This window comes from Macaca nemestrina, chromosome 1 (genome assembly GCF_043159975.1).
Source record: "Macaca nemestrina isolate mMacNem1 chromosome 1, mMacNem.hap1, whole genome shotgun sequence".
Lineage (NCBI taxonomy): Eukaryota > Metazoa > Chordata > Mammalia > Primates > Cercopithecidae > Macaca > Macaca nemestrina.
The window spans coordinates 61977374-62048144 of NC_092125.1; the positions used below are offsets into that span (position 1 = coordinate 61977374).

Genomic DNA, 70771 nt, shown 5'->3' on the forward strand with positions numbered 1-70771 from the left:
GGATGGCTCACAGATGTATTCCCAGCATTTTGGGAGGCCAAGGGAGGAGGATTGCTTGAGGCAGGAGTTCAAGACCAGACTGAACAACATAGCAAGATCCTGTCTTTACAAAAAATTTTTTTAAAAAAATTAGGTGGGCGTAGTGGCATGTGCCTATAGTCCTAGATACTTGGGGGAGGCTGAGGTGGGAGAATCCCTTGAGCCCAGGAGTTCAGTGTTGCAGTGAGCTATGATCACATCATTGCACTCCAACCTGGGCAACAGAGTGAAACACTGTCTCTAAAAAGAGTTAAAAATAAAATGTAGATCTTTAGTTAACAATGCTTATTTACAATGCTGTAATCGTGTAATAAGCATCATAGAGAATATAAAAGAACAGCATGGCCTTTCTAGCCAAAATTTTATGTTGCAGATGGGAATGTACAGTATTCACAATCAGTGTGTTTACAAGGCTCTGTATAAGCAAGTTTGTATTAATAAAATTTGATTCTAGCAATATGATCTCATTAGCCATGGTGATTTGAAGGAGGAAGAATTTACCTGAAATATTTTCATTCATTGTCTCCTCATTTTAGGTTTACAGTTTAAAGACAGTTTCTGTGATTGAGTTGTCATTTGGAAGATTAAACTCATTTCACGAGGACTTGGAGCCTGGTCCTTGCTTTGAGGAAGCAGTGGCTTGTTTCAAGAAGCCACTTCTGATCTAAGAATCTACCCAGCATGCCTAATCAAGGAGAAGACTGCTATTTTTTTTTCTATTCTACATGTACCAAAGTAAGAATTGACATCTTTAAATTAGTTCTTTCTACAATTTGCTTAATAGAATTGGATAAGATTTTCCCAACATTTTAAGTTGTTTTTAGTATATTTATATTTTTTGCCCAGCTGTTTATTATTGGCTGTCAGTTTTTTAAAGGATAGTGTATTTAGAATAATTCATTGTTTTTTTCTCTTCATTTTATATATAACTAATTTTCCCATCTTCTACAAAAGTGAAAAGGCATGTGGCATGTAGTCATCATTCAGTGTTCACAGTTAATCTGTTCAGGGTGGCTTTGGAAATGGGGGCACTTTGACCTATGCCTGACTAACTGATTTTATATACTTTATATTAAATGAGTGAGTGAATTGTGTTGTACTTCCAGAAACTGTCATGGGTTGAATTTGACTTCTTTCTTCTCCCAGATTTCCTGCTGAGTACTGAGAATATAGAGCCATCTATATTTAGCTTTTGCATATTTAGAATGGCTTTATCTTTGTCAAAACTTCTGTTTTTCTGCTTGATTCTTTTGCAGCTCTATTTACGTATACCTATTGCTTTCTGTGATTTTATGACTAATTCTATAAATGTATGTGTTACAAAAGTTTGTTCTTCAGTCATCTTGATTTTTTTTGTTTTTTTTTGGAGACCAAGTCTGGTTCTCCACCCAGGCTGGAGTGCAGTGGCACAATCTTGGCTCACTGCAACCTCTGCCTCCTGGGTTCAAGCCATTCTCCTGCCTCAGCCTCCCAAGTAGCTGGGATTACCGGCGCCTGCCACCACGCCCAGCTACTTTTTGTAGTTTTAGTCAAGATGGGGTTTCACTGTGTTGGCCAGGCTTGTCTCAAACTCCTGACCTCGTGATCTGCCCGCCTCGGTCTCCCACAGTTCTGGAATTACAGGCATGAGCCACCACGCCCGGTGATATTATGTTTTAAACGATGAGTTTTGAGCAAAGCTATGATAATTTTATCTTACCTATAGCAGTTTGCACAACAGTAGCATTTTATTTCAGATATTACATTGCATAAAGTATGCAGTGAAGCACAGTTATATTGTATATATGTTAATTATATTTAAATTCTGTTTACTTTCTGATTTACATCACAAGCTAGAGTTACACAAATCAGTATGTCAGTTTTGAAGATGAACTGTAAAATATATTTTAAAAGAGTATCTAACACTCCTACTTGTCTTTTTCAACCCTTTGTCTCAGCTTGTGTCACTCATGCCAGATCAAATGAAGGGTACTGTCAAGAAATAGGTTATAGGAAATAATAAATTTGTTGCTCTCAGTTTGTTCCTGTCATTCAATCTCCATTGTTTTCTACCTTACCTATCCTTTCTTACTCATTTATGCTTATCTAAATTCCAGGAGCTCTTGTTATGGGTATTTTACCTAGGATGTATTTCAGTGCTACAGTTTTTTTCTGTGTTCTCTATTTGTTTACAGGGCGACAGCTGCCCATTCCGTCACTGTGAAGCTGCACTAGGAAATGAAACTGTTTGCACATTATGGCAAGAAGGGCGCTGTTTTCGACAGGTGTGCAGGTTTCGGCACATGGAGATTGATGTAAGTTTTTGATTTCTGTTAATAAGTAGTCTGGGGACCTGGTGGGCCAATAAAAAACATAGGGACAAAAGTGACTTCTAAAAAATATATTAAGGCTGGGTGCGGTGGCTCATGCCTGTAATTCCAGCACTTTGGGAGGCCGAGGTGGGCAGAACGAGGTCAGGAGATGGAGACTATCCTAGCCAACACGGTGAAACCCCATCTCTACTAAAAATACAAAGATTAGCTGGGTGTGGTGGCGTGTGTCTATAATTCCAGCTACTTAGAGGCTGAGGCAGGAGAATCACTTGAACCAGGGAGTTGGAGGTTCCAGTGAGCTGAGATTGCACCACTGTGCTCCAGCCTGGCGACAGAGCAACATTCCATCTCAAAATATATATATGTGTATATATATACACACACACGTATATACACACATATACATACGTATATATACACATATGTGAATATATGTGTATGTGTATATGAATATATGTGTGTATATGTGCGTATATACATGTGTATATACACGAGTGTGTGTATATATGTATCTGTATATATATGTATATGTACACATACATGTGTGTGTGTATATACATATATACACGTGTGTGTGTATATATATATAAAAAACTTAAGAATTTTATATATTTTGTTATAGATACGGGATTTCACTATGTTGCCCAGTCTGGTCTCAAACTCCCGGGCTCAAGCTATCCTTACGCCTCTGCCTCCCAAAGTCCTGGGATTACAGACATGAGCCATCGTGTCTAGCCAATTTTTATTTTTTTTAATGATCCAGTGAAATTCCCAACATTACTAATGTTCACTTAATGTCTAAATGATATAAGCATAAATTGATATAATTTTTCTGGAGGATAGTTTGGTACTATCTAAGCTTTAAAAATAAATATGCATATTTGGAGAGTATCTGTTAATTTCTTTTTATTTTTAAAAATTTGCATACTTAGAGGAAAGTTGTCAATACAGTATAAAAATGTTTAAAGCCGTGAAGGAGTAAATTACTGACATTCCCTGTTACCTCCAAATACTTGATTAGTGTTTCCTACAAGCAAGTAGGACATTCTCCTACATAATCATAATACAGCTATCAAAATTAGAAAACTAGGCTGAGCATGTTGGCTAGTGCTTGTAGTCCCACCTTTTTGGGAGTCTGAGGTGGGAGGATACTTGAGCCCAAGAGTTCAAGGCTGCAGTGAGGGCTGCACCATTGCACTCCAGCCTGGGCAACAGAGCAAGACTCCCACATTTTTTTTTTTTTTTTTTTTTGAGGCAGAGTTTCACTCTTGCAGCCCAGGTTGGAGTGCAATGGCGTGATCTCCGCTCACTGCAACCTCCGCCTCCCAGGTTCAAGCGATTCTTCTGCCTCGGCCTCCTGAGTAGCTGGGATTACAGGCACCTGCCACCATGGCTGGCTAATTTTTGTATTTTTAGTAGAGACGGGGTTTTACTATGTTGGCCAGGCTGGGCTCGAACTCCTGACTTCAGGTCATGTACCCACTTCAGCCTCCCGAAGTGCTGGGATTGCAAGCATGAGCCACCGTGCCCAGCTGACTCCCCCAATTTTTTTTTTTTTTTTTTTTTTTTTTTTATGAGACGGAGTTTTGCTCTTGTTGCCCAGGCTGGAGTGCAGTAGTATGATCTTGGCTCAGTGCAACCTCAGCCTCCCTAGTTCAAGCAATTCTCCTGCCTCAGCCTCCCTAGTAGCTGGGATTACAGGCATGCACCACCATGCCTGGCTAATTCTGTATTTTTAGTAGAGATGGGGTGTTGCCATGTTGGTCAGGCTGGTCTCGAACTCCTGACCTCTGGTGATCCACTTGACCTCGGCCTCCCAAAGTTCTGGTATTGCAGGCATGAGTCACTGCACCCAGCCAACCCCAATAATTTTTTGAAAAAGATTAACATTGAAATATTACCGCCATTTAATCCTTTGATCTCACTCAAAGTTTGCCAGTTTTCACAATAATATCTTTTATTTTAGAAAGAGCAAGTCCAGGCTGGGCACAGTGGCTGATGCCTGTAATCCCAGCACTTTGGTAGTCTGAGGCGGGCGAATCATGAGATAAGGAGATCGAGACCAGCCTGACCAACATGGTGAAAGCCCATCTCTACTAAAAATACAAAAATTAGCTGTGTGTGGTGGCCGGCACCTGTAATCCCAGCTACTCAGGAGGCTGAGGCAGGAGAATCGCTTGAACTGGGAGGCAGAGGTTGCATTGAGCCGAGATTGCACCACTCCACTCCAGCCTGGGTGACAGGGCGAGACTCTCAAAAAAAAAAAAGAGCCTGGGTGACAGGGCGAGACTCTCAAAAAAAAAAAGAGCAAGTCCACATTCAAGTGTTGCGCATAGTTGTCGTGACTCTTTTTGTCTCCTTCTGTTGACAGCAGTCGCTCAGTCCTGCCTTGCGTTTCATTGGCCTTAACACTTATGGTAGCTATAGAGAAATTGTTTTTAAGAATGTTCTTCAATTTGGGTTTGTTTGTATTCCCCCTCATTATTAAATTAAGATTATGTATCTTTAGCAGGACTATCACAAATTATATATATATATTTATTTTGAGACAGAGTCTCATGCTGTTGCCCAGGCTGGAGTGCAGTGGTGTGATCTCAGCTCACTGCGACCTCTGCCTCCTGAGTTCATGTGATTCTTGTGCCTCAGCCTCTCGAGTAGCTGGGACAGTGGGCCTGCATTACCACACCCATCTAATTTTTTGTATTTTTGGTTTTTTTTGTTTTGTTTTGTTTTGTTTTGAAACGGAGTCTTGCTCTGTCGCCAGGCTGGAGTGCAGTGGCATGGTCTCAGCTCACTGCAACCTCTGCTTCCCAGGTTCAAGCGATTCTCCTGCCTCAGCCTCCGAAGTAGCTGGGACTACCACATCCAGCTAATGTTTGTATTTTTAGTAGAGGCGGGGTTTCACCATGTTGGCCAGGAAGGTCTCAATTTCTTGACCTTGTGATCTGCCCGCCTTGGCCTCCCGAAGTGTTGGGATTACAGGAGTGAGCCACCTCTCCCGGCCTAATTTTTTGTCTTTTTTTAGTAGACACGAGGTTTCGCCGTGTTGGCCAGGCTTGTCTCGAATTGTTGGCCTCAAGTGATCCACCCGCCTCAGCCTCCCATAAATATTTTGTGGAGAGGTACTTTTAGACCCTTTACCCCATTTCTCATCAGACTTCAGCTTTTTCCCCATTATTTATGTGAGTTAATGCAAACTTGTGATGATACGGTTTGGCTCTGTATCCCCACCTGAATCTCACCTCTGTTGTAATCCCCATATGTTAAGGGAGGGACCTGATGGGAGGTGATTGGATCATGGAGGTGGTTTCCCCCATGCTATTCTTGTGATAATGAATGAGTTCTCATGAGATCTGATGGTTTAAAAATGTGGGACTCCCTTTACTTGCACTCTCCTGCTGCTTTGTAAGCCTTGTTTGTGCCTTGTGTCCTCTTCACCTCCTGCCATAGTTGTAAGTTTCGTGAGCCCTCCCCAGCCATGCGGAGCTGTGAGTTAGTTAAACCTTTTTTTTTTTTTTTAATAGATTACCCAGTCTCAGGTAGTTCTTTATAGCAGTGTAAAAATGGACTGATATATGTGGTTTTCTATTTTAACCAGTGTGTCATACTCTTGTTACTATCATTACTGACTTTATGCTCAGATTGACCCAGATTTGGCCAGTAGGAGCCTTTCAAGCTGATTTTTGTGTCCTTTTGATGTTTCCATCATTCTTTGAGCATCTCTGCTTTTTGGCCTAGCCAAGATTTTCCAGGCTCATCCTGTACTTTTCCTACTTCAGCCCTGGATTCAGCCATTTATCCAAGGTGCCCTGGTTTCTTTTAGTGAAGAATGGTATATAGAAGTTAAGATTTGGGCTGCTCCTAGAGTGTCATCACTTTCAGGTTGTCTCAGTGGACAGAGCTAAGGAATATATAAATGTATACACTTAACAGACATTTACATCAGAACTTTTTTTTGTTTTTTGTTTTGTTTTTTTGAGACGGAGTCTCGCTCTGTCGCCGAGGCTGGAGTGCAGTGACGCGATCTCGGCTCACTGCAAGCTCCACCTCCTGGGTTCACACCATTCTCCTGTCTCAGCCTCCCGAGTAGCTGGGATTACAGGTGCCTGCCACCACACCCGGCTAATTTTTTGTACTTTTAGTAGAGATGGGGTTTCACCATGTTAGCCAGGATGGTCTCCATCTAATGACCTCATGATCCACCCGCCTCAGCCTCCCAAAGTGCTGTGTTTACAGGCATGAGCCCCCATGCCCGGGCCTATGTATTCAATAATAGATACTTAGTATTAAAAATTATAGTTCATATAGGTGCTTCCAGTTCATCAGTACCACAGGACTTAGTGTAGGCTTCTCCTTTTCCGTACCTGTGACTCTTCTCCAGAAGTGAGAAACTTGGTTTTCATTGTTCATAATACTTTTATTTATTTGATCAGTCTCCTAGTATGAAAACCAATACTGTGTCACAGCCTTTTCCTTCCTCTCAGGCTCTGGCATGACACACAAAGCTTCTCCACAGGGACACCTTTCTCACCATGTTCAACTCCAGTGCCCTGTGCTAAGCCTCCCTGCTTCCTTCACCGTAGGGACCTCTTTCTCACCCTCCTTGGACCCCGGCATCCTACTTTTGACCCCCAACCCAATCCCTACAATGGATACTGTTTTCACACCCTTGGGCTGTGATACTTTGTGCTGAGCGGCTCTCCCATGTGAGATGCTGTCCTGACCCTGCGCACATATTCCAGCTCTGTACGAGGTTCCCTTGGGAGTACCCTGCCTTCCTCACCCCACTTGGTCTTTGATGCCATTCTAAACTGACCCTACATGAGTATATATTCTTCATCCTACATTGGGATCTCTTCTGCACAGAAACATTGCTAACCCTGCTCAGGCTCAACACTTGTCAGGGTACCTTCTCATGCACATGTCCTCTTTAACTCTCCATGGGTTCCAACACCCTATGCCAGTTCCACATGGTTATGTGGATACCTTCCTATTCTCAGTCAGACTCTAGTACCCTGCTCTGGGCCACCATGTCTTTCCCTCCTCCCATCTGAATGCCTGTCTCCCTCAGCCCCATCTAACAACTTTGGACTGAATTGTTGGGGTGAGACTAAATATGCAGTTCATATGCCTGGGGTCAGCTACTCCAGTCTGGTTTCATATTTCTTGTCTGTTAACTACATTCTAAGCTACCTGTCTTGCAAATAGCAGCAGATATCAAATAAATTGATAAAGGAGTACTCTGCAGCTTTTATATTTTATGTTACAACATGAAAAGTCTTGTTGTAACATTGTTAATGGAGCGTATATTGGCACAACTCCTACGGAGGGTATGTCAGTGTCTCCAGGAGCACCTCTTCATTTTAGAGATTCTCTAGAATGTATTCAGAGTTAAGATTTATTACAGCAATAGAGTGAAGACACACTGTAAGATCATAAGGGAAAAAGACACTGGAGGAATCTGGAAGAATCCATGTGCCTGTTTTTTTATGCCCACTCACTTTAGGGGTGACACAGAGCACACTCTTCTGCGAGTCATGAAAATGCAGCAGTGCGTGTGTGGTGTTCCTGCCCAGGGAAATCCATTAGAGACTCAACATCCAGGATTTTCATTGGTGCTGGCCAAGTAAGCACCCTTTACCAAACATGTACCCAAATTCCAGACTCCCAAAAGGAAGGCAGATGTTCAGCATTAACCATATCGTTTGCACAAACAGTCTAGACATACCGAGCCTTCTCCCTCCCCCACTTACCAATTAGCTTGGAGCATCTAAAAGCCAAGTTCCCAGATGCTAGCCAAGAACAAGCCTTGCAAGCAGGCATTTCTAAGATAGTAGTCTCAGAGTTGCTATGTTAACTCTTTTCTGCACAGAGGCTTATTGGCTATATTGCTTGAAAGAACTAAATGCTTATACTTTTTACACATAGGTATTTACCTGCAAAATAAGATGTGTGCAGAATTACTTATTGTAGTAATTTGTAATAGTAAAATACTAGAAATAACCTAACTGTCCTTCTTTTAAAATAAAGTTTTGCTACATTCATGCAGTGGAGTGCCAGGTAGCTGTTAACAAAAAATTTTAAAGGGGAAACTAACTTATTGATATGGAAATAATTATGATATATTGTCAAGTGGAAAACCTAAGGTGAAGAGCAAGATGGGTTAAAAAAGGAGAGGGAAGCCTGGTGCCGTGGCTCATGCCTGTAATCCCAGCACTTTGGGAGGCTGAGGTGGCTGGATGAGCTGACGTCAGGAGTTTGAGACCACTTGGCCAACACAGTGAAACCCCATCTCTACTAAAATTACAAAAATTAGCCGGGTGTGTTGGCACACCCCGTCGTCCCAGCACTCAGGAGGTTGAGGCAGGAGAATCACTTGAACCCAGGAGGCAGAGATTGCAGTGAGTCGAGATTACACCACTGTACTCCAGCCTGGGCTATACAGTGAGACTCCCATCTCAAAATAAAAAAAAAAGAGGGAAAACAGTTTATATTTGTTTTTCACTTGCATATGAATTTTTAAAATCTCTGGAAGTATAAAGGTGAAACTTAACAACAGTGGCTATGGGAAGGTGACAGGGATGAGAAGGAGTCTTTTTATTGTTTACCGCTTCTGCATGCAGTTCATTTTCATTATTCATTGGTTCCATATTTGCAAATTTGCCTATTTGCTAAAATTTATAACCCCCAAATCAGTACTTGGTCATTTGTAGACATGTTCAGAGCAGCAAAAAATTTGAGTCATCTGACATGTGTCACATTGGTTCACAAATTGAGTCACATTTCCAGGTGAGGTGGAACAGAGCTCTGCCTTCTTCAGATACTGTAAACAAGTGTCCTTTTCATGGTCTATTTGTTTCCATGGCTTTTGGTTGGTGGTGATGCTGCTTAAAATGGCTCCTAGGCCTATTGCTGAAGTGCTTTGTAGTGTTCCTGAGTAGAAGAAAGCTGTGATGTGTCTTACAGAGAAAACAGATTGTTAGGCCGGACACGGCGGCTTACGCCTGTAATCCTAGTATTTTGGGAGGCCGAGGCAGGCAGATCATGAGGTCAGGAGTTCGAGACCAGCCTGGCCAACATAGTGAAACCCTGTCTCTACTAAAAATACAAAAAAATTAGCTGGGCATGGTGGCATGTGCCTATAATCCCAGCTACTCGGGAGGCTGAAGCAGAAGAATTGCTTGAACCTGGGAGGTGGAAGTTTCAGTGAGCCGAGATTGTGCCACTGCATTCCAACCTGGGCGACAGAACGAGACTCCATCTCAAAAAAAAAAAAAGAAAATAGATGTTAGATAAGCTTTGTTCAAGTGTGAGTTATAGTGCTATTGGTCTTGAGTTTCGTATTAATGAATGAACAATATTAAATGCACCCAAAACCAAGTTATGTATTGATTAGTTGATGAAAATGTGACCAGAGGCTCACAGGAACCCAACTCGATTTCCCTTAGGAAAAACGGTTTAGTATTTACTAATTCAGTGTTCCTAGTGACTTTATAGAACATAACTACTGCAAATAATGAGAATCAACTTGTTTTAACTTTGGATCATGTGCTGTATTACTGTTAAAAATGTGAAGACATAATTATGTAGGAGAAATATTATTGTGGAGGATTTTTTTTTTAATTGGTTTTTTTTTTGAGACGGAGTTTCACTCTGTCTCCCAGGCTGGAGTGCAATGGCTCCATCTTGGCTCACTGAAACCTCCACTTCCCGGGTTCAAGTGATTCTCCTGTCTCAGCCTCCTGCCTAGCTGGGGCTTCAGGCGCCCTCCACCATGCCTAGCTAATTTTTGTATTTTTTAGTAGAGACGGGGTTTCACCATATTGGTCCGGCTGGTCTTGAACTCCTGATCTCAGGTGATCCACCCACCTTGGCCTCCCAAAGTGTTGGGATTACAGGCGTGAGCCACCACGCCTGGCATGTGGAGGATATTACTAAGGAAAAATGTACAGAATTACATGGAATACCTTTCTTTTTAGTATGCATATAGTCACTTGTGTTTTTTTTGTTTGTTTGTTTGTTTTTTTTTACAAATAAAAAGAATTCATACCAAAATAAGTGATTCTCTTTGGGTAATAGCATAATTGGCATCTATTTCCATTTTCCAAGTTGTCTTCGTTGCACATATATTACTTTTCAATTAGAAACAAAATCTAGTAAATGTATTAAACAGAGCAGATAAATGTCATGTGACTTCTGTATATAGAAGATACTGTTACAGAAGTCATTCAGTAATTTGAAAATTGCTTCCAGGAAAGATGTAAAATTTAAGCAAAGGCAGGCTTAGGAACAAGGAAGATTGGCTTTAGGTTCTGCCTTGAGAAAGGGAGAATTGAATAATTGTTGTTATTCCTGTCTAAAAAACAGTGGTAGCTATTACATCTATCTTTTGGGTGTGACAGAGGACTAAGAAATTCTGTCTAGTTCTTTGAAAGTAATGATATTTGCTGTACTTTTAGTTTTACTTTATTTATTTTTACTGCTCCTTGCGGAGCAGTGTGCCCACAGTAACCTACACTTTTAAAAAATGTTAATAGGTAATTATGCATATGACATAAACTTAGAACGTATTTTTAAAAAACTGATTTTGCCAAATCACCTTTCAGAAATGTGGAGCTAATTTACATTTCCATTATATGTTTGAGACTGCCTGATTCTTCCACATCCCTAAAAACAGTGTATTATTGAATTTTATCAGTCTCTCAATATAGTAGATTTTGGAATTTGCCCTTTTTGATACATTTAAGCATCTTTTTGTAATGGTTATTGTTTCTCTGTTTCTCTTCTCCATATCTTACATTTCAATGCTAGTGTTTTTTCCTGGAATTTTAAACCTTAGGCTGTTTATGATGATTAGAGATTCAACATAATGCAGTTCATCGGAGGTTAGTTACTTTTTCGGAGTACTTCTCATATCTTTTTATCCCCTTTTTTGAACTATTAAAATGTATATAGAAAAGTGCACAAATCGTAATCTTACAACTTGAAGAATTTTCATAAAGTGAATATACTTACTTGATCAGCACCTAGTTCAAGAAATAGAGTATTAGCAGTAATCTATCTTCCCCTTCATCCCCTTGTTACTAACCACATCCCCAAAGCTGATCACCATCCCTACCCTGCCGTGGAGAAGTTTTGACTGTTTTGATCTTTTCATAAACGGAATCATATAGTATGCACTCTTGTGTCTGGCTTCTTTCATTCCACATGTGTGGCATTGAGTATAGCAATGGTTTATTCCTTCTCATTACTAGATGACATTCTGTTGTATGAATACTTTACGGTTTCTTTATCCATTCTGGTGTTGATGTACACGTGGGTTGGCAAAAGTATAGAGCTATTGAAAATAATATTGCTGTGAACATTGCTTATACACAGCTTTTGGAGAACTAATGTATATATTTTTCTTGGACATATATCCTATGATCCGGCAGTTTATTCTAGATGTACAGGTATTCTTTTTTTCCTCCCAATTTTCGTTTATAAAAGTAAGGTGACTTGGGAAGGATACCTAACATCCTTAGTGTGCTGTTACATGTGCCTTACTTGGAGAATTCATGAATGGAAAGAATTTTCTCAAAGCCTTGAACTCTCAGCTTCAAGTAATAACTGCAGTTTATTGAGTTTGAACTATGTGCTTAGTGCTTTATTTTATGTGCTCTTCATAAGAAACCATTTATTCCCGTTTTATAGCTAAGGAAAGTGAGGCTTAGAGGCATAAATTGTCCAAGGCTATCTGACCAATAAGTAGCATAATAGAGATTCAGATCCTATTATCTTTGATTTCATAAACTTAAACTACTGTATCATCCTGCTTCTTTAAGTATAGACATTTTAGGGGTTCCAGGACGAGGGTAAAAAGGGAGAGAATAACATAAACTACTCTCCTGCTCTTTTCAGCTCTCCATCATGCCTAAGTTATGTTGTTTTCAGCAACCTCTCTTCCTTGTAAAAATCATCTCATCTCACATGCCTCGGATTTTTGAACCCTGTATGAACTTTGCCTAGAAAACAAACTACCACTTTAATACATGTATCACTGTTTTATTTGAAAGCAATGTGTTTTTCCCTCTTACAGAAAAAACGCAGTGAAATTCCTTGTTATTGGGAAAATCAGCCAACGGGATGTCAAAAATTAAACTGCGCTTTCCATCACAATAGAGGACGATATGTTGATGGCCTTTTCCTACCTCCGAGCAAAAGTGAGATCAGTTTTTAATTTTAAAAGAATACTATCAAATGAACAGCTATTATGCACACTGTACAACAGTACTTTTCAGACGTTGGCTCCTTTCAGTCTTGTGAAACAGCAGAATTATTTCCACTTTACAGAGTGAACTGAATCTTACTAAGGTTAAATGATTTATCCATGGCCATAGAACCATTATATCTTGGCATGCCATTTAAGTTATTATACTTACTTCATTTTTCATATTCTTATCAGACCCATAAACATTTTCAAAATAAATTTGATTTTTCTAGGCCAAAGGTCGGCAAAACTGGTCCTCTGCCTGTTTTGTAAAATAAGTTTTATTGGAATGCAGCCTTGCCCATTTACATGTTTTCTATTACTAGTTTTGTGCTAGTGCTGTAGAACTGAGTAGTTGAGACAGAAACCATATGGCCTACAAAGCCTAAAAACTGGCTCTTTGCAAAAAATATTTGTGCCAACCCTACTCTAGACTATAAAGTAAAACTAAAAAGCTAGTAGTTATTCCCAAAATCCATTTTAAAATAATTTATAAGTGGAATTGGCGATTTAAAAGCCACATTTGCTACGTGATTAAAATTTGATGGCTACATCTTTTTACCTCAATTTAAGGGAAAAAAGTAGACCTACTCCGTTCTGGTTTGGTTCAAATAAGTGTCATATGCTTGGTCTTAAAAGCTACTTTGCTGAGCAAAAAGCCTAGAATTACACTATTAAAATTAAAGGTCTAGAATTTGTGAACAGGTACTATGCTTCTTCTAGTTTTCTGTTTATTCTGTTTTGAGTGCCCACTTTGTGTTTATGTACAGTGGAGAGTTAATTAGCTAAAAGCACATTTTTTCCCTCCCTAGGACTTTAGAACTTAAATGAGGAAATTTAGTGAAAAGACGTAACTGCTCATAAGATAAATACACCATACTTTTTATAGGGGGTCAGGAATTTTTGGTAAATTGGGGTTGTATCTTCTGTTTTTAATTTATGACTGATTTTGTGCGTTTAGCTGTGTTGCCCACTGTGCCTGAGTCACCAGAAGAGGAAGTGAAGGCTAGCCAACTTTCAGTTCAGCAGAACAAATTGTCTGTCCAGTCCAATCCTTCCCCTCAGCTGCGGAGCGTTATGAAAGTAGAAAGTTCCGAAAATGTTCCTAGTCCCACGCATCCACCAGTTGTAATTAATGCTGCAGATGATGATGAAGATGATGATGGTAAGTTCTGTGTGGCTCCTTCTTTAAGGCAAATAAATAGGGTCACATAGTAAATTGGGCAGAATCAGGATTAAAGCTATAGGCTTATTTTTAATTGTGAATTTGCCTTAAATGTTGGCATACAGATCAGTTTTCTGAGGAAGGTGATGAAACCAAAACACCTACCCTGCAATCAAGTCCTGAAGTTCACAATGGATTACGAGTGACTTCTGTCCGGAAACCTGCAGTCAATATAAAGCAAGGTAAGAAGAGGCTATATTGGTGCCAAATCTTACAGCACTGTTGAAACTAACTTTGAAATTTAGTTCACAATAATTGGCTTCCCTCTTCCTTTTCCCATGCTACACACATACATACCTATACTTAGTTTCTGTTGATCATTTATTCAAAAAATAAATGCCTGCTATATTCATATAGAATACAAAGATGAAAAGGCTCTAGTTCCTCATAAAATTTCTATTTGGATTTTCAGGTGAATGTTTGAATTTTGGAATAAAAACTCTTGAGGAAATTAAGTCAAAGAAAATGAAGGAAAAATCTAAGAAGCAAGGTGGTAAGTCATCACAAGTTTTGGCATGGATAGTTTTATGTTGCTAGGGAAGAATACTAAGGACGCTTCTAGAAACAACAGCCAAAATGAGAAAATAGATTTTCATTTCTATGGCCTGTTTGAAGTAAAACACAAACTTATTTAAATTGTGGTTGCTTTTAATTCACTGCAGCTGTGTTTCAGTCCCTAATGATTCAGAGCTGGGTACAATAAAGAATCTGAAAGAACCTGTATATCTTGAAAAATACAGCTCTAAAGAACATCATATAAGAACTATATTAATTCTGTAAGTTCTTATAGTGGTTAAAAAGAAGTTATATTAAGAGAGGAAAGGCTGGGCGTGGTGGCTCACGCCTGTAATCCCAGTACTTTGGGAGGCTGAGGAGGGCAAATCATGAGGTCAGGAGACGCAGACCATCCTGACGAACATGGTGAAACCCTGTCTCTACTGAAACACAAAAAATTAACCACGTGTGGTGGCATGCGCCTGTAGCCCCAGCTACTCGGGAGGCTGAGGCAGGAGAATCACTTGAACCCGTGAGGTGGAGGTTGCAGTGAGCTGAGATTGCACTACTGTATTCTAGCCTGGCAACAGAGCAAGACTGTCTCAAAAAAAAAAGAAAAAAGGAAAAACTTCATTTTCTAGTAGAAGAGTTATTCCTGAAGAGCTGCTAGGATTTTCTTCTGGAGCTTACGGTAGCCTGACTGATCTGTATTTCCAACCCCCAATTTTTTTTTTTTTTTTTTTTTTTTGAGACAGAGTTTTACTTTTGTTGCCCAGGCTGGAGTGCAGTGGCGCAGTCTTTGCTCACCGCAACCTCCACCTCCCGGTTCAAGCTCTTCTGCCTCAGCCTCATGAGTAGCTGGGATTACAGGCATGCACCACCACGCCCGGGTAATTTTGTATTTTTGGTAAAGACAGGGTTTCTCCATGTTGGTTAGGCTGATCTCAAACTCCCAACCTCAGGTAATCCACTGCCCCAAGCTTCCAGCCCTAAAATTTATAGTTTGAAGTGTAGTATATATAGAGAGAAATGGTTCTAAGAACGTTGTTTTAAGGCTTGCTTTATAGGAACCTTGGAGTTGTGTTTTCAGATGATTAAATTTGAATAGAATAGGTTGGATTGATACACCTGATGGCTAGTATACCTCTGAGGTTAATTTTAGAATAATATTAGCCTTATTGGTAAATAAAAGTAGTTTGGGTGCCTAAGTCACTCAAAATAATTTTATATTTTGTTTTCACATCTTGCCCAAGGCTCCCCTCACCACTACCCCGTTTGACTGTAGGCAAACAGATACAGAAAGGCTGATTGGCTTATAGTCATAATATCAGTCTGTATTGGACTTAACTAGTTACAAAAACAAATCTTTTGACTTGCAGTAGCATTATTTTCCATAAATTATTTGCTGTTCTTTGACTTGCCTTATTCAGAGGGTTCTTCAGGAGTTTCCAGTCTTTTACTTCACCCTGAGCCCGTTCCAGGTCCTGAAAAAGAAAATGTCAGGACTGTGGTGAGGACAGTAACTCTCTCCACCAAACAAGGTAAGGTATAGGTAGGTCTTAGAGTCGTGAAGCCTCTACTTTTATGTAATTGGGAATGCAAAATCCTTGAGTATCTTTTACCTTTGATGAATTTTCAGGAATTTGTTAGTATGTTGATGAGATATAAAGATGAAAAGTTGGTACATTCAACTCTAATATTTAAAAGGTTGAAATTCTTCAACCTTCAAGCAGCCCTCACATTTATTTTTCCATTTACTGTTGATACCCACTCAATACATTTATTGGCTTCCTGTGTGACTAAAGAACTATAATAAAGTTTTTTATTTATTTATTTTTTTGAGTTTCACTCCTGTTGCCTAGGCTGGAGTGCAATGGCACAATCTAGGCTCACCGCAACCTCCGTCTTCTGGGTTCAAGTGGTTTTCCTGCCTCAGCCTCCGGAGTAGTTGGGATTATTGGCATGCGCCACCACGCCCGGCTGAGTTTTGTGTATTTTTAGTAGAGACGGGGTTTCTCCATGTTGGTCTGGCTGGTCTCAAACTCCCGACCTCAGGTAATCTGCCCACCTTGGCCTCCCAAAGTGCTGGGATTACAGGCGTGAGCCACCGTGCCCAGCCATTAATTTTTCTTTTTTTTTTTTTTTTTTTTTTTTTTTTGAGATGGAGTCTTGCTCTGCCGCCCAGGCTGGAGTGCGGTGGCCGGATCTCAGCTCACTGCAAGCTCCGCCTCCCGGGTTCACGCCATTCTCCTGCCTCAGCCTCCCGAGTAGCTGGGACTACAGGCGCCCGCCACCTCACTCGGCTAGTTTTTTGTATTTTTTAGTAGAGACGGGGTCTCACCGTGTTAGCCAGGATGGTCTCGATCTCCTGACCTCGTGATCCGCCCGTCTCAGCCTCCCAAAGTGCTGGGATTACAGGCTTGAGCCACCGCGCCCGGCCCTTTTTTTTTTTTTTAATGGAGTCTTGCTCTTTCGCCCAGGCTGGAGTGCAATGGTGCGACCTCCACTCATTGCAACCTCCGCCTCCCGGTTTCAAGTGATTCTCCTGCCTCAGCCTCCCCAGCAGCTGGGATTATAGGCACCCGCCACCACACCCGGCTAATTTTTGTATTTTTGGTGGAAATGGGGTTTCACCATGTTGGCCACATTGATCTTGAACTGCTGACCTCAAATGATCTGCCGGCCTCGGCCTCTGAAATTGCTGGGATTATAGGTTTTAGCCACCACACCCAGCCTGTAATAAAGTATTTTCATTTAATAATTTTAAGTCTAATAAGGAATTATAGATACATTCAAGTGTTTGTGCAATTCAAACAACAAAGAATTAGAAGAGAGCTCACTTCTTCCTGAGGTGATCAAAGAGAGTTATATTGGAGAGTTAACATTGGAGTAGAGTACAGTTTCATTTAATGTATCAAAGTGCATAAGCAAAAGTATAGTTTCAGCTTTATAACCAATTGGTTGAGAATACAATCTGTCTTATACTCGACTGCTATTACTAATTAGTACTATGCTAGGCCAGGTGCAGTGGCTTACATGTATAATCCCAGCACTTTGGGAGGCCAAGGTGGGCGGATTGCTTGAGGCCAGGAGTTCAAGACCAGCCTGGCCAACATGGTGAAACCCCGTCTCTACTAAAAATACAAAAATTAGACTGGGTGTGGTGGCTCATGCCTGTAATCCCAACACTTTGGGAGGCCGAGGTGGACGGATCACAAGGTCGGAAATTCGAGACCAGCCTGACCAACATGGTGAATCCCTGTCTCTACTGAAAATACAAAATTTAGCCGGGCGTGGTGGTGCACACCTGTAATCCCAGCTAGTCAGGAGGCTGAGGCAGGAGAATCGCTTGAACCCGGGAAGTAGAGATTGCAGTGAGCTGAGATCGGGCCACTGCACTCTAGCCTAGGCAACAGAGTGAGACTCTGTCTCAAAAAAAAAAAAAAAAAAAAAGCCAGGCGTGGTAGTGTGTGCCCTAGTCCCAGCTACTCGGGAGGCTGAGACAGGAGAATTTCTTGAACCCTGGAGGTGGAGGTTACAGTGAGCCAAGGTGACACCACTGCACTCCAGCCTGAGTGACAGAGCGAGACTCTTATTATTATTATCAAAAATAATAATAATAATAATTAGTACTGTGCTGTTGCTTCTGTTTGGGCTGTATGTTTGGCTGTTTGTTATTAATAGGTTCTGGGTTTGTTTTTTTTTTTTAATGTAGTGGGCTTCCTTGAGACTGAGACCTGATTTTCAAGAGACTTTTCTGGGTGGGTTCATGCTAATATCAGAACATACTTTGTACCTATTAGTAGTTACTGAATACAGAAAAAATGACTAAGGATAGAGAAATTCTGCTTTTGCCATTTCAGGAGAAGAACCCTTGGTGAGATTGAGTCTTACTGAGAGACTGGGGAAACGAAAATTTTCAGCAGGTAAGATAAGTTTTGTGCATATCTTTTCTTTTCTGCTTGTTTGTGCGTTAACATGATAGCTTCTCCAAACTCTCTTTAAACAGATCACATCATTGTTATTGGTGCGCCTGTATTGGCTGAAAGCACTTATAAATTCCTCATGTTTTCATGAGTGCTTTGTACCTTTTATTGAAGTTATAGAGATTTGAAGTGTTGCAGTTGAATTAGATTATGACCATGACCAGCATTTTGAAAGGAACTAGATTTTTAAAATGGTAAAGAACACCTCTATTTCTCTGGACATATTTAAATGTGAGTGTTTTAGAGGTGAAAAAAATCATTGGTTAATATAATGTGTGTCTCTTAGAATATAGGAATCCCTAAGAAGAAAGAAGAAAATATGTATATGTAAAATTTGAGTCCTTGAGTCTATTGGTGCTTGCTTATTTATTTATTTAGAGACAGTCTTGTTGTGTTACCCAGGCTGGAGTGCAGTGGTGCAATCTCAGCTCACTGCAACCACCATCTCCTGGGCTCAAGTGATCCTCCCGCCCCAGCCTCCCAAGTAACTGGGACCATAGGCATACACCACTATACCTGGCTAATTTTTGTAATTTTTGTAGCGATGGGGTTTCACCATGTTGCTCAGGCTGGTATCCAACTCCTGGGCTCAAGTGATCTGCCGGCCTTGGCCTCCCAAAGTACTGCGATTACAGGCATGAGCTACCATGCTTGGCTGCTATTTTATTTTTTGGGGGAGGTACTTTACCATATTAGTAAATTGTTGTATAACTACCCTAATGTGTCTGACTCCAAAAAATTATTATTATTTTTTGAAACGAGAGTCTTGCTCTGTTGCCCACTCTGGCGTGCACTGGCACAATCTCAGCTCACTGCAACCTCCACCTCCTAGGTTCAAGTGATTCTCCTGCCTCAGCCTCCTGAGTAGCTGGGATTATAGGCACTACCCCTGGCTAATTTTTGTAGTTTTAGTAGAGATGGGGTTTCCGCCATGTTGGCCAGGCTGGTCTCGATGAACTCCTGCCCTCAGGTGATCCACCCACCTCCGCCTTCCAAAGTGCTGGAATTATACGTGTGAGCCACTGCGCCTGGCTTTCAAAAAATTATTTTGAGAATTTTTTCTTTTTTTTTTTTCTTTTTTTTTTTGAGACGGAGTCTCACTCTGTCGCCCAGGCTGGAGTGCAGTGGCGCGATCTCGGCTCACTGCAAGCTCCGCCTCCCGGGTTCACGCCATTCTCCTGCCTCAGCCTCCCGAGTAGCTGGGACTACAGGCGCCCACAACCGTGCCCGGCTAATTTTTTGTATTTTTAGTAGAGACGGGGTTTCACCGTGGTCTCGATCTCCTGACCTTGTGATCCGCCCGCCTCGGCCTCCCAAAGTGCTGGGATTACAGGCGTGACCCACTGCGCCCGGCCTTAATTTTTTGCTCTTTTCCTTGTCTCTTTTTTTTCTTTTCTTGAGAATGGGGCCTTGCTGTATCGCCCAGGCTAGAGTGTAGTATTACGATCATAGCTCACTGTAGCCTTTCTACCTCCTGGGCTCAAGTGATCCTCCTGCTTCAGCCTCCTAAGTAGCTGGGACCACAGGTGTGTGCCACCATGCCCGACTATTTTTTATTTTAATTTTTTTAGAGACAAGGTCTTGCTGCGCTGCCCAGGCTGGTGTCGAACTCCTGGCCTTAAGTGGTCCTCCTGCCTTAACCTCCCAAAGTGCTGGGATTACAGGCCTGAGCCACTGCATCTCGCCTTCCTACCTCTTCTTTCTAGGACATTTTTATGTTTCTAACATTGAGCTCTAAGGAAGCCGATGAACAAACATGCCATATGTATGCAGAACACTTAACAGAATTATGCTGTGTTGTCTGTTTTTGTTTGTATTTCTTGACCTTGCTGAAGATTGACTTGAAATCTTAAACTAAGTTCTCCCTCTTTATAGGCAGTGACAGTGATCCTCCATTAAAGCGTAGCCTGGCACAGAGGCTAGGGAAGAAAGTTGAAGTTCCAGAAACTAACATTGACAAAACACCAAAGAAAGGTACCTGTGTTCTTATATACTTTGTGTGTGTATGTAATTGTGACACTTGTTTCTTGTAATGCTAACAGCTGTAGTTTGTCATTCTTTTGTTCAGGTAAATGGGTTGTTTTGTATTTGTTATATTATTCACTCAACAAACATTTAATCCTTACTCTGCTAGATTCTGGGTAGACACCATTGAAAAAAACACCGTCACACTCCTCAGGAGCTTATAGGATAAATGGCAGGTAGGAATACTTAGAAATGCGATAAATTTTGTAACAGAGAAAAGTACACAGTGTTCATGGTAACATGTAGGAGAGGCACCTGTTATTACCATCTGTTAGGGGAAGGTTCACAGAAGAAGTTATATTAAAGTTTGGACCTAAGGCATGAGTTAGCAATTAGCCAGATGAAGTTCGAGAGCCAGGGGCTGTGTCTCAGGCAGAGAGAATAACTCCTGCAAAGGCAGAGCTAAGAGTGGTATGCTCAAGGAACTGCATATGGCTAAAACATAGAAGTGGGCTGAAGAGCGTGGTGACTGGATCATAATGTTGTCTTTAAGCCATGTTAGAAAGTTTGGACTTATTCTAAGATATTAACAACCCATTGAAAGGTCATAAACAGGCTGGGCATGGTAGGTCATGCCTGTAATCCCAGTACTTTGGGAGACCGAGGGGGGTGGATCACTAAGTCAGGAGTTCAAGACCAGCCTGGCCAAGATGGTGAAACCCTGTCTCTACTAAAAACTACAAAAATGAGCTGGGCGCAGTGGCAGGCACCTGTAATCCCAGCTACTCGGAGGCAAGAGAATCGCTTGAACCTGGGTGGCGAGGTTGCAGTGAGCCGAGATCGCACCACTGCACTCCAACCTGGGTGACTGAGTGAGACTCCATCTCAAAAAAAAAAGAAAGGTTATAAACAAGGATCAAAGGTTCAAATGTGCATTTTAAAACCATTACTTTGCCTGCAATATGGAGACAGATTGGAAGGGGGCAAACATACTGGCCTGGAGATGAGTTGGCAGGCTGTTAAAATAATCTGGATAAGACGAGGTCGTGGCATAGGTTTGGTATTTTGCAAGTTTATTTGAGGCATGTGGACTAAATCAAGAGATGGCTGGGAGTTAGATTTTTTTGTTTTGTTTTGTTTGTTTAAAGACAAGATTTCGCTGTGTTGCCTAGGCTGGATTCAAATTTCTGGCCTCAAGCCATCCTCCTTCTTCAGCCTCCCAAGTAGCTGGGAATATAGGAATGTACTATTGCGCCGCTCAGGGAATTAGAATTCTTTCTGGTTGAAGGAGAACAAAAAGCCAAGGTTGGATTTATGTTTTTTCCCCTTTTATGACTTGCAGTGAAACACTGGCATTAAATTATTAAAGAATAGGTGTTTTTTTTCTTCTCATTGTGTTTGGTTTTAACTTTCTTTGAAATAAGAAGCTTCCTTTAATTTTTCCCCTTGCCCGAGGGGCTTTGATGAGTAGATGTTCCTGTTTGGAGGTTTTCTTGTATTCTCAGAGCAAGCTAAAGTTGCTTTCTTTGCCACATTCCTTTCCTCCTTGTGTATCGATCATATTGAAGATTTTCATAACTAAGGAGCATATTTTAAATTTACTTGGAGGAAAAATTCTTTCGCTGACAATAAGGTTTTAGAAGGCTCTACAATAACAAAATTATTTTCTTTAATTCAGTAGTTTTTGCTTTTCAGATATAAAGTAAGTTTTTCTTTGTTTCTTTTGGTATTTTTGATTTTTGAGGCAGAGTCTCACTCTCTCACCCAGGCTGGAATGCAGTAGCGCGATCTCAGCTCACCCCAACCTCTGCCTCCTGGGTTCAAACAATTCTCCTGTCTCAGCCTCCAGAGTAGCTGAGATTACAGGCATGTGCCACCATACCTGGCTAATTTTTGTATTTTTAGTAGAGATGGGGTTTCACCAAGTTGGCCAGGCTGGTCTTGAACTCCTCACCTCAGGTGATCTGCCCGCCTCAGCCTCCCAAAGTGTTTGATTATAGGCGTGAGCCACCATGCCTGGCATGTTTTAAGCTTTCCAGAGTACTCTAGGGAATCTGTGATTGACATAAATCTGTTCTGTGGAGAAGAAAAATTTAATTTTTTTTTTTTTAATACAGAGTCCCTCTCTGTGGCCCAGGCTGGAGTACAGTGGCGCGATCTTGGCTCACTGTAACCTCTGCCTCCCTGGTTCAAGTGATTCTCCGCCTCAGCCTCCCTAGTGGCTAGAATTACAAGCACACGCCACCATGCTCGAGTAATTTTTGTATTTTTAGTAGAGATGTGGTTTTACCATGTTGGCCAGGCTGGTCTCAAACTCCTGACCTCAGGTTATCCACCCGCCTCGGCCTCCCAAAGTGCTGAGATTACAGATGTGTGCCAATATGCCCAACAAACCTGTATTTAACCTATAAAAAGTTTCTGTTTAACTTTTGATTTTTTAAAATCTTTATTTTATTTATTTTTTATTTTTTTGAGACAGAGTCTCACTCTTGTCACCCAGGTTGGAGTGCAGTGGCATGATCTCAGCTCACTGCAACCTCTACCTCTCAGGTTCAAGTGATTCTCCTGTCTCAGCCTCCTGAGTAGCTGGGATTGCAGGCACCCGCCACCATGCCTGGCTTATTTTTATTTTATTTTTTTTTTGATATTTTTTTTTGGTAGAGACAGGGTTTCATCATGTTGGCCAGGCTGGCCTTGAACCCCTGACCTCAAGTGATCAGCCTGCCTCGGCCTCCCAAAGTTCTGGGATTACAGGTGTGTGCCACCATGCCCAGCAAACCTACATTTAAGCTGTAAAAAGTTTCTGTTCAACTTTTGATTTTTTAAAATCTTTCTTTTCACAGCTCAAGTTTCCAAGTCTCTTAAGGAGCGATTAGGCATGTCAGCTGGTCCAAATAATGAAGATGCAACAGGTAAGTAAATCATAAGACCAGATTCTGATAATTTTTTTCTTTGCTGTAAGAGCCTTTGCTTTTTCTCACATTTACCTGTTGCTCGTTAAGGGCTTTGGATTTTTGGGTTTTTTTGTAGTTCTGTTTGTTTTTTAAGTAATTGATCAAGTCAACTCAAACTCAACTGGGATCAATTCCTTTTTTGTGCTTAGAGATAGTAAAATGATTGTTCATCATAGCATTAATAGTAGAAACTTACTTATTTAATTTATTTATTTTTGAGACAGAGTTTTGCTCTTGTTGCCCAGGCTGGAGTGCAATGGCGAGGTCTCAGCTCACTGCAACCTCCACCTCCTGTGTTCAAGCGATTCTCCTACCTCAGCCTCCCCAGTAGCTAGGATTACAGGTGTATGCCACCACGCCTCGTAATATTTGTATTTTTAGTAGAGATGGGATTTCACCATGTTGGTCAGGCTGGTCTCAAACTCCTGACCTCAGGTATCCACCTGCCTCAGCCTCCCAAAGTCCTGGGATTATAGGCATGAGCCACCGCACCTGGCTAAATAGTAGAAAATTAGAAACAACTTAAATATACAACAAAAAGGGTTTAGATAAAATTATGATAGTTATGTGCTAAAATAATTGCTGTCATGAAAAGTCAAATGCTGAACAATGATGATACGGAAAAATCAAATTGCATTAGTGAAGAAAGATAACAAAAGAGCACATACCACTTTTGACCTCCTGATTTAGGGCAACATAAGAATCTTTTTTTTTTTAAGTTTATTTTCTTATAGAAACTTTTTGTCTAGGGAATCATGCATATATATGAGATTATTCTAATTTTGTAAAGATATAAACATACGCCTTTAAAAAAATCTTCAAAAATACACCAGAATATAAATAAAATTTGGTGTTATCTGGGTATTGGGGTTTTCTGTATATTCTTCCTGTGTTATAATTTTTAAATTTTTTAAAGTATGAAATATAACTACATAAGTATATATATGTACAATTTAAGGAATAATAAATTGAATATCCATGTATTCAACCTTCCATCTTTTTTTTTTTTAATACCTTGCTGGATTCAGTTTGAGGCTTTTAAAAATTTTGTATTTTTACATCTCTATTTATGAATGGTGTTAGCCGCCTTAGGTTACTTTTTATCCCCCATCCTTATCTGATTTGGATGTTAAAGTTATATTAGCATCATAACAAGGAAGTCCGATGTTGGACATTCTTTTTTTTTTTTTTTTTTTTTTTTTTTTTTTTTTTTTTTTTTGAGACGGAGTCTCACGCTGTTGCCCAGGCTGAAGTGCAGTGGCACGATCTCGGCTCACTGCAAGCTCCGCCTCCCGGGTTCCCGCCATTCTCCTGCCTCAGCCTCCTGAGTAGCTGGGACTACAGGCGCCCGCCACCGCGCCCGGCTAATTTTTTGTATTTTTAGTAGAGACGGGGTTTCACTGTGGTCTCGATCTCCTGACCTTGTGATCCGCCCGCCTCGGCCTCCCAAAGTGCTGGGATTACAGGCTTGAGCCACCGCGCCCGGCCTGGACATTCTTATTCTATTGTACGCAACCTGAATTATTCAGAGATTTCTAGGGTTTTATCTCTCCCTAGTATGCTACAGGTTCACTGTTATGGATCAAACATGCATCATTTTTGTTCATTCTCCTAAATCAGTATTTATGATAAATACATAAATACTGATTCAGTAAATACATAAATACTGATTCAGTGGGCCCTTTGAATCTAAAGATTTGTCTTCTTTAGCTCTAGAAGACATTAATTTCTTTTGAGTATGACCGCTGCACATTTCTTTTTGTTTTCTTGTGAAATTTGTATTAGATAGATGTTGGAACTTTGGGACATATGCCTGCATGTCTCTTTATACTTTTTGTTTCTTTGTTTTTGGCTAACCTTCTATGAGCTTTGTTCAACTTTGTTTTTTAGATAAGGAATTGACAATTTTTTTCTGTAAAGGGTCAGATATAAATAACTTTGCAGTCCACAGTATTGCAGCTACCCCATAGAGTGAAAGCAGCCATATGCATATGTATGCAATATGTAAATGAATGACTGCTGGTGTGTTCCAGCAAAATTTCATGTACAAAATTAGGTGGTTGCCATATGGGCTATATGTAGTTTGCCTATTCCTTTTTAGATTGCTGATTTGGGGCCAGCCTTATCTTTTTTTATTATCCAGTCCTTCACATGAATTTATTTTGGCACTTGAAAAATTTTATTTTTCAATAACTTTCTTTGTTCTCTTATTTTTTTTTTCTTTTTTCTCAGCTGGGATTTCTAATTCTTTTTTTCTTTTTTTTTTTTTTTTTTTTTTTTGAGATGGAGTTTCGCTCTTGTTGCCCAGGCTAGAGTGCAATGGTGTGATCTCGGCTCACCGCAACTTCTGCCTCCCAGGTTCAAGTGATTCTCCTGCCTCAGCCTTCCGAGTAGCTGGTATTACAGGCATGTGCTACCACGCCCGGCTAATTTTGTATTCTTAGTAAAGACGGGGCCTCTTCATGTTGGTCAGGCTGGTCTCGAACTCCCAACCTTAGGTGATCTGTCCACTTTGGCCTCCCAAAGTGCTGGGATTACAGGCGTGAGCCATTGTGCCCACCAATTTTTTTTTTTTTTTTTTTTTTTTTTGAGACAGAGTCTCAGTCTGTTTTCCAGATTGGAGTACAGCGTGATCTCAGCTCACTGCAACCTCTGCCTCCCAGGTTAAAGTGATTCTCCTGTGTCAGCCTCCCAAGTAACTGGGGTTACAGGCACGCACAATCGTGCCTGGCTAACTTTTGTATTTATAGTAGAAATGGGGTTTCACCATGTTGGCTAGGCTAGTCTCCAACTCCTGACCTCAAGTGATCCGCTCACCTCGGCCTCCCAAAGCGCTGGGATTACAAGTGTGAGTCACTGTGCCTGGCCTGCTCTGGGATTTCTAATTCAAGTCTTTATTTTTATTTTAAAAAGTTTGTGTATTATTTTGGCTTCTTAACCACTTCTTTTTATTTATTTTGGTTTATCTTACATATTGTTTTTCTATAGTTGTAAGTACCTGGCTTGGGTTTCCTTTGATTTTAAAGACCCTTTCCCCAAGTTGTCCTCTTTCCTGATTGGGAGACTTCATTAACGTCTGGCTAAGTGGAGAGGGTGTACTAACAGGCAGCTTGTGTAGACTGAAGATGGGAAGTCTGGGGGCTCATACAATTGCCGCAATAAGACTATTTTCTGATGGAAACAACTTTTTTCCTTTTTCAGATTTGCTATTTTATCCCTCCTCCCTCCCCTTTTTCTGCTTGGTATTGTGAAAGCCTGGGATTTTCATGCTTTGCTTCTCTCCAGCCCCAACATCATAATGTGCTCTTCGTGGGCAAACTTGCCTCTTTTTAGTGAGCAGTTCTCAGGAGGAGGTCTTGACTCGCCCATCTGTTGTATAGGTGGTCCTTAAATTCTACCCTAATGGTTATGTCAGATCCCACTGTTGCTTTTAATACTAGTTAACCCAAGTTTGGCAGTTTCCTTTGGCTCTATTGGGAGGAGCAGAACTCACGCCTATGGTTTTAACTATTCTTTTTCCATTTTTCTGTAAGTTCAGACATCTGCTTTCTGTTTTAGAAATTCTTCAAGATGTATGCTCTGCCAGAGACATCCTTATTTCTCATTGCTGGTGTGGATTTATTTTTAATGTTTTGTCATTTCAGTGACATTTTGGTAGGGGAGGGAAACAGGGCCTCCATGTCACCATTCATATTGTACTTTCTTGGAGTGGTAATTGTGAAATGTTTGCTACCTTGGATTGAAAGAACTTGCAATTTTTTATTAAAGAACTTGAAGATACAGGCAATTACAGTGTACTGAGTGTTCAGTGCTGTGATCAGAAAAACTAAATTGGAGGGTATCAGGTTTTAAGTGGAACTCATTTGAAACTAACCAGGCCCAGCGTGGTGGCTCACGCCTGTAATCCCAGCACTTTGGGAGGCCAGGCAGGCAAATCTCTTGAGGCCAGGAGTTTGAGACCAGCCTGGCCAACATGGCAAAACCCTGTCTCTACAAAAAATACAAAAATTAGCCAGGCATGGTGGCGGGTACCTTTAGGCCCAGCTACTTGGGAGGCTGAGGCAGAGAATCACTTGAACCCAGGAGGTGGAGGTTGTGGTGAGTCAAGACGACACCACTGTGCTCTCCAGCCTGGGCAACAGAGCAAAACTCTGTCTCAAAAAAAAAAAAAAAAAAAAAAACCAGGTAGCAAGAGAAATGAGATCAGCAGGGAATACTCCAAGTAGAGGGAATAGCATACTTAAGAGTTCAGAAAGTGAGACAGAACACAGTATATTTAAGATTTCAGACTGGGTATGGTGGCTCACACCTGTAATCCCAGCACTTTGGTTGGTTGAGGCAGAAGGATTGCTTGAAGCCTGGAGTTTGGAGACCAGCCTGGGGCACATAGGAAGACCTCATCTCTACCAAAAAAAAAAAAAAAAAGATTTTGGAAGGATGTTTTTTTTAGGTGTGGGGGTGGGGGTTCATTAAAAGCTGTTATTCAGTGATTACATATATATGTGTATGATGTCCAAATTATTTATTTCATAGCACTATCTCTTTTTTTTTTTTTTTTTTTTGAGACGGAGTCTCGGTCTGTCGCCCAGGCTGGAGTGCAGTGGCTGGATCTCAGCTCACTGCAAGCTCCGCCTCCCGGGTTCACGCCATTCTCCTGCCTCAGCCTCCCGAGTAGTTGGGACTACAGGCGCCCGCCGCCTCGCCCGGCTAGTTTTTTGTATTTTTTAGTAGAGACGGGGTTTCACTGGGTTAGCCAGGATGGTCTCGATCTCCTGACCTCGTGATCCGCCGGTCTCGGCCTCCCAAAGTGCTGGGATTACAGGCTTGAGCCACCGCGCCCGGCCAACAGTATCTCTTTTCATTATTTATTTTCTTAGCCCTTCGGTAATGAGAATGGTTCTATCTGTGAAGTGTGACATTTGCTCTTCAGTTTAGACAGATATAGAATGATTAATGTATTGTTGAAAATAGCTCTTCAGCCGGGCGCGGTGGCTCATGCCTGTAATCCCAGCACTTTGGGAGGCCGAGGCGGGCGGATCACAAGGTCAGGAGATCGAGACCACGGTGAAACCCCGTCTCTACTAAAAATACAAAAAATTAGCCGGGCGCGGTTGTGGGCGCCTGTAGTCCCAGCTACTTGGGAGGCTGAGGCAGGAGAATGGCGTGAACCCGGGAGGCGGAGCTTGCAGTGAGCCGAGATCGCGCCACTGCACTCCAGCCTGGGCGACAGAGCAAGACTGCGTCTCAAAAAAAAAAAAAAAAAAGAAAATAGCTCTTCAGTGGCATGCCAATTTCTGGGCCTTTTGTATTTTTCTTCTATCTCGTTACTTGTTTTACCTTCTTTTTATCCTTTATCATTTAATATCACTTTCTTGTAGACAAGGGTAGGTGTTCCTGCTGTGTCCTTTTATAGCATTATACTTCCCTTATCAAAGCAGTTATCATTACCATACTCTGCTATAGCTTGTTTATTTATCTATTAGACTGTAAATTACATGTGAACAGAGATTTTATTTTGCTTACCATTGTGTTTCTAGCCCAGTGTTCATTACATGTTTATAGCCATAAGTTAATGAATAATTTATTGCTATTTTTGTTAAGGTTTATAGTGACAAATTTATCCAACTAGTAATGGCTTTCAGTTTCTGAAGAATAAGCTTCTGAATAGAAATGCAAATCGATTTTTGCCTCCAAAGAGTTTTCCTTGAGGACCACTGCCTGAAACTTGTAATAATCTAAAATTGAAATAGAAACAATTAGCCGGGCTTGGTGGCGGGTACCTGTAGTCCCAGCTACTTGGGAGGCTGAGGCAGGAGAATCACTTGAACCCTGGGAGGCAGAGGTTGCAGTGAGCCGAGATTATTACCACTGCACTGCAGCCTGGGTAAAAGAGCAAGACTCTGTCTCAAAAAAAAAAAAAAAGAAAAGAAAAGAAATAAATGTTACCCTTTTGATCCTTTTAATTGACTGCTTAAATGATAGCTCTCTATTGGACTGTCTTGATCCAAGAATAGAGAGATCATAAGTCAATAAGAGGTGAACTTCAAGTATAATGACATGTTTTTCTCCTATGAAAACAGAGAAAGTTAATAAAGTTGGTGAGATCCATGTGAAGACATTAGAAGAAATTCTTCTTGAAAGAGCCAGTCAGAAACGTGGAGAACTGCAAACTAAACTCAAGACAGAAGGACCTTCAAAAACTGATGATTCTACTTCAGGAGCAAGAAGCTCCTCCACTATCCGTATCAAAACCTTCTCTGAGGTCCTGGCTGAAAAAAAACATCGGCAGCAGGAAGCAGAGAGACAAAAAAGCAAAAAGGATGCAACTTGCATCAAGCTAAAGACTGATAGTGAAATTAAAAAAACAGTAGTTTTGCCACCCATTGTTGCCAGCAAAGGACAATCAGAGGAGCCTGCAGGTAAAACAAAGTCTATGCAGGAGGTGCACATCAAGACACTAGAAGAAATTAAACTGGAGAAGGCACTGAGGGTGCAGCAGAGCTCTGAGAGCAGCACCAGCTCTCCGTCTCAACATGAGGCCACTCTAGGGGCAAGGCGGCTGCTGCGAATCACCAAAAGAACAGGTAACAAGAGAACTTGGTCTCTAGTACCACGTCCCCACATAATATTCTAGAGGGGTGTTCCATGGGATCTTCCTAGGAGTTCTTTGACAACCTTTCTTTACTCAGATAACGTTGAAAACACTGAATTAAATGAAGTTTTTCAGTAGTGCTATGTAGACCTTTGCTTTTGTTTTATTTTATTTTTGAGACAGTCTTACTCTGTCACCCAGGCTGGAGTGCAGTGGCGTGATCTTGGCTCACTGTAGCCTCCACCTCCTGGGTTCAAGTGATTCTCTTGCCTCAGCCTCCCGAGTAGCTGGAGCTACAGGCATGTGCCACCACATCCGGCTAATTTTTGTATTTTTAATAGAGATGGGTTTTCACCATGTTGGCCAGGCTGGTCTCAAACTCCTCACCTCAAGTGTGATCTGCTCACTTCAGTCTCCCAAAGTGCTGGGATTACAGATGTGACCTACCATGCCTGGCCAACCTTTGCTATTTTAATGTGTATTTTGAGACTTTAGGAGCACAAATGGACTTTAACTGTAATTTTATTTGTCCTGTCTTACTACTTTCATTAAATAAAGTTTTGTTTAACATATCTATCATGAAGTTGCAGCTTAAATAAAATAATTGATGATGTCTTTAATGTGAATACAGGGATGAAAGAAGAGAAGAACCTTCAGGAAGGAAATGAAGTTGATTCTCAGAGCAGTATTAGAACAGAAGCTAAAGAGGTAAATTTAAGATCATTGTATGGTTTTGTTCATGGCAAACAAAGGCTAGATAATTGGTAGTTTTACCTTACAGTAAATTTCTCAATAATTCACTCATATATTAGGTAAACAATCTTTCTTTTTACTTATAATTTCTTATGAGAATTTCCTATAGTTCTGTGTATATCAGTATTTGCTGCTGTTTTAAAGTTTTTTGTTTAATTGGCCATCAATATTTTTTAAACTGAGTTTTTTCTAATGCTATGCATCATACAAAAGTTGGAAATTTAATTTTTTAAAAAAATGAACAGGCCCTAAAAATATACAGCTCAGATGTAACCATCATTATCTTTTCCGTGGATTTCTTCGAGATTTTTCAGTCTTGCTCTGTTGCCCAGGCTGGAGTGCAGTGGCATTATCTTGGTTCACTGCAACCTTTGCCTCCTGGGTTCAAGCGATTCTTGTGCCTCTGCCTCCCATATAGCTGGGATCAAAGGCATCCACCACCACGCCTGGCTAATTTTTGTATTTTTAGTAGAGACAGGGTTTTGCCTTGTTGTCCAGAGTGGTCTCGAACTTCTGGCTTCAAGTGACCCGCCTGCCTTGGCCTCCCAAAGTGCTGGGATTACATGTATGAGCCACCACACTTGGCCTTCTTCGACCTTTTTGTTTATATATGCATGCATGTGAATTTGTTTAATGTTAAACCCATATTTAGAACATAATCGAGAACTCTACAGTGTATCATTTTACAGCCTACTTTAACTTTATCATGTTAATAATTCTTCAAGAAGTTTGTTTTTACTGACCACATGATTCTCCATTACACAAATAAAGTCTTTTCCTGGACATTCAGATTTTGTTTTACACAATCATAAATAAAATAATATCTTTGTACATAAATCTTTGTGCAAGTATTTGATTATTTAGGAATCATTAGTATTTGACTTAGAGTCATGGTTTTCCAGCCTGTAGAATCTGGGTTTTTTTATTATTCCACACATGTCTAATTCTAATCTTTCATCTCTAACAGGGTATTGTCTATTTGACATCAAATAAAGAGCTTTTCTCTCAGATTCTGGATCATGTGAGACTCTGCTTAACTTAGATGTTAGCCTGGTACTTATATCATAGAGGTTATTAGAGGTATCAGATTTTAATTCTGTCATTTAAATTTATCCACAGGCTTCAGGTGAGACCACAGGAGTTGACATCACTAAAATTCAAGTTAAGAGATGTGAGACCATGAGAGAGAAGCACATGCAGAAACAGCAGGAGAGGGAAAAATCAGTCTTGACACCTCTTCGGGGAGATATGGCCTCTTGCAATACCCAAGTGGCAGAGAAACCAGTGCTCACTGCTGTGCCAGGAATCACACGGCACCTGACCAAGCGGCTTCCCACAAAGTCATCCCAGAAGGTGGAGGTAGAAACCTCAGGGATTGGAGACTCAGTATTGAATGTGAAATGTGCAGCACAGACCTTGGAAAAAAGGGGTAAAGGCAAGTATTTCTATACTATGTATTGCTTCAGGTTATCAAAATTACCAAATTCAACCCAGTTGTTGCCAGTAACTTCCTGGCAATAACTGGGTTGAATTTCATTTGCCTTATATCCACAGGTAGACAGTAATATTTCTGATATTTTTATACAAAGGCAAAACAAGATGAGTTCTTTTCTCAGAATTTAAAATTGCTATTTAAAAAGCTTTGTGTAAAACTTTCTATGGTGCGTCTTCCCTCTGGCATTGAATAAAAAGGAATAGAGGAATGGTAACAAATTTAAGTGGTATTATATCTACATGGTGACCACCTATAGTGACCACCATGGTGACCACAAATTGCCTTTGGATCATTTTCAGTCTCTTTTTAAATAAATTATTTGTGATATTTCTAATACTGAAGGAGTTTTGATATTTTATTCTGAGTTATTCTCCATTTGAAAGAGTTTATTCTCGCTGTTTATCAGATATTTTCTGCCCCTTGTAGCTAAACCCAAAGTGAACGTGAAGCCATCTGTGGTTAAAGTTGTGTCATCCCCCAAATTGGCCCCAAAACGTAAGGCAGTGGAGATGCACCCTGCTGTCATTGCCGCTGTGAAGCCACTCAGCTCCAGCAGTGTCCTACAGGAACCCCCAGCCAAAAAAGCAGCTGTGGTAAGACGTATATTCACTTCATGGTGCTTTATTCTGTGTGGTGGGAAAGCAGGAAAGACTGTCTACTAGCACTCTTATCTATATCTTGTGTATATCGCTTCCTGGCATTTCCGTAATTTGGGTTATTACTGTATTTTATATTCACAGTTTGATATTTGTGAAGTAGCAGGACAGGATTTTTTAAAAGCTAATTTTTAGGTGGCAAGATATTTTGCTTATTTATATACTCAACCTTTAGATTATCGATTCTTAGATTCACAGGCTTCAAGAATCAGCCACAATTCTAAGAAGGCAGCAAAAGAAAATGAATATGCTCAAATTAAAAAGCCAACTCTCACTGAATTACCTGACTCTTCCTTTTGCAGGCTGTTGTCCCGCTTGTCTCTGAGGACAAATCAGTCACTGTGCCTGAAGCAGAAAATCCTAGAGACAGGTAATGCTTTGTAATTCTTTCTAAACAAACTCCAGGCCCCTGTTACTGTTTAGGCTCTCTAGAGAATAACACTGATAAACAACTTCAGCAACATCCAAATAAATCTGCTGCACTTCAAATTAAATGCAAGAAAGTATGAAAATTTAGGGTTGCTGTTCTCCTTTGGTGCCATTATTTACATTTTGCTATATTACCTAAAAGATGTTTTTTGTTTTTTTGTTTGAGACAGGGTCTCACTGTGTCACCCAGACTGGAGTACAGTGGCACAATCTCTGCTCACTGCAACCTCCACTTCCTGGGTTCAAACAATTCTCCTGCCTCAGCCTCCCAAGTAGCTGGGATTACAGGTGCCTGCCACAAGGCCCAGCTAATTTTTGTATTTTTAGTAGTGACAGGGTTTTGCCACATTATCTTCGGTGGTCTCAAAGTCCTGACCTCAAGTGAGCCACCTTCCTTGGCCTCCCAAAGTGCTGGGATTACAGGCGTGAGCTACCATGCCCAGCCTCTGAAAGATGTCTTTAACACCTTCTTTGAGTTATAGAAATGCTTGGTGCTGGCCAGGCAGGGCGGCTCATGCCTGTAATCCCAACACTTTGGGAGACTGAGGGTGGAGGACCACTTGAGCTCAGGAGTTTAAGACCAGCCTGGACAACGTAGTGAGGTCTTGTCTCTAATAAAAAAGAAATTATCCAGGCATGGTGACACACACCTGTAGACCCGGCTACTTGGGAGGTGGAGGCAGAATGATCGCTTGAGCCAAGAAGGTCGAGGCTGGAGTGAGCCACGATTGTACCACTACACTCCAGCCTGGGTGACAAAGGGAGACTCTGCGCCCCCCTGCAAAAAAAAATGCTTGATCCCAAATCAGTAAAAGAATTGTTTCTTTATGTATGTTCTTAGAAACAAATTTTTGCTCACTCTTTGTGTCCATGAGACTAGGTGATTCAGCCAACTATTGAAAAAAGGGCAGTTTTCTAATAATCTTTTTTTTCTTACAGTCTCGTGCTGCCTCCAACCCAGTCCTCTTCAGATTCCTCACCCCCAGAGGTGTCTGGCCCTTCCTCATCCCAAATGAGCATGAAAACTCGCCGACTCAGCTCTGCCTCAACAGGAAAGCCCCCACTCTCTGTGGAGGATGATTTTGAGAAACTAATATGGGAGATTTCAGGAGGCAAATTGGAAGCTGAGATTGACCTGGATCCTGGGAAAGATGAAGATGACCTTCTGCTTGAGCTATCAGAAATGATTGATAGCTGAAGGTGGTAGTGAGGACACTTAAAAAAAAATCGCCAAAAAGCTGGACTTAGTTTCATCTATTGTAACATTTACCTGAGATGATCATTTCTTTAGTCTAGAATTTGCCCCAAATCAGAAGTATACCTCTGAATTATCTGTATGTGTCCTGGATTCCTTGGGGTCAGATTTTTAAAGTTACTTTATAACCATTTTGTCCATTTGATGCCATTGTTTATCATCTTCTGAGAAAAAAGTTCTGTCATACCCTTCTCTCCACAAAAAAGAGACTGAGAGGGAGGTCAAGTGAAAGGGTGCAAGCGAACTTAGTGACTCCTTGAGGTGTTTGTCAGTTTTGGCTTTTTTCTCCTTTGTTGTGTTCTTTATGTATTGTCTTGATGTACTTAATATTACCTGACTTTGAAATGGATGAAGACAGCTGCTACCATTAAGGACCAAATTTTGTGCTACCACTAAACAAAAATACCCAGTCTGTGTTAAATTGTATGTCTTTTTAAAGGTATTTAGAGATTCAGCTGAGCTTTAAAGAGGGCTGAGCAGCTCAGGAAGCCTGTAATGTGGGCATAACTCTTTGGACCCGATTTTGATGCTTCTGCTGCTCCATTAGCCTCTGAAGAGCAATATCTAATTTATTATTACTGTAATTTTTTAAAAGGCTTTAAAGTGCCTCAGGGGGTCCCCTGAAACTAATTTTCTATTTCTGGGATTCCCTGGATTCATTATATGAAATGGTGACATGATTAGAGGAAATTCTTTTGTAGTATGAAAATTGTCCCTTTTCTTCTTCAGTACTTGCCTCCTTACTGGCATTGAATTATCACAGGGACAAAATCTGGTAAATTTTTTATTTCTAACTCTCCCATCAAACCCCTGTTGCCCAGTATTTATTTGGTGGCCTTCACCCACCGGAGGGAAAAAATGAGCTTATTCAAGCTGCCAATGTTTATCTATGGGCTGTAGCAGTACATGGAACTGTACTGTGCCAGGGATATTGAGATGCTCTGGGGGTGTATTGTATACCTGCCAGTTTTCTTCATTTCTGAATTGAGTTTTCTTTTCTTGATGTTGGTTTCCTTCATATCACCTCAAGGTTTAGATTTGTGAAGGAATAAGCATGATGGGAATAATAGTCTTGAAAGGAGATACGTTGTATATAATCAGGAGGAGGAGGAGGAAGGAAGGACTTTCCCATTTTGATATTTTGCTGTAGGTGGCCAGTTTTGTTTCTCATAGGGAAATCTGACCCACCTGTCATGTTGGCTCCTAAGGAACTGCTGTTGTAAGCGGCTCATCAAGAGTTGAACTTCATGTAGCCTTGTTGGGAATATGGAAAAGGAAGAAAGCCACAGGACTGCCCATTCAGTCTTGGGAAGATTTGGATGATTCTGCACAAGCAAAAATGACTTGAAATTTATGTATAGACACACCTCTACCAATCCATCTTCAGCTGACTGAATGTTGTATGATAGCCCTTCTCCAAAGCAGGGGTAGAATGTTCAGGTTGCACCACAAATTTTCTACTTATTTCGTTTTTGGAATCAGCTTACAGATTCCAGGTCCCTTTTGTATATATTCTTTATTCTTTTGCTTTTTAAAAAAATAATTTTGTTTCATATTTAAAGCACTTGTATTAGTCAATGTTTCGTGTTCCGCATTATTTGAACCATTTGCCCTTACAGAAAGAGAAATACTTGTTTGTGTTTTAAATAAAACTGATGTAGGAAACTCTTGATGTTGTGAGCTAAGTAATCTTAGATCATATCATCCTATCAGCCTAGGATCCACCTTGACAAGAGACCCCAATCAGAATGTTATTGGCCTTTCATGTAAGTGCCCAAATTTCAGTTATTATTTGGCTTAGAAATCTTTCACCTGGATATATTGCCAGATTAACAAGTGTGCTCAGTTTTAGCTGCATGTGCTTTAGGTAAGAATTTATATTATTATAATGTGAGGATTTTTTTTTCTGACACAGATACTTCTTAGTGTTGTAACTCAAGCAATGCCATTAAGTTTTTAAAAGGAGGGAGGGTTTAAAAGTGATCTTAGGGAGTCTCTCTGGGCCTACTCTGCCTCAAGAGGCTGATGAAAAATAAATGAATAAACGTGATCTTTAGAGTCAACGATACAGAATTTTCAAGCATGAAAGTGCGGCAGATAAGAAATTTAATTGATGAAAGTCCAGGTTTCTTAATAGGTGTGCCAATTTTTTAAATTGTGGGAATGCATATGTTTGTTAGCTACCAAAGAACATAGATTTTTCCTGTTAGTCTAAAGTCGTCCCAACAAGTTGAATCAACTTTTCACAAAAAGCAAAAGACTAGTTTTGATTGATAGTTTTTCATTTTACCAGTAAGAAAAGGGCCCAAATGTTCCAGTTTGGTTATAACAGAAATAAGATAGTTTTATGTTTCATATATTTTATCTCAAGATAATAATTCCTAAAGTTCTGGCCTTAACCCTAAATCTCTGGTTCCTCTTTAAAGCCAGAACATAGTATGTTTTCATCTTGATCAGTATTTGAAAGATAAGACTAATGTTTAATAATTACAATTGCAGTGACAAAACTTGATCTATTAATATATTGATCAGAGTTCTATGATCCTTTTCTAAAATGGTGGCTTTATTTTGCCAGAATAATTCTGCACGGTATGTTTTTTGAGACAGAGTCTCACTCTGTTGCCCAGGCTAGAATGCAATGAGTGGCACAATCTTGGCTCACTGCAACCCCTGCCTCCCAGTTTCAAGCGATTCTCCTGCCTCAGCCACCCCAGTAGTTGGAATTACAGGGGTGTGCCACCACACCTGGCTAATTTTTGTATTTTTAGTGGAGACAAGATTTCACCATGTTGGCGAGGCTGGTCTGGAACCCCCGACCTAAAGTGATAACGCCTTAGCCTCCCAAAGTGCTGGGATTACAGAGCCACCACGCCCAGCCAACAGTTCTGCAGTTCTGTAAAGTATTTGATTGCTTTGAATTTGGCTGTAGCAACAGGAAATACATGGTCTCCAGTTGTAACTGCTTAATAGGTAACACTTCTAAACTAGCTAACATTTATTGAGTACTTACTGTGTATCATTCACATACTCATTTTGACACTAAATTCTACAGGACATTAAAGATGACTATTCCCCCACTGTAGTTTCAGGGTCAGTGTGTTTATATATTATGTGCCATTGGGTTTGATTAGTAGATCTTTTCAAGAGTGTTTTTAAAATCTTGATTTTATGAAGCTGCTCAATAAATCTTTGAAAGTTCCTACAACCCAGACATTTAACTGCATTAATAATTAAGACTCCAAACTGCAATTTATTTTGAATTTGCAAAATGATGTTAGTTAAGGAGCATGAGCACAATTAAAATCCTTGACCATTCTCTTAACACTGTACAATAAAGTGAGCAAAAAATAAGTGATGACCCTAAATAAGAACAGCAATCTAGAATTTAATTTTACATTAAAAAAAGTAATTTTGGCTGGGCGTGGTGGCTCATGCCTGTAATCTCAGCACTTTGGGAGGCCAAGGTGGGTGGATCACCTGAGGTCAGAAGTTTGAGACCAGCCTGGCCAACATGGCAAAACCCCATCTTTACTAAAAATACAAAAAAAAATAGCCAGATGGGGTGGCACACACCTGTAATCCTAGCTACTTGGGAGACTGATGCAGGAGAATTGTGTGAACCTGGAAGGCGGAAGTTGCAGTGAACCAAGATGCCAAGATCAATCACACCACTGCACTCCAGCCTGAGCAACAGGGCAAGACTCCATCCCCCCCCCAAAAAAAAAAGAAAAGTAATTTTTGATTTATATTTACTGAGAGGGTCTGTTACTACGGTTATTTATATTTGGTTGGATTTAACTGCTAAAAATGTTGCAGAGTCTGAATCTATGGCATGGCAGAGAATAGTTAATCACAGCCATTCAGCAAGTTGTGAAGCTTCTGATTGGGATGAAAGAAACTTCAAGCTGAGAGGAAGAATGTTCTGAAATATTTGGGAGATTTGGCAGACTCCTTTCTCAGGGGTATGTTTATTTGGGTCAGTGGTTCTCAAGCCCACTTTGCAGATACCTTAAGGGTAGTTGTAATAACAAAAGGAAACAAATGTTTCATCTTACTTTCCATTATCTGTATCTCAGGTATTCTTCCAGAGATACTTTAGCCACGTGTAAGGCAATACACTTACATACAGTGTCACGCGTAAAACACATGACATTTTGAACCGTGCCTTTTTTATTAAAATTTCAAATGTATTTAGAATTAAAGTATAATAAACTCCACATAGTCACCCAGTTTCAACAATTACAGATTCATGGCCAATCCTCTTTCTTCTTTACCATACTAACTATCCATCACCCCCTATTCTGACCTACTTAGCTGGGCTGAGGGTGAGGCAAGCAAGGTACTTAGGCACAATTTAAGGAGGCACTCACTTTTCTTTTTTTTTTTTTTTTTTTGAGACGGAGTCTCACGCTGTTGCCCAGGCTGGAGTGCAGTGGCGCGATCTCGGCTCACTGCAAGCTCCGCCTCCCGGGTTCCCGCCATTCTCCTGCCTCAGCCTCCTGAGTAGCTGGGACTACAGGCGCCCGCCACCGCGCCCGGCTAATTTTTTGTATTTTTAGTAGAGACGGGGTTTCACTGTGGTCTCGATCTCCTGACCTTGTGATCCGCCCGCCTCGGCCTCCCAAAGTGCTGGGATTACAGGCTTGAGCCACCGCGCCCGGCCAGGCACTCACTTTTCAAAGCTTGTATTTGTACATGTGATTGTGATTCCTACAATTATGCTAAATCCTTAGGCTTGCCTTATCTGAGATCTGGTCCTGCTGGCTCCCCTGAGTTATTTTGAAGTAAATCTCAAGCACATTATACCTTCCTTTTTTTTTCATCATGTATATTGGATATCATTTCATATCGTGGCACAGAGAACTTTAATCTTAATAACAGTTGCATAGAATTACACCCTATGAAGATGCAGTAATTTATAGTAGTCCCTATTGATAGACATTTAGGTTGCTTCCCATCTGGGTATTTTAAACAATGTTGTGATGATTACATTATACCACACATGTAAGTTTGTATGGAGGATAAGTACCTATAAATAGAGCTTAATAATTTACAGTAGCACTATTTTTTCATCATTGCCAAACTAATAAGGGAAATAGCACTTCAGTGTAGTTTGGTTTGCTTTTCTCTTTCTTTTCTTTTATGACAGACATTCTGACTGTAACCTTTCTCTTATGAGTGAAGCTGGGCATCTTTTCATGTTTAAAGAACTTTCCTATTTCCTTTGCTACAAACTGATTGCTCACATCCATTGCCAATTTTAATTTTGGGTTTTTTTTTTTGTTTTTTGTTTTTTGTTTTTGAGATGGAGTCTCGCTCTGTCACCCGGGCTGGAGTGCAGTGGTGCGATCTCCACTCACTGCAACCTCCGCCTCCTGGGTTCAAGCAATTCTCCTGCCTCAGCCTCCTGAGTAGCTGGGATTACAGGTGCCCGCCACTATGCCCAGTTAATTTTTGTATTTTTAGTAGAGATGGGGTTTCGCCATGTTGGCCAGGCTGGTCTTGAACTCCTGACCTCAGGTAATCCGCCGGTCTCAGCCTCCCAAAGTGCTGGGATTACAAGAGTGAGCTACAGTGCCCGGCCCAGGCGTGGCTTTTAACAGTGCTGGTAGAGCGGCCGGGTGTGGTAGTTCACACCTGTAATCCCAGCACTTTGGGAGGCCAAGGCGGGTGGATCAAGAGGTCAGGCGATCAAGACCATCCTGGCCAACATGGTGAAACCCCGTCTCTACTAAAAATACAAAAATCAGCTAGACGTGGTGGTGCGTACCTGTAATCCCAACTACGGGAGGCTGAGACAGGAGAATCGCTTGAAGCCAGGAATCGGAGGTTGCAGCGAGCCAAGATTGCACCACTGCACTCCACCCTGGCGACAGAGTGAGACTCCATCTCAAAAAAAAAAAGAAAAAAAAGTGCTGGTAGCTTCGGCCTTGGTTTGCTAGACCCCTAATCCCCCATATAAGAAAGCATACTACCCTTCTAGAGAAACCATGTGGTGAGAGCTGAGACTACATAGAGATAGGGACCCAGCTAAGGCCAGTTTTCCAAAGATACACACCAAAGCCATAGATGTGTCTTGTGGAGCAGAAGAATCACCCAGCTGAGAACCTGCCCAAATTCCTGACCAATGAAGTCATGAATTATAACAAAATGGTGGTTGTTTTAAGCTACTAAGTTTTGGAATATTTCTTACACATCATTAAAGAACCAGAATAGCATTCTTTTTCAGGAACTCTACATATTAGTAAAATTAGTCATTTTTCAGATTTAATGCAAACATATTTTTCCCAGATGTTTTGGCTTTGTTTTCACTTTTTAGTCACGCAAAATTTTATTTTTATGTACTTGCATTTATCATTCCTTTTTTCCCCAAAAATCAGCTAGAGCATACAATTGAGGAAAAGATACAATTTTTAAGAACAAGAGAGATGAAATATCTAAGGTTGAACTTAAGAAATCACAAGGTCTATATGAAGAAAACCAAAAACTTTTGAAAGATTCAAAGGAAAGTTTGAACAAATAAGAAGACATCATCTACTTGGATTTAAAAAAGTAATCCTGGCCGGGTTCAGCTAACACGTGTAATCCTAGCACTTTGGGAGGCCGAGGCAAGATCACTTGAGGCCGGGAGTTCAAGACCAGCCTGGCCAACATGACAGAACCCGGTCTCTACTAAAAATACAAAAAATTAGCCAGGTGTGGTGGTGCATACCTGTGGTCCGAGCTATTCCAGAGACTGAGGTGGGAGGATCGCTTGAGACCTGGTGGGGAAGTTGCAGTGAGCCGAGATTGCACCACTGCATGTCAGCCTGTGCCACATCAGAAGATCCTGTCTAAAAAAAAGGGGGGGGAGGGTAGTGGGGAAAAATAAACATGCTGTCTTGAAGTCAGACAACGTGACACTCTATTGGGTTTGGATGGGGGAATATTTTTTAAAGACTGGGTCTCACTATGTTGCCCAGGCTGGACTGTAGTGGCTATTTATAGGTGCCATTACAGCTCACTGCACTCTTGAACTCCTAGGCTCAAGCAGTCCTACTACCTCAGCCTCCCCTAGTACTTGGGAATACAGGCCATGCCACCAAACCCAGCTAGGCAATCTTTTTTTTTTTTTTCTTTTTGACAGGGCCTGGCTCTGTTGCTCAGGCTGGAGTGCAGTGGCATGATCTCTGCTCACTGCAACCTCTGCCTCCTGGGTTCAAGAGATTCTCCTACCTCAGCCCCCAGAGTAGCTGGGATTACAAGCACGCACCATCAGGCTTGGCTAATTTTAAAATGTTTTTGTAGAGCCAAGGTCTGATAATGTTGCTCAGGCTGGTGTTGAACTCCTGGGCTCAAACAAGCCTCCTGCCTCTGCCTCTCAAAATGCTGGGATTACAGGCATGAGCTAGCACACCCGGCTGAAATTTTTTTTTTTTTTTGAGGTGGAGTCTCACTCTGTCACCCAGGCTGGAGTGCAGTGGCGCGATCTTGGCTCACTGCAACCTCAGCCTCCCAGATTCAAGCAATTCTCCTGCCTCAGCCTCCTGAGTAGATGGGACTACAGGTGCCTGCCACTACGCCCGGCTAATTTTTGTATTTTTAGTAGAGATGGGGTTTCACCATATTGGCCAGACTGGTCTCGAACTCCTGACCTTGTGATCCACCCGCCTCAGCCTCCCAAAGTGCTGGGATTTACAGGCATGAGCCACTGTGCCCAGCCCCGGCTGAAATTTTTTAAAGGAAATAGTTATCCCAAGCATTTGCTAGCTTTGTGTAGTTTATTTATTCTTATTTATTTTTTTGAGACAGAGTCTCGCTCTGTCGCCAAGGCTGGAGTGCAGTGGCATGATCTCGGCTCACTGCAACCTCTGCCTCCCGGCGATTTGCAGACAGCGATTCTCCTGTCTCAGTCTCCCACAGTAGCTGGGATTACAGGCGTGTGCTACCATGCATGGCTAATTTTTGTATTTTTAGTAGAGACAAGGTTTCACCGTGTTGCCCAGGCTGGTCTCGAACTCCCGACCTCAGATGACCCACCTGCCTCGGCCTCCCAAAATGCTGGGATTACATGCATGAGCCTGGCCGCTTTGTGTAGTTTAAAAATCACTTTCAATTCAAACCCTTTCTGAGGTTGTCATTACTATTATCCCCACTAAACAGAAGCCCTCAGAAAAGCTAATTTTGATTCTGCCATTTGCCCTAATCCGTGTTCCCTTAAGGCAAGTCCTTTCAAAAGTCTAAACTTCAGTTTCCTCTTCTATAACATGTGTATGCCAATTAAATGAACTCTCTGCCAGGCCACAAGCCATGACACAATGGAAAGGTAGTTGGGCTTTGGGGTCAGGCACAACTACGAATTCCAGCTCCTCCACTTAGTAGCTGTGTTATCCAGGGAAGGACATGTTCTGACACTGGCTGACTCCTAACTGTGTGCACACATAGACAATTCTTTCATTGAATCTTCAACCCCCTGAGTAAAGTTAATCTTTAATCTCCGTTTTGAAAACTAAGCCAAGACACGGTGAGGCTGAGTAATTTATCCTTTGTCACCCAACTCTAAAAGAGCTGGATTTGCGCCCGGCATGTAGATTTCAGCGTCTTCATGGTAGATCGCCACCCTCAGTTGCCACCTGAACAGTAAACTCGCTCCACGAAGTGGCTGAGCTGAATCCGTAACTGGAGCGAACCAGCCGTCTGGCTTTGGAATGCAGACCGCCCCTGGCCGACTGCCAGAGGCGGGAGGCCTGAAGTTTGGGCTTCTTGCCGCCCTACCCTGTCCACCACAACGCTGTTATCAAGCCTAAACTTTTAGGAAAGGCACGAAATTAACTCACTTTACAAACAGAGATACACAGTGGGACAATTTTGGCTTTTTAAGCTAACTCAGAAAATGGAGATACGGGCTGGGCGCAGTGTCTCACGCCTGTAATCCCAGCACTTTGGGAGGCCGAGGCGGGCGAATCTTGAGGTCAGGAGATCGAGACCATACTGGCCAACATGGTGAAACCCCGTCTCTACCAACAATACAAAAAATTAGTAGGACGTGGTGGCACGCGCCTGTAGTCCCAGCTACTCGGGAGGCTGAGGCAGGAGAATCGCTTGAACCCGGGAGGCGGAGGTTGCAGTGAGCTGAGATCGCGCCACTGCACTCTAGCCTGGGCGAGAGAGCGAGACTTCGCCTCAAAAAAAAAAAAAGAAAAGAAAAGAAAAGAAATTGGAGACATGGCAACCGAAGGCACCTCCTCCCGCCTGCCTCCAGGTGGCGCTATAGGACCGGTCCACCTTCCACAGCGCAGACGCCTCAGTTTGGCCTCCCTCGGAGGCCATGCAGCGGAGAAACATGACTTCGTGGCTAGAGGGGCATTTCCTAGGAGACGCCCATGTCGCCGCGTAACCTTCACATACTTCCGCTTCCGGTTCTTTATTCCGGAAATTGCTCTCAGAGGCAGCGTGAGGTTGTGCTCTTTGTGAAATTTCACCATGGCGTACCGTGGCCAGGGCCAGAAAGTGCAGAAGGTTATGGTGCAGCCCATCGTATCCTACGCAGGATGTCAGGACTGGGAGGTTCGGGCCAGAATACAGGGTGCGAAGGCGCAGACTGAGAGCAGGCCTGGGGTAGCGGAGTACGAATCCACATCCCATGAGCCCCCGGGGCGACCAAGACTGGAAGAAAGCGCGGGTAGTTGAAGAACCGTGATGGTGGGGAGGTGGTCTTGGGTGGACCCCTGCCGTGGGGGAATGCAGGAATGGAGGCGGCGAAAGGAGGGAAGAGAACTTTAGGTGCGGAGTGAAAAAGGGAGTTAAAGGTTTCGGGAAACTCCAGGGGAATGAAAGTAGAAGGGATGTTCTTTAATCTTTAGAAGACCCCTAATGAATGCCCAGCTGGGCACTTTTTGTTTGCGTAAGCACCAGACCTCGCGTTCAGTATACCAAGGTGAGACGGGAACAGGGTCGTCCAGTTGTTTCAGGAAGCAGAGTCTATGCTGCTTTTGTATTTTTTCCTTAGCCACTGTGGTGCAGAACCTCATCTTCAGATACTTACAAAATGTACGTAAGTTGCTTGTTTCGTAACTATTTTTTAAATAAGAGATGAACTGATTTAGTTTTTTGTGTTAACCTGAGTGATCGCTGTGTTCTAGAATTTAAAAATAGATGTAACTGGAGATTGAAGGGTAATCGAGGGGAAGGAGTACTGAGAAAGCACTAATGTGGTGAAGTGGTGTGTATCCATGCCACTTCCCAACATGCAAAGAATTGTATTATTACTTTGCAAGATCAAAAATACTTTTTAATTCCAAAAAGTATTATCAGCAGACTTGAGCATGGTATTTGGGCATCAGTAGTTTTGTTAGTAGTGATTATGCCTAGAACGTTGGAACCTCTCCCCTTTAAGATGAAACACATTGGAAGAAAAACCCAACCAACTTAAACCATGTCAAGAGGTGGTGTGTTTAATATCTGTTGGAAAACTTAAAGACGGAAAAAGAAAGAAGGGGTAGCTTCAGAGGAATTTGGTGGCAGCTGCTTTCCTTTGGGGGGAACTTTAGCAACTTAAATTTTATAGTGTGACAACACAACTGAAAAACATTAATTTCAGGTGATAATAATTTTTAACCACCTGAATTGAGGGCTCCTGTCCTGGTTGTTAGGTGTGTGACATGAGAAAGCTTTGTTTTGGAACTGGATTTTGCTGCAAGATATAAGCCCTTGGTCATTAGAAATTGCTGCTTTGTGCTATGCTGTGAAAAACTTTCACTCTTAAATAGATTGAAACCAGCAGCAGTAAGAAATGTTGAGTCCCAAGATCACAGGAAAATTATTAGGTTATATAGTTCCAATATAGAACTTATTAAATGAAAATTCTCTTTGAGATTATTATTACTGGTGAATAATTCTTAGATATGGGCTAATTAGTTAAAACTCTTGACTTACATTCATTACAGTTTTTTTTAGGAGCCATATTTCTCTTGTCGTTTGACCAAAATGGTTAGGTTTTGTGTACTTCAATTTTGGGAGGGGGGCGGGGGAGGGGGCAAGATCTTGCTTAATGTTGCACAGGCTAATCTTGAACACCTGGCCACAAAGCGAATTATTCTGCTTTGGCATCCCAAAGTACTGGAATTACAGGTGTGAATCGAGGCAGCTGGCCTGTTTTTCTTTTTCTTTTTTTTCTTTTCTTTTCTTTTCTTTTTTTTTCAAGACGGAGTCTCACTCTGTCGCCCAGGCTGGAGTGTAGTGGCTCGATCTCGGCTCACTGCAGTTTCCGCCTCCCGGGTTCAAGTGATTCCCCTGCTTCAGCCTCCTGATAACTGGTACTACAGGCGTGTGCTACCACGCCCAGCTAATTTTTTTTGTATTTTTAGTAGAGATGGGGCTTCACCATGTTAGCCAGGATGCTCTCTATCTCTTGACCTTGTGATCCACCTGCCTGGGCCTCCCCAAGTGCTGGGATTACAGGCATGAGTCGCTGCGCCCGGCCCCATTTTTCTTTTTTTAACGTTTCCACTTTTATGATTATTTCAGAGATCGCGGATTCAGGTGTGGCTCTATGAGCAAGTGAATATGCGGATAGAAGGCTGTATCATTGTGAGTATCCAGGCAATTTTATCTCATAGCAGTTTGGTCATAGAAAAAGATTTCTCAGAAAGTGGCTAGCCAGAACAGTGTATAAAAAGTGAAAGATCCAACCTAAGCAAAGTTTTTTGGGGGCCGCTATTTAGCCTTTTTTCATTGTTGATAGGTAAGGATTGGGTAATTTTTAATAGACAGGGAAAATTAACTTTTAATTCATTTTCTTTCCTCTGTCTGTGTTGAGAAGAAAATTTGTATTTTATTTTTGAGAAAGGGCCTTGTTCTGTTGCTTAGGCTGGAGTGCAGTGGCACAGTCATGGCTCGTTGTGGCCTCAACCTCCTGGGCTCAAGCAGTCCTCCTGCCTCAGCCTTCCAAGTAGCTAGGACCAAAAGTGTGCACCATCACAGCCTGCTAAATTTTTATTTTTTATAGAGACGAGGTCTCACATTGTTGTCCAGGCTGGTCTCCTGGGCTCAGGTGATTCTCCCACCTCAGGCTCTCAAAGTCTTGGGATTACAGGCATGAGCCACGATGCCTGGCTGAAAATTAACTTTTAAAAATTATTTGAAAAAAAATATTTGAGCAACGATGTTAGTATGGAGAGAGGGGACAAAAGAAAGGAAATTAGGAAGGGTGGGGACTAATGGAATTGTTTGTTGTGGGTTAGGTGATACCTGAATAGAGCTCAGTGGGGTTAAATAGGGATAGCAGGCTACCCTAAGTAATTTTTTTTTTTAAGTTGGGATCTTGCGTTGTCACCCAGGTGCTGTCAGAGCTCACTACAATCTTGAACTCCTTGGCTCCCACCTCAGCCTCTAGTAGCTGGGACTATAGGCATGCACCACCATGTCCAGCTAATTTTTAAATATTTTGCTGGGCGCGGTGGCTCACGTCTGTAATCCTAGCACTTTGGGAGGCCGAGCATGATGAATCACTTTAGCTCCGGAGTTCGAGACCAGCCTGGGCAACATGATGAAACCCTGTTTCTACCAGAAATACAGAAAGTAGCCAGGCACGGTGGTGCGCCCTGTAGTCCCAGTTACTTGGTGGGGCTGAGGCAGCAGAATTGCTTGAACCCAGGAGGTCGAGCTGCAGTGAGCCGAGGTCACACCACTGCATTCTAGCCTGGGAGACAAAGTGAGATCCTTTCTCAAAAAAAAGAAAAAAGACTTTGGGTGGAAGGTGGAGTGCGGGGCTTGAGATGAGTGAATCTTTGAAGTTAGTTGGATTTTGTATCTGCATAGGTATACACATTTAAAATGGGTTGGATGTGATTTTCTTTGACGATGACAGTTTGTTTATTTTTCTAGGGTTTTGATGAATATATGAACCTTGTATTAGATGATGCAGAAGAGATTCATTCTAAAACAAAGTCAAGAAAACAACTGGGTAAGGATATAAATGGTCTTACAGAATTGTAGAAATGTTTTGTTCACTTGCAGAATTCAGTGACCTGCAACTCAGTTCATGTTTGATTTTACTTTGCATTTGAGAAGTTATTATTCAGAGTAGTAGTACACTTTTGAAATTATTCTCTACCACTCACTTCTCACCACACTCCATTTTGGCTTCTCTGCCCAGAGAGCTCTCACCAAGGGAACCAAAGACTAGTGGTGTTAAATCTAATGATCAGTACTAATCCTCATTTTAATTAAACTCTCAACAGCATTTGGCACCATTGGCCACTCCTTCCTTAAAGCGCTTTGTTCCCTTGTCTGAGTGGGGGGGAAAACCCAAGTAGATCTTTCTATTTCCTCAGTTGACAATAATTAACACAGAAGACTTCTGTGACCAGATGTGTGGGCGTATTTCCCCACACACCAAGCAAGCAGTCAGTTCGGCAGTGGACGTCAGCTTGGAGTCGTCAAGTTCAGTTCAGTTCTAACACTATCTACCTGGAGATAGTGTCAGTTCCCAGAGGTTGAGGGCTCAATCCCCAAGATTGCCTTCCCTGCCCCTCGATGCTCCACCAGATGCCAATTGTCAGCTCCAGATTGTTTTACCTGTCCTTACTGACTGGCTGTAAACTGGGTCCCATAACCCCTCCTTTGGTTTAATTAATTTGCTAGAGCAGCTCACAGAACTCAGGGAAACACTTATATTTACTGGTTTATTATAAAGGATATTACAAAGAATACAGATGAAGAGATGCACAGGGCAAGGCATATAGGAAGGGATGCGAAGCTTTTGTGCCCTCTACAAGCTTACTACTCTCTGGGAACCTCCATGTGTTGAGCTGTCAGAAACCCAATGTTTTCAGTTTTTATGTAAGCTTCATTATGTAGGCCTGACTGAATAAATTGGCTATTGGTGATCAGCTTAACCTTCTGCTCCTCTTCTCCTCCCTGGGTTGGAGGGTGGGGCTGAAAGTCTGACCTCACTAATGCCTTGGTCCTTTCAGTGAGCAGCTCCAATGCTGAAACTTTGCAGGGGCTGCTGGTGGTCAGTCAATCATTAGCATACAAAAAGGCAACACCTTAGAGATTCTGAGGATTTTAGGAGTTGTATGGGATTGAAGACCAAATAAATATTTTGCAGTATCACACCTTGGCTCTACGATATTATACTTGGGTTTTAATTTTTCATTTCTGGCTATTTTTCAGACTTGTATGTTCATTCTTTGGGACCCAGTCACTAAATGAGTTGCTCCAGGCTTGGTTCTAGGCCCTCCTGTCATTCAGTATTGTCTGCCTAGGCACTGGAGTACAGCTTCAATTACCATCTATGTATATTGACTCCCAAATTTGGGACTCCCAAGTCTGGGCCTATTCACCATTTCTACTTGAATGTTTCAAAGGCTTCTTAAAGTCAGCATATCAGAAAGCAAACTCAATTCCAACTCACACTGTTTAGAGCTATTGTATTATTATTTCCCGCCTTATTGAATGGCACCAGTTTCCAATTCAGCTTACTAATTGATTTCTCTGCAGCTACCTCCAGTTTGCTTTCCAGGCCTCAGTCATCTTTTAAAAACACCAATCTGAACATGTCATCCCTTTGCTTGAAATTCTTCAGTGACTTCCTGTTGCTCTTAGGATAAAAAAAATCTAATGATTCTGCAAATCTAATGATCTTTATGATCTAGTCTTATCTCCCTCTGCTCATCTCATATCACTGTGCCTTACTTTCTGAGCTTTAGCAACACTTGTCTTATTTCAGTTCTTTGAGTCTGTGCATTTGCCCAACCATTAATCTTTGTATATGATATTCCTTGTGTCTTTAGAGCTCAGATCAAATATCAGTTCTCTTAAGACAGTGGTCCCCAACCATTTTGGCACCAGAGACCAGTTTTGTGGAAGACAGTTTTTCTATGGACCGGAGTGTGGGGGATGGTTTTCGGATGATTCAAGCACATTACATTTATGGTGCACTTTATTTCTATTATTATTACATTGTAATATTTAATAAAATAATGATACAACTCACCATCATGTAGAATCAATGTGAGCCCTGAGCTTATTTTCCCACAACTAGACAGTCCCATCTGGGGGTGATGGGAGACAGTGACAGATCATCAGGCATTAGGTTCTCATAAGGAGTGCGCAACCTAGATCCCTCTATGCCCTGTTCACAATAGGTTTCATGCTCCTATGAGAATCTAAGGCCTCGGCTGATCTGACAGGAGGCAGAGCCCAGGCAGGAATACTAGTGATGTAGAGTGGCTGTAAATACAGATGAAGCTCTGCCACCTTGCCCACTGCTCACTTGCTGTGTGACCTGGTTTCTAACAGGGACCAGGACTGGTACTGGTCTGTGGCCCAGGGGTTAGGAAGCCCTGTTCTAAAAAGTTCAGAGTTTAATTTGATTTTGCTGGGGATGGGGGAGGCGGGGTTATGTGCTCCCTGAGTTTGTAGTAAAACATTTATTATTGAAATTATTAATGTCTCTCCTGTTATGAGATGCTTCACCATAAGTGCATGAATCATGCCTTTTTTGATCCCTAGTGTGCTCAGTACCTAACTCAATGCCTGGCGCATAATAGAAACTAAAAAATACTTGAATAATGAATGGTATTTCTTTCTTTTGTTTTTGGAGACGGAGTCTCACTCTGTTGCCCAGGCTGGAATGTAATGACGCGATCTTGGCTCACTGCAACCTCCGCCTCCTGGGTTTAAGCAATTCTGCTGCCTCAGACTCCCGAGTAGCTGGGACTACAGGCGTGCACCACCGCGCCTGGCTGATTTTTTGTGTTTTAGTAGAGATGGGGTTTCACTGTGTTGCCCAGGCTGGTCTCTAACTTCTGAGCTCAGGCAGTCCACCTGCCTTGGCCTCCCAAATGCTGGGATTACATGTGTGAGCCACTAAGCCTGGCAATGAACGGTATTTCTTAACCCAGTTAATGAATGGTCTTAGTATTCACGGTTTCAAGACACACTGAATCGTTTCTATTAACATCCCATTCACTTGAGGTTTATTTAGGCATTTTGTCTTCATTTGTTAAATGCTCACTAATACTTTTATCAGTGGTGGGTTTCAGGTGTCTCTCAGACCCTCAGGATTCTCATGAACCTATACTAGATATGTGGAAAGTAGATTCTGAGAAGCAGTATGGTGTTTCGCTAGCTTCTTCCTGCTTACACTATTATGAAAACCTGGGTTTTTTAGATTTATTTATTTATTTTTTTGGAGACGGAGTCTTGCTTTGTCTCCCAGGCTTGAGTGCCATGGCACAATCTCGGCTCACTACAACCTCCACCTCATGGGTTCAAGTGATTCTCCTGCCTCAGCCTCCTAAGTAACTGGGATTACAGGTGCATGCCGCCACACTTGGCTGATTTTTTATATTTTAGTAGAAGACGGGGTTTCACCGTGTTGTCCAGGCTGGTCTCAAACTCCTAAGCTCAGGCATTCCGCCCACCTTGGCCTCCCAAAGTGCTGGGATTATAGGCATGAGCCACCATACCCAGCTGGATTTTTCAGATTTTAAGATGTCTTGCCAGGAAGGGCAGGCTTAGCCTCACCGAGGTCATATTATTTATAAATTATTTACCAACTGTTGAATTCTCATGGTAGTATTCATCCTGTAGAATAGAATATTATTAATACCTGCAGAAGCCTGGGAAAGTAGAACAGTTTAATTACTGTTGGAGTTGATCAACATGTCTCAAACTGTTCTGCCAGTGAACACCAGTGTTCCTGAAGATGTTTATAGATTTCTTAGAAAAGTATCGTCTTAAATAACCTTAGGAAAGTTTGGGTAAAACTTAAACAGGTTTGTTTATTGTAGGGTGGAGTTTTGGGTTTTTTTTTTTTTTTTGAGACAGAGTTTTGCTCTTGTTGCCCAGGCTGGCGTGCAATGGTGCGATCTCGGCTCACTGCAACCACCGCCTCCCAGGTTCAAGCGATACTCCTGCCTCAGCCTCGCAAGTAGCTGGGATTACAGGCACACGGCACCACGCCCAACTAATTTTGTATTTTTAGTAGAGATAGGGTGGAGTCTTTAATATACTAACAGCTTTAAGAATGGAGTTATAATATGCTATATTTCCCAAACTTGACATACGACTCATTTCCAAACTTTTACAAACTCAGCATTGGGAAATGTTGTATGAGGCCTATTGAGTTGACTTAGTTCATAGAAATGATGCTTGTCATGAAATACCATCTACCTTTGTTAGTTTGTAGAAAAGGTAAATGTATTCTAATGGAGCCAGAAAGCATTTCACTATATGGACACTTGAAAATGTTTACGTGTTTTTATAAGAAAGCATTTTCAAAATGTTCAAAAACTGGATACAAAATTCTGAGAGTAAAACATCTGAGTGTGTGGCTATTAATAGCCTTTCGTTGTTTTTGTGTTGCAGGTCGGATCATGCTGAAAGGAGATAATATTACTCTGCTACAAAGTGTCTCCAACTAGAAATGATCAATGAAGTGAGAAATTGTTGAGAAGAATACAGTTTGTTTTTAGATGTCCTTTGTCTAATATGAACATTTATTCATATTGTTTTGATTACCCTTGTGTTACACAAGATGGCAATAAATGCTGTGGGATTGTTTGTATTTAAAAATTTACATTGCTTCTTCCTTTTCATCAGTAGAGACTTTTTACACACTAACACCGTTCGTTGTTGGTATTTACTTTAGTTTTCTGAAGGGTGGCAGTTGCCTTGAGCACTTGTATTCGCAGGGCTTGGACCTGTAGATTTTGAGGCAGATAAGGAATTCTGCCTGACAGGTAAGCTTCCAGTATTGGGAGGTGGAGAAGGGGAGGGTTCACAAAAATAAATTGGGGTTATTGCACTAATAAATGTCTTCATCACTTCTGGTTCTGGATGCTGGAATACCAGAGTTTCTAACCTAAATAGGTTGGGTACGTTATTTAATTGGGTCAGTATTGCTCAACACTGTAACTGAGTCACTGTGAGGTCTTTGTGAATTTTATCACTAAGATCAGAATGTGAGAAGTATTTGGGTATAGGCAAAGAATGAAGTGCCTTTCAAGTACTTTAAAAATGAGTTAAGAGTTTACAGGAAAGAGACTGAGATTGGTAATCTGAAAAGGACCACAAGCACAGCTGGTAGGTAAATTGTTAGGCAGAATAATGGTATATTAGAGAAACACACCTGTCTCTTATTCTTATCTCTTAAGAATTTTGGTTCTTCTGCCAGTGATTTCTGGTTGAATTCTTATGTGGGCAGGTTTCCCTTCCCCCAATATTGCACATGGTTCTAGTTAGAATTCTGTTAGATAGATAGTGAGCATATGCTGTTAGCTAGACACAGTGTTGAATCAGTACAGTGAAACAGACTGGTAAACAGGTAGTTTTAATGCCTCATCCTAAGTACTATTTAAATTGGATCTTGAAAGGTGAATAAGGCCTGCCTTAAGTTCTGCTAAAGGCAATGCTGTTATTAAGGATGGATGAGGAAGAACCAAGAAGTCTGGCTCCTACTTTTCTACATGCCTGTGAAGGAGACTGTAGTTTCAGTTCATGAAACTGAATAAAAGAAATCCTTTCTGAGATAAAGGAGATTTGTAGGTGAATGCAGAAGTGTATACAGCTTTGAACCGTCCATTCCATCTATATTCCTCCTGTCTGAACTCATGCTCTTTCGATTATATTTTGAAATAAAGGGCTGCATTAGTTCTTTTAACGTTTGAGTTTGAAATTATTTAAACTGATCACAACATGCAAAGAAAACATTGGGCAGCAGAGGGAGTTACAGCCCTGAGACTGCTTCAGCCCTGCTGGTGAAAAGATTGAGTTGAAGCTTTTTCAGAGCAGAGCAAAGACCTCCCTGCAGCCTTCTTGGCACCAGAATAGCTGGGAAGAAGGATAAAAGCCCAGAGGAGTATAATCTCTAAGAAAACCTGCTGGCTGCCTTTTCCATTTCCCTGTGTGGCCTTTCTGACCTGGCTGCCCTGTGGAAGCAGAGCTGTGCCTGCTGTGGCTTATTCTGAATGGATCAAGACATGGAAGGTTCTATTTTTGACAGAGCAAATGATGATAGTGAGAATTAAGGTACAGCGAACTCTTACAATTGAGGTCTGTATTTAGAAATCCCTGCTTGCTTTCCTGCTCTACTGGAGCCTGTGGTGTTTGCTTTTTAAGTTGTACTTTTCCACCATCTCTAGATCGTTTCTTCCAACCAGAATTTACGGGAGGCGTTGCTCTCTGCCTCATTAAGGTTACTAAAACATCCTGCTGGGAAGCTGCTCTTGTTGGCAGCCCTGGGTTATGTCAACTTTTCTAGAATGGCTGTTGGTTGCTGAGGGGGTCGTGATAGACACCCCTAACCCTCATAGCATTCTTGAAGTGGGGGTGGGAGGAATAGAGAATCAGGCTCTGAAAGAAAAGTGCTGATGTGGGCCTGGTGGTCAATTAGTAGCAGGTAGGGAGAAGGAAAAGTTCGAAAATAATAGGATGTTGTGCTTTGGGGTACCAACTCTTGTCATATCACACTTGTCAACAGTTTCAGGATTAGAGAGTGTACCTCTAGTTTGGATTAAGGCATTATGGGCCGGAAAGTGTCATGGTGGGGTAAGTAAGCCTAGTAGCATCTCAGGTTAACTGGGTAACACAGGCATTTTCCTTAACTATCTACTGATGCATGCTTTTGTGAGGAAATGCTTGTTTGAACTTTATTGTTGAGACAGAGTCTTGCTCTGTTGCCCAGGCTGGAGTGCAGTGCCACAATCATAGTTGACTGTGATCTTGACCTCCTGGGCTCAAGCGATTCTCCCACTTCAGCCCCCTGAGTAGCTGGGACCACAGGCACACACCACCAAGCCTGGCAATTTTTTTTTTAAATGGCAGAGGTAGTTAAGGCTTTATTTTGGAAAAAAAAAAAAATTGTTTTATAGCTGGAGTCATGGGCCAGGGGGGTACCCCAGGCAATAAACTCCATGACTGGGTTGAGGGCTAGGACTGAGCCTCACTTAGGCAAGGCTATGTTCACTCCTGTTTCCTATGCTCCCTTGCACAGTGGCCTCTTCCACTGGCTCTGGGGCATCCACAGGAAGGGATGGGCTGGGAGGGGCTGCCATGGCCATTTACTTGGACAGGACATCAGAGGACTCGGACACCAGCTTCCCATCTTGCATCTCTATTTTCTTCACAACCACAGCACTGGAGGAACCCTGGAGAAGCTGGTGCGGCTAGAGGAGCTAGAGCCCCTGCCAGAGTCAAAGCTGGAACCTAGCCATAGCTGAGGCCAGGGCTTGTGAGGCCCCATGGGCCAAGCTCAGTGTACCTGAGTAGCCACTGGTGGTCTTTATATATATACTTATGTTCTACATCCCAGACTCCAGCCTGCTCTTGTTGCCCTCCAGCAGCTTCATGTAGGTGGCAGCCTCTGTGTCCAGGGCCAGCTTGACATTCCTCAGCTCCTGGTATGCCAGCTTGGGGGGTGGTGTCTTTTAAAAAAAAAAAAATTTAGTTTTAAATATTTATTTTTTTGAGACTGGGTTATAAGACTAGTTAATTTTTGTATTTTTGGTAGAGAGGGGACTTCTCTATGTTGCCCAGGCTGGTCTGAAACTCCTGGCCTCAATCAATCTATCTGCCTTGGCCTCCCAAAGTACTGGGATTAACAGATGTGAGCCACTGCACCCAGCTGCATTGCTGTCCTTAATGGAGGCTCCCCATGATGCTTGGCATTCATGATGGCAGCCTCCAGGGAAGTCTTCTGGCCTTTGAGGCTTTCAGTCTCAGCCTGGAGCTGGCTGATATTCTGGTTCATCTCCAAGATTTTCGTCTTTGTGCGACACATCATCCTCCTGCTTCCCAGCCAGTGTCTGCAGTTCCTCGTACTTGATCTGGTATATGTTTTCAGCCTCCGCCCAACTGCGGTTGGCAATCTTGTACTGTTCCTTGACCTCAGTGATGATGCTGTCTGTGTCCATGGAGTGGCTGTTGTCCATAGACAGAACCACAGATGTGTCCAAGATCTGGGACTGCAGCTCCTGGATCTCCTCTTCATACAGCTGCCTGATGAAGTTGATCTCATCAGTCAGCCCTTCCATGCAAGACTCCAGCTCTGCATTGTTCATGTAAGCTTTATCCATAAACTTCTTGAAGACAAATTCATTGTCCATCTCTGTACACTTACTGATCTCATCCTCATCCTTATTCTTGAAGTCCTCCAGCAGCCCCTCCATGTTGCCAAGCTCTGCCTCCAGCTTCAGCTGCTCCTGGCCTAGAATGTACAGCTGCTGCTGAAGGTTGTTGATACAGCTCTCGAGTATGTTGTCTGTGTTGCTCCACGCTGTCTTCTGCTGCTGCTGCTGGAGACTACACTTGCTCTCCAGCATCTTGTTCTGCTGCTCCAGGAGCTGTATCGTGTCAGTGATGGAGGCAGACTTACTGATAAGGGTCTTGATCTGCTCTTTCTCCTGGGTACACATGGCCTGGGTGTTGGGTTACACCTCCAGCTTGAGGGGGCTCAGCAGGCTCTGGTTCACCATGATGGCTGTGATGCTCCCCATTACCACTGGCCCCACTATAGCCTCCACTCAGACCCGGGCCGGCACCCAGACCACCCCAGAAGCACTGCTGCTACCCACTCGGGAGAGCCTTGAGGAGCTAATGCGGGCACTGGGCCTACTCATGTAGAAGCAGCTGCTGAAGACCCAGGGACCAGAGACGGATACCTTGTAGGACTTCTGGGTCACCCTGGTGAACATGGTAGGGGCAAGAGTGGAGGCAGATGGTCCAAACCAGACAGAGATTTGAGAGGGAATAGAGAAGCTACATCTAGTCTAATTTTTAATTTTTTTTTTTGCCCAGGCTAGTCTCCAACTCCTGAGGTCAAGCAATCCTGCTTTGGCCTCCCAAAGTTCTGGGATTACAGGTGTGAGCCACTGCACTCGGCAAAACTTTATTTTTAAGGTAGCTTGAGGACTTATGTCTGTTAGTACCTGGAGATTAACTTAAAAGTTATATCCAATGGAATTATTAAAAATTTAAAAATGTTAGTACATTTTTATGATCAAAATCCAAACAGTATAGAAATAGAAATAGAAAAAAAGTTGCTCCTTTTCCTACTAGTGTTCTCCTAGATGACCACTGTTAAGAGTTAGATGCTTATTATTCTAAACTTCATGCTAATAGATATAGATTGTTTTGTTTATCATTTTGGTATTCCTTTTTAAAAAATTGTTTTTAGGTTGAGTGCAGTGGCTTACACCTGTAATCCCAGCACTTTGGGAGGCTGAGGCAGGAGGACCACATGAGCTTAGGAGTTCGAGACCAGCCTGGGCAACATGGTGAGACCTCATTTCTTTTTCTTTTTTTTTTTTGAGACCGAGTTTCGCTCTTGTTGCCCAGGCTGGAGTGCAATGGCATGATCTCGGCTCACCACAGCCTCCGCCTCCAAGGTTGAAGCTATTCTCCTGCCTCAGCCTCCCAAGTAACTGGGATTAAAGGCATGTGCCACCATGCCTGGCTAAATTTTTTTGTAATTTTAGTAGAGACGGGGTTTCTCCATGTTGGTCAGGCTGGTCTCGAACTCCCGACCTCAGGTGATCCACCACTTCAGCCTCCTAAAGTACTGGGATTACGGTTGTGAGCCACCGCGCCTGGCCTGTGAGATCCCTTTTCTATAAAAAATAAATTTTAAAAAAGCCAGTTATGGCTCTGGTCCCAGCTACTTCAGAGGTTGAGACAGGAGGATTACTTGTGCCCAGGAGGTTGAGAGAGGCTACAGTGAGCTATGTTTATGTCACTGCATTCCAGCCTGGGTGACAGAGTGAGACCCTGTCTCAGAAGAATAAAAAATTGTTTTGAATTGTGGTAAAATACACATAATATATATTTACCATCTTAACCATTTTTAAGTGTGCAGTTCAGTAGTGTTAAGTATATTCACATTGTGCAGCCAATCTCCAGAACTTTTCTTCTTGCAGGACTGAAACTCTGTACCTATTAACTCTACATTTTCCCTAATGCCCTGGCAATCACCATTCTTCTTCCTTTCTGTCTCTATTATATTTTCTGTTCTAAGTACTTCATATAATAGAATCATGCAGTATTTGTCTCTTTGTGACTGGCTTATTTTATTTAGCATAATGTCCTCAAGCTTCATTCATGTTGTAGAAAATGTCAAAATTTGGAAAATGTAGAAAAAATTTTTTTCTGTCTTTTTGGGGGGACATGGGATGAAGACAGAGTCTCGCTCCATCACCCAGACTGGAGTGCAGCGACGCGATCTCGGTTCATTGCAACTTCCACCTCCCAGGTTCAAGTGATTCTTGTGCTCAACCTCCTGTGTGCTTGGACTACAGGTGTATGCCACCACACCTGGCTTATTTTTTCGTATATTTAGTAGAGACAAGGTTTCACTGTGTTAGCCAGGCTGGTCTTGGAACTCCTGGCCTCAGGTGATCCACCCGCCTCAGCCTTCCAAGTGCTGGGATTACAGGTATGAGCCATCATGCCCAGCCTCTTTCTTTGTTAGGCTGAATAATATTCCGTTGTATCCACGTTTCACATTTTATTTGTCCATTGATGGACCATCTGGGTTGCTTCCATCTCTGCCTGTGGTGAGTAATATTGCTATGACCATGGGTATACAAATGTCTCTTTGAGAACATGCTTTCAGTTCTTTTGGATATATACCTAGATGTAGAATTGCTAGATCATATGGTGATGTTGTTTTTAAATTTTTGAGGAAGCACCCTACTATTTTTCATGGCAGCTTCACCATTTCACATTTTCACTAGCAGTGGATAAGGGTTCCAGTTTCTCCATATTTTTGCCAACACTTTCCTGGTTGTTTCGATAGCCACCTTTCTAATGGGTATGAAATGGTATCACTGTGGTTTTGATTTGTATTTCCCTAACAATTATTGATGTTAAGCATCTTTTCATGTGTTTATTGGCTATTCAGATGGAGAAATGTCTATTCAAATCCCATTTTTAAACAGGTTATTTAGTTTTTTTGTTGTTGAGTTGTAGGAGTTCTTTGTATATTTGGGATATTAATCTTGTATCAGATCTGTGATGTTTTCTCCCATTCCATAGGTTGCTTCTTTTCCCTCCATTGATTGGGTCCTTTGGTGCAAAGAAGGTTTTTAATTTTGATGTTCATTTTATCTATTTTTACCTTTATTGCCTTTTTGGTGTCTTAGGTGTTTTTACTTTGGAAAGGATTTCTTTTTCTTTTTTTCTCCTTTTTACAGTTGAGTATCCCAAATCCAAAATCTGACATGCTCCAAAATCTGAAGTTTTTTGAGAGCCTACATAACGCTCCAAGGAAATGCTCATTGGAGAATTTTGGATTTTGGATTTTCAGATTTGGGACGATTAATGGGTAGGTATAATGCAAATATTTCAAAATCTGAAAAAAACCTAAAGTCTGAAACACTTCTAGTCCCAAACATTTTGGGTAAAGGATACTCAAACTGTATTTTTTATTATAACTAGACAGTTTATAATAATACTTTTTTTTTTTTTTTGAGACAGTCTCGCTCTTGCCCAGACTGGAGTGCAGTGGCATGATCTCAGCTCACTGCAACCTCCACCCTGTGGGTTCAAGCGATCCTCATGTCTTAGCCTCCCTAGTAGCTGAGATTACAGGCGCCCAGCTAATTTTTATATTTTTATTAGAGATGGGGTTTCGCCATGTTGGCCAGGCTGGTTTCAAACTCCTGACCTCGAGTGATCTGCCCGCCTCAGCCTCCCAAAGTGCTGGGATTACAGGCATGAGCCATTGCACCCGGCCTTGAAATAGTACTTATTTATGGAACACAAAGTGATGTTACATTTATGAATACAATGTAAAATAATTAAATCAAACCAATTAACATATTCATTACTTCAAACCCTTTTTTTGTGGTGAGAACATTTGAAAGTTAGCAATTTTGGAATGTTCAATACACTTATGAACTACATTTGTAATGATGTATGATAGGTATCAAAGACTTACTTATTTCTCTGTCTCCTATCTGTTTGTTTGTTTGTTTGTTTGTTTGTTTGAGACAGTCTCACTCTGTCGCCCAGGCTAGAGTGTAGTGGTGCGATCTCAGCTCACTGCAACCTCCGCCTCCCAGGTTCAAGTGATTCTCCTGCCTCAGCCTCCCGAGTAGCTGGGATTACAGGCGTGCAGCACCACACCCAGCTTATTTTTGTATTTTTAGGAGAGACAGGGTTTCGCCATGTTGGCCAGGCTAGTCTCAAAGCCCTGATCTCAAGTAATCCCCCCGCCTCGGCCTTCCAAAGTGCTGGGATTATAGGGCTGAGCCACTGCGCACAGCCCTCTGACATCTTTTTAAAGAGACCAGTTCTCACTGTGTTACCCACTGTGCCTGGCTTAACTGAGATTTTGTACCCATTTACTGTTACCACACCATTCTGCTCACTCTCCAGCCTTTGTAACCACTGTTCTCAGCCTCTATGCGTTCAATGGTTTTAAATTTCGCTTGTGAGAATTTGTCTTCCTGTGCCTGGCTTATTTTTTCTTGCATAATGTTCTCCAATTCCTTCACATTGTTTCAAATAGCAGAATTTCCTTTTTTTAAGGCTGAGTATTATTTCATCATGTATGTATAACACATTTTCTTTATCTATTCATCTGTTGTTTGTTTGAGACAGGGTCTTAACTCTGTTGCCAAGGCTGTAGTGCAGTGGCATGACCACAACTAACTGCAGCCTCAAACTCCTGGCCTCAGATGTTCCTTCTACTTCAGCCTTCTGAGTAGCTGGGACTACAGGTGTGTACCCCCACACCCGGCTAATTTTTTTGTATTTTTTATAGATACAGGGTTTCGCCATGTTGCCCAGGCTGGTCTTGCAAACTCCTGGGATTAAGCCATCCTCCTGCCTTGGCCTCCCAAAATGTTGGGATTAGAGGTGTGAGCCACTGCACCAACCATTGATTCATCTGTTGATGAGGACTTAGGTTGATTCTATAACTTGGCTGTTGTGAATAGTGTTGCAATCAACATGGGAGTGTGGATGTCTTTGACAAACTGACTTCAGATCTCCATACAGTTTTTCATAATGGCTCTTCTAATTTACATTACCACCAATGATATATAAGTTTTCTGTTTTCTCCACATCTTCTCCAACACTTACCTTTTTTTGATAATAGCCATTCTGGCAAGTGTGAGATGATATCTCATTGTGGTTTTAATTTGTGTTTTCCAAATGATTAGCAATATTGTACATTTTTTCTTTTTTTTTGATACGGGGTCTCACTTTGTCACTCATGCTGAAGTGCAGTGGCGCCACCTTGGCTCACTGCAGCCTCGACCTCCTGGGGTCAAGTGGTTCTCCTCCCTCAGCCCTGAACAGGCAGTCTAGCTGGGTCATTATCTCCACTGTTCCTTGTGAGGTAGGACCAGGTTGGGCTTCCTGAGAAGCACTTCAGAATGCTAGGGAAGCAGTGTGTCTGCCTTCAGTTCTCTTTTCTTCTGTAGAAACCATGGTCCCTCTGGTGGTGTGCTAGCTTGGGGAAGGGGGTGGCATGGTCGAAGTGAGGCTGTATCTCTCTACCCCTCTAATTCAATTTTCATTCAGTCCTTTGGACCACATGTGTTTTAGGCTTGTTTCCAAATAATGGGGTTTTCAAAAAGATATTTTAATCTGTGGATAGTTGCTAGTTGAACTTTCTGGAGGTGTCAGGGACTGGAGTCTGAGACTTCCTATTCTGCCATCTCGCTGGATGTCATTACCCACATTTTTACTCTTTATACACACACACTCTCTGCAGCTTGACTCTTGCCAGTAAAACTTGGACATAATCCCATATTAAATTGCTGTGACATTCTCCATTGTATGCTCTCTCAATTTAAGTAATCAGCCCCATTTTTATAGATATTCTAGGGCCTTTCCAATTTTTTGCTGTTATAAAGAGTTCTTGTACATCTTTATACCTGTTTGTGTCTACCTACATGATTCTGTGAGATAAATTGTTACAAGTAGAATTGCTAAATCAAAGGATATGTATATTTAAAAAAATTCTGTAGGTACTTCTAAATTGCCTTCTAAAGAACATATGAGAAAATTGTTTTCCTTATACCAGCCAATCATCAGGCAGCAGTTTTAATAAAAATGAAAGGCTCAGTCAGGGGCCATGGCTCAGACCAAGAGTCCCTTTCTTCAGTACCTTTTAATCTTAAAAGGGGATCATGTGTCCAATGAAGAATTGTTAAATGCTAAATCGTTGAAAAAGTTGGCAGTTGAAGTGGTAATCTTGGACTGTATGGGGGAATACAAATGAAGAAGTGATGCAACTGATTCTACTCAGTAAACCGGTAGATATTACTCCCTCTTCTAATTAAGAAAATAATTCGGCCGGACACAGTGGCTCATGCCTGTAATCCCAGCACTTTGGGAGGCTGAGACAAGCGGATCACGAGGTCAGGAGTTCCATACCAGCCTAACCAACATGGTGAAATCCCGTCTCCTAAAAATACAAAAATTAGCTGGGTGTGATGGTGGGCACCTATAATCCCAGCTACTTAGGAGGCTGAGGCAGGAGAATTGCTTGAACCCAGGAGGCAGAGGTTGCAGTTGCAGTAAGCTGAGATCACACCACCATTGCACTCCAGCCTGGGTGACAGAGCGAGACTCTGTCTCAAAAAAGAAAAGAAAAGAAAAGAATTCCTGGGTAAGATGATCTGGATCTTCATTTCATGTCCATAGAAACTACTGTCTCGAGTGCTAAGAGATTAGCTGTGTACCCAGGGCCATCCTGAGATAAAGGTGTTTTGCTAGGCAGGGAAATTGTACAGGGGAACTGGGAGGAAAGAACAAATGAATACCTCTTCCTGATGAACTGATTGCTAAATCAGAGATATGGTAGACAGTAGGAATGGAATGGGGGAAGGAGTATTTTCTTTAGAAAAGCCGACTTCTTTAGATCCTGAACTTGATAGTGGACTGAGTTTTTGAGGATATATTTTAGTTTTCACCATTGTTGGCTTTTATTGGATATTATTATATGCTAGGCACAATGAAGAATATAAAATTCAGTCTGTTTTTGGAGTTTTGGTGGCACAGTTCGGTATAGAGGGAAAGATGACATGGAGACATTTAAACCCAGTCCAACATACGTGGGTTTAAATCCCAACTTCATAATTACCCATACCTCTCAACCTCAGTTTCATAGGGCTGTTGGAATAACTTGAGATAATACGTATAAAGTACTTTATCAGGCTGCAAAAATCCTTGGAAAGTATTTGTTACAAATGAAAATGATTTATAGTTTAAGTGATTTATCTAGGAATATGTGTAGGGAAAAGGTAAACTCAAGCTTCTGTTCCACATAGAGCAAGACAAGAAATTACAATTTTGGGGATCAGTTTTGTTTATTTAGTCAAGCATATTAAGGTATAATTTATAGGTACCAAAACTCATGCTTTTTACATGTATACTTTGATGATTTCTGGCAAGTGTATACAGTCGTGTAACCGTTATCACAGTCAAAATATACAATATTTCTGTGATCTCAAATGTTGCCCTAGGCCCCTTTACAGTCAACCTGTCTCACTTACCCACAGCTCCTAGTAACCACTGATCTGATTTCCAACTCTATAGTATTATATTTTTCCAAATGTTATGTAAATGAAATATTATAATATGTAGTCTTTTGTATCTAGCTTCCTTCATAGAATGCGTTTTTTTGTTTGTTTTTTTTTTGTTTTGTTTTGTTTTTTTTCACAGAGTCTCACTCTGTTGCCCAGGCTGGAGTACAGTGGTGCAATCTCGGCTCACTGCAACCTCCGCCTCCCAGGTTCAAGCAATTTTCCTGCCTCTGCCTCCCAAGTATCTGGGATTACAGGCACACGCCACCATGCTCAGCTAATTTTTTTGTATTTTTAGTAGAGACAGGGTTTCACCATATTGGCCAGGCTGGTCTTGAACTCCTGACCTCAAGTGATCTGCCTGCCTCAGCCTCCCAAAGTGCTGGGATTACAGGCATGAGCCACTGCACTGGGCCCATACAGTGCTTTTGAGATTTATTAATTCCTTGCATGTATCAATAGTTTGTTCCATTTAATTACTGATTAATATTTCTTTGTATGGATCTACTTTTGTCAATCAAGTATTAATAGTGGACATTAGGCTGGGCACTGTGGCTCACACCTATAATCCTAGCACACTCTAGGAGACCAAGACGGGCAGATTACTTGAGGTCAGGAGTTCAAAACCAGCCTGGCCAACATGGTGAAACCCTGTCTCTACTAAAAATACACACACAAAAAAAAGCTGGGCATGGTGGTGGGTGGCTACTTGGGAGGCTGAGTCAGGAGAATCGCTTGAACCTGGGAGGCGGTGGTTGCAGTGAGCTAAGATCATGCCACTGCACTCCAGACTGGGGGTAACGGAGCAAGACTCCATCTCAAAAAAAAAGAAAAGTGACTTTAAGGTTATTTACCGCTTAGGGTAATTTTGCATAAAGTAAAATTTACGTGTAGGCCTTTTGTGAACATTTTAACTTTTTTGGATGAATATCTAGGAATGTGATGGTTAGGTCAAATGATTAGTTGTGTTTAACTTTGTGAGAGGTTCTCAGACTGTTTTGAAAGTGGTGGCACCATTTTGCATGCCCACTAGTGATGTTTAAGAGTTCTAGTTGTGGCCAGGCACCATGGCTCATGCCTGTAATCCCAGCACTTCGGGAGGCTGGTGTGGATGGATCATGAGGTCAGGAGATCAAGATCATCCTGGCTAACACGTTGAAACCCCATCTCTGCTAAAAATACAAAACATTAGCCGGGTGTGGTGGCACGTGCCTGTAGTTCCAGCTACTTGGCTTGGGAGGCTGAGGCAGGAGAATCACTTGAACTCGGGAGGTGGAGGTTGCAGTGAGCTGAGATCACGCCACTGCACTCACACCTGGCGACAGAGTGAGACTCCGTCTCCAAAAAAAAAAGAGTTCTAGTTGCTCTGTATCCTCACCAACACTTGGTATTGTCAGATTTATTTTATTTTTTTCTCCATGCTAGTAGATGAATAGCAGTATCATTGTTTTAATTGTCATTTTCCTGTGACAAATGATTTTTGTGTGTCTTTTCATGTGCTTATTTGACATCACATACTTCTTTGGTGAAGTATCTCAAGACTTTTTGCTGATTTTTAAAAATTGGGTTGTTTGATTTCCTTTTTTTGTGTTGGGAGGGTTCTTCTGGATGAAAAGTTCCTTATCAGATAGGTGTTTTGCAAATATTTTCTGCTGGTCTGTGGCTTGTCTTCATTTCTCTATAATATCGTTAAAGAACACAAGTTTTAGCCTGGACAAACAACATGGTGAAACTCCATGTCTACAAAATTAGCTGGCTGAGCATGGTAGTGCACGCCTGTAATCCCAGCTACCTGGGGGACTGAAATCTGGGGGACTGAGGTGGGAGGATCACTTGAACCTGGAAAGTCGAGGCTAGGGTGAGCTGAGATCATGCCACTGCACTCCAGCCTTAGAGACAGCGTGAGACCCTGTCTCAAAAAAAAAAAAAGAAAAAGAAAAAACACAAGTTTTTTGTTTTTATTATTTCTTTTTTTTTTTTTTTTGGTGATGGAGCCTCGCTTTGTCGCCCAGGCTAGAGTGCAGTGGTACAATCTCAGCCACTGCAACTTCCGCCTCCCTGGTTCAAGCAATTCTCCTGCCTCAACCTCCTGAGTAACTGGGACTACAGGCACACGCCGCCTCACCTGGCTAATTTTTTATATTTTAGTAGCGACGGGGTTTTACCGTGTTGCTCAGGCTGGTCTTAAACTCCTGATCTCAGGCAGTCTGCCCACGTCGACCTCCCAAAGTGCTAGAATTACAGGCGTGAGCCACCGCGCCACCCTTTTTTAAAATTCTTATATTTTTACATTTATGATACATTTTGGGTTAATTTTTAAAATATGGTGTGAGTTATGGATTATGGTTCATTTTTTTGCATATGGATGTTCATTTATTCCAGAACCATTTGTTTAAGGCTATTGGTTTTCACTGAATTGCCTTACTACCTTTTTTCAAAACCAATTGACCATATACATGGGTATTTTTCTGGATTCTCTTATTGTTTCGTTGACCTATAGGTCTGTCATTTTACCGATACCATATTATGTTGATTACTTTAGCTTTATAGTAAACTTTGACATCAGGTAATTTGAATCCTCCAATTGTGTTCTTCCTTTTGCAAGTATTTTGGCTATTCTAGGGTCTTTGCTTTTCCATTTAGATTTTAGAATCAGTTTATTGATTTCTTTAAAAAAAAAAAACCTGGGATTTTGGTTGAGATTGTTTAACTCTATTAAGCATTTTGGGGAAAATTGTTATCTTAACAATATTGTTGGCCAGGCTCAGTGGCTCATACCTGTAATCCCAGCACTTTCAGATGCCGAGGCAGGTGGATCACCTGAGGTCAGGAGTTCAAGACCAACCTGGCCAACATGGTGAAACCCCGTCTCTACTAAAAATACAAAAAAATTAGCCAGGCGTGGTGGTGGTGGTGTGTGCCTGTAATCCCAGCTACTCGGGAGGCTGAGACAGGAGAATGTCTTGAACCTGGAAGGTGGAGGTTGCCGTGAGCCGAAATCAAGCTACTGTACTCCAGCCTGGGTAACAAGAGCGAAACTCCATCTCAAAACAAACAAACAAATGAAAAACAATATTGTCTTTCCAGTGGTGAATATGGTATATCTCCCCATTTATTTGGATTTTTCTGTTTCTCTCATCAGCATTTTGTAGTTTTCAGCTTTACCACATTTTGTTAGGTTTATCCCTTCATGAGTATTTCTCTTTTTTTCTTTTTCTGAGACAGTCTCACTCTTGTTGACCAGGCTGGAGTGCAGCAGTAGGGTCATAGTGCACTGCAGCCTTGACTTCTCAGGCTCAGGTGATCCTCCCACCTCAGCCTCCCAAGTAGCTGGGACTACGGCTGCATGCCACCATGCCCAGCTAATTTTTTGTATTTTTAGTAGAGGCAGGATTTCACCACGTTTCCCAGGCTGGTCTCAAACTTCTGGGCTCAAGTGATTGCCCTGCCTCGGCCTCCCAAAGTGTTGGGATTGCAGGCACAAGCCACTGCACCTGGCTGTTTTATATTTTTGATGCCACTATAAATGGTACTGTTTTTGTAATTTTGACTTCCAATTGTTTTTATTGACCTTGTATCCTATGACCCTACTAAGCTCAGTTCTTTGTTATAGTAGGTGTTTTTTTGTAGGTGGCTTGGGATTTTCTTTTTTAAGTTGTCTATAAGGTGTACAAAACTGAAATAATTACTACAGTCAGGCAAACTAACCTGTCACCTTCCATAGTAACTTGTTTTTTTGTCTGGTAAGAGTACTTAACATCTACTGTCTTAGCAAATTTTTCATTTATAATACAGTATTATTAACTGTTGTCCTCATGCTGTCCATTAGGTCTCTAGACCTGCTCATCGTACGCAACTGCCAGTTTTTGCCCTTCAACCTACTTCTCCCCATTTCTCCCCCTCCCTGCCCCTGGTAACCACTGTTCTCCTCTGTTTCTATGTTCAGATGATCTCCACCTTACAATTTTTCAACTTTTGGATGGTGAGAAAATAACATACATTTAGTACACCCCTTGACTTACTATGGGGCTCTACCCAGATAAACCCATTGTAAGTTTAATATATAAGTAAAAAACAAAAGTTTCTTTTTTTTTTTTTTTCCCCCAGATGGAGTCTCACTCTGTCACCCAGGCTGCAGTGCAGTGGTGCCATCTTGGCTCACTGCAACCTCTGCCTACCAGGTTCAAGCAATTCTCATGCCTCAGCCTCCTGAATAGTTGGGATTACAGGCACCTGCCACCATGCCCGACTGATTTTTGTATTTCCTGTTTTAGTAGAGACAGGGTTTCACCATGTTGGCCAGGCTGGTCTTGAACTCCTGACCTCAAGTGATCCCCTGTCTCACCTCCCAAAGTGCTGGGATTACAGGGGTGAGCCACTGCACCGGCCTTATTTTCTTTTTTCTTTTTTTTTTTTTTTTTTTTTGAGGCGGAGTTGTGCTCTTTCATGTAGGCTGGAGTGCAGTGGTGCAGTCTTGGCTCACTGCAACCTCCACCTCCAGGTCTCAAGCGATTCTCCTGCCTCAACCTCCCGACTAGCTGGGATTATAGCAATGAACCGCTGCGCCCAGCCTTTATTTTCAACTTAAGATATTTTCAATTTAGAATGGCTTTATTAAGACATGACCCCTTCATAAGTCAAGGAGCATCTATATTTGACTTTTTTAGAGAGTCTACATATAAATAAGATTATGTAGTACATTTCTCTCTCTCTTTCTTTTTTTTTCCTGAGTTTTGCTCTTGTCGCCCAGGCTGGAGTGCAATGGCGAGATCTCTGCTCACTGCAACCTCTGCCTCCCGGGTTTAAGCGATTCTTCTGCCTCAGCCATCCAAGTAGCTGGGATTACAGGCGCCTGCCACCACGCCTGGCTGACTTTTTGTATTTTCAGTAGAGACAGGGTTTCACCATGTTGGCCAGGCTGATCTCGAACTCCTGACCTCAGGTGATCTGCCTGGCTCGGCCTCCCAAAGTGCTGCAAGCACACAGTGAAAACGACATTTGCCTGTGCAATAGAGATTAAAATCCTTAGCATGACTTTCAATGTTTTCTATAATCTGCTTTCAACCTGCCCTTCACTCTTATCTCCCAGGACTACCGTATAAGAATACTCTGTATTCCAAATAGATGCTCCAACTCCCTCCCACTAAGTTTACCATTCTCTATGGTTTGTTTTTATGGCTTTAAATACGAATTCAATTACTTTAATAGATCTAGGGCTATCCAGGTTATTTACTTCCATTTGAGTGAGCTTTGAGAGTTGTGTTTTTATTTTATTGCTCCTTGCAGAGCAGGGGCACCCCATAGGCAGTGTGCCCAGAATAGCCCAGGGGAGCTGGAGTTGTGTTTTTTTTTTTTTTTTTTTTTTTTTTGAGACGGAGTCTCGCTCTGTCGCCCAGGCTGGAGTGCAGTGGCCGGATCTCAGCTCACTGCAAGCTCCGCCTCCCGGGTTCGGGCCATTCTCCTGTCTCAGCCTCCTGAGTAGCTGAGACTACAGGCGCCCGCCACCTCGCCCGGCTAGTTTTTTGTATTTTTTAGTAGAGACGGGGTTTCACCGTGTTAGCCAGGATGGTCTCGATCTCCTGACCTAGTGATCCGCCCGTCTCGGCCTCCCAAAGTGCTGGGATTACAGGCTTGAGCCACCGCGCCCGGCCTGGAGTTGTGTTTTTAAAGGGATTTGTCCATTTCATCTAAGCTATTAAATTTATTGGCACAAAGTAGTTCACAATATTCCCTTATACTTTTAACACCTGTAGGATCTGTAGCGGTATCTTTACTTTCATTCTTCATCTATTTCTGTTCTTTATGATTGTTATGTATCTCTTTATTTGGGTTTAATTTGATCTTTTTCTAGTTTCCCAAGGCAGAAGCTTTGGTTACTGACTGAAAACATGTCTTATTTTTTTAAATTTTTATTTTTATTTTTGAGATGGAATTTCCCTCTGTTGCCTAGGCTGAAGTGCGATGGTGTGATCTCGGCTCACTGCAACTTCCACTTCCCAGGTTCAAGTGATTCTCCTGCTTCAGCCTCACAAGTAGGTGGGTTTACAGGCGCATACTACCAGAGCATGGGACAGACATCGCATAAAAAATTTGGTTCCTCAAATTCAAGGTTTTTCTGCTCATAACACAACCCATTGCCCGTGAATATCATTTGGCCATCCTTGCATTGCCTTTGAGAATTAGGATCTGGGGAACTGGTACGAAAATGCTGATACACTTGGATATTGTCCTTGATAAGAGTAATAAACTGTCCTCTGACTCACATGTCCTGTGTCTTCTACCAGCATCCATGAAACCATGGGGGGAGGGGGGCGTACTTAGCTTGCAAGTAGGGTAAAACTAAGGATACTTCACAGTTCTTTACGTCATCTTACTTGTTTTTTGTTTGTCCTATCCCCATCTCTTTTTTTCCTCAAAATTTTTGCTTTCCTTTGGATTATTTTTGTGATTTCATTTTATATCTACTATTAGCTTATTAACTATACTCCATTTTTAAAAAGACTTTTACTTGATTTCCTAGGGATTATAGTATACATCTTTCTTACTACAGTTTACTGTCAGTAGTTTTTTTGTTTTTGCTTTTTTTTTTTTTTTTTTTGAGATGGTGTTTTACTCTTGTTGCCCAGGCTGGAGTACAGTGGCATGATCTCAGCTCACTGCAACCTCTGCCTCTCAGGTTCAAGCGATTCTCCTGCCTCAGCCCCTGAGTAGCTGGGATTACAGGTGTGCACCACCATGCCCAGCTAATTTTTATATTTTTGGTAGAGATGGGGTTTCACCATGTTGGCTAGGCTGGTCTTGAACTGCTGACCTCAGGTGATCCACCTGCCTTGGCCTCCCAAAGTGTTGGGATTACAGGTGTGAGCCACCATGCCCAGCCTACTTTCAGTAGTATTTTAACTCTCCATGTATGCTATGAGAACCTTACACCTCCAATTCCTCCCTTCATTGTGTGTTTTTGTTGTTGTTTTTGTTTGTTTGTTTTAAGAGACAGGATCTTGCTCTGTCACTTAGGTTGGAGTGCAATGGCATAATCATAGCTCAGTGCAGTCTTAAACTCCTGACTCAAGTGGTCCTCCTGCCTTGGCCTCCCCTATAGCTAGGACTACAGTCATGCACCACCATGCCTAGCTAATTGTTTTGTTTTTTGGATTTTTGTGTGTGTGTGTAGAGATGGGGTCTCTCTGTGTTTCCCAGGTTGGTCTCAATCTCCTGGGCTCAAGTGATTCGCCTGCCTCGGCCTCCCAAAGTATTGAGATTACATGCATGAGCCACTGTGCCCAGCCCTCTTTGTGCTCTTTTCGTCATACTTTTAGTTCTCAGTCCCATAATACATTGTTACTATCTTTGCTTTAGGCAGTTACTGAGATTCACATTGTGTGCCTGAATATTGGGTTGGGAAGTCCCATATTTTCTGTCTTATGAATTTTTAAAATTCTAACAAAATTTTGGACTAGAAATAATTTTTTGGGTCATTCTTTCTGAAAAGGTGTATGGTTTTTTGCCAAGTGGATCTTTTCTTGGCTTCTAGTTGAGACCTTTCCACACATAACTTTCCCACCCCCTCTTGAGGAAACCTGAAGCCTGATTCCATTTATGTATAGGATCCTTCTAAAGTCTTGGCTGGAGTTCAGTTTCAGGGAGTTAGCAGCAGGAAAGGCTGGAGGGAAGGTCAGTGAGGGCATTTCATTTTCTTCTCTTATTGTTGATTTCCTTAAGACACCTAAATAAAAGAAAAAGTACTTTCTACTCCAGTCTTTCTACCTTGTTTTAATTCTAGGGTGTTCCTTTTTATCCGATTCCATTGTTAAGACAGGACATCAGGGTTTTTAAAAATATA

At 41.8% G+C, this 70771-nt stretch overlaps 2 protein-coding genes and 1 pseudogene across 6 annotated transcripts; 2 read left to right on the forward strand and 1 right to left on the reverse strand.

The window, feature by feature from the left end:
• Window positions 1-635: 635 nt before the first annotated feature.
• LOC105484778 (zinc finger CCCH-type containing 11A) lies at window positions 636-36075 on the forward strand. Of its 2 annotated transcripts, none has more exons than XM_071078551.1 (16): window positions 636-774; window positions 2214-2333; window positions 12430-12553; window positions 13562-13765; window positions 13891-14007; window positions 14238-14318; window positions 15751-15861; window positions 18184-18246; window positions 20182-20280; window positions 23115-23183; window positions 29306-29809; window positions 30449-30525; window positions 31690-32005; window positions 32492-32658; window positions 33024-33091; window positions 34090-36075. In XM_071078551.1, exons 1-16 carry the CDS (start codon window positions 721-723, stop codon window positions 34346-34348), a joined length of 2433 nt encoding a protein of 810 aa, XP_070934652.1. In that variant the 5' UTR covers window positions 636-720; the 3' UTR covers window positions 34349-36075. The 2 variants fall into 2 exon arrangements, with proteins under 2 accessions (XP_070934652.1, XP_070934656.1); XM_071078555.1 differs by having other exon boundaries at window positions 31690-31999.
• A 7710-nt stretch (window positions 36076-43785) lies between these two features.
• On the forward strand, window positions 43786-53057 carry LOC105484779 (small nuclear ribonucleoprotein polypeptide E). 4 transcript variants are annotated; one of them, XM_011746721.2, is made up of 5 exons: window positions 43786-43921; window positions 44408-44434; window positions 45911-45973; window positions 47270-47348; window positions 51764-53057. In XM_011746721.2, the coding sequence occupies exons 1-5, from the start codon at window positions 43868-43870 to the stop codon at window positions 51817-51819; spliced, it is 279 nt and encodes a 92-aa protein (XP_011745023.1). In that variant the 5' UTR covers window positions 43786-43867; the 3' UTR covers window positions 51820-53057. The 4 variants fall into 4 exon arrangements, with proteins under 4 accessions (XP_011745023.1, XP_070934678.1, XP_070934675.1 ...); XM_071078577.1 differs by having other exon boundaries at window positions 43807-43951; window positions 44394-44434; XM_071078574.1 differs by lacking the exon at window positions 43786-43921 and adding an exon at window positions 43948-44167 and having other exon boundaries at window positions 44394-44434.
• A 1399-nt stretch (window positions 53058-54456) lies between these two features.
• Window positions 54457-56088, reverse strand: LOC105484780 (keratin, type II cytoskeletal 8 pseudogene; annotated as a pseudogene).
• Window positions 56089-70771: the final 14683 nt, after the last annotated feature.

What these genes read in the sequence shown, in the direction of transcription:
- LOC105484778 (XM_071078551.1), top strand. Translation starts at nt 721, where the DNA reads ATGCCTAATCAAGGAGAAGACTGCTATTTTTTTTTCTATTCTACATGT. An exon ending in TTTCCTACCTCCGAGCAAAA is followed by an intron (nt 12,554 to 13,561) that starts GTGAGATCAGTT and finishes TTGTGCGTTTAG; the next exon opens with CTGTGTTGCCCACTGTGCCT. An exon ending in GCGAATCACCAAAAGAACAG is followed by an intron (nt 29,810 to 30,448) that starts GTAACAAGAGAA and finishes ATGTGAATACAG; the next exon opens with GGATGAAAGAAGAGAAGAAC.
- LOC105484779 (XM_071078565.1), top strand. Translation starts at nt 44,258, where the DNA reads ATGAATGCCCAGCTGGGCACTTTTTGTTTGCGTAAGCACCAGACCTCG. An exon ending in TCTTCAGATACTTACAAAAT is followed by an intron (nt 44,435 to 45,910) that starts GTACGTAAGTTG and finishes TGATTATTTCAG; the next exon opens with AGATCGCGGATTCAGGTGTG. An exon ending in AAAGTCAAGAAAACAACTGG is followed by an intron (nt 47,349 to 51,763) that starts GTAAGGATATAA and finishes TTTGTGTTGCAG; the next exon opens with GTCGGATCATGCTGAAAGGA.